The 71,932-nt window shown below is 46.1% G+C and overlaps 1 protein-coding gene across 3 annotated transcripts; it reads left to right on the forward strand.

Moving 5' to 3' along the window:
* The first annotated feature begins 20,918 nt into the window (after positions 1-20,918).
* MYC (MYC proto-oncogene, bHLH transcription factor) lies at positions 20,919-27,404 on the forward strand. Of its 3 annotated transcripts, none has more exons than XM_063131136.1 (3): positions 20,919-21,415; positions 23,089-23,833; positions 26,187-27,404. In XM_063131136.1, the coding sequence occupies exons 2-3, from the start codon at positions 23,107-23,109 to the stop codon at positions 26,756-26,758; spliced, it is 1,299 nt and encodes a 432-aa protein (XP_062987206.1). In that variant the 5' UTR covers positions 20,919-21,415; positions 23,089-23,106; the 3' UTR covers positions 26,759-27,404. The 3 variants fall into 3 exon arrangements, with proteins under 3 accessions (XP_062987206.1, XP_062987208.1, XP_062987207.1); XM_063131138.1 differs by lacking the exon at positions 20,919-21,415 and adding an exon at positions 22,112-22,129; XM_063131137.1 differs by lacking the exon at positions 20,919-21,415 and adding an exon at positions 22,331-22,349.
* The last annotated feature ends 44,528 nt before the right edge of the window (positions 27,405-71,932 follow it).

Here is a 71,932-nt window from a genome sequence, read left to right on the forward strand (position 1 = left end):
ACAGACCCCTGAGGGCAACCTTGGGAGAACCATTCCAGAGGTGTGGGGCCACTACGCAAAAGGCCCTGGAGAACAGAAGCCTGGAGAAGATAAGACTGAGGGGAGACAGGACTCTTCACTTCTCTGTACGACGTTCACAAAGAAGAGGGTGACATCTTCTTCTATGCAGCCCCAGAGGGAAGGACTAGATTGATGTTACAGGTAGTGATGGGTGAGAAATTTGTTCTGTCTGAATGTTTATGCAGATCTACCAAATTTCATAGAATCATAGAATAGCAGAGTTGGAAGGGGTCTATAAGGCCATCGAGTCCCCTCTCAAAGCAGGAATCCACCTTAAAACGCCCCTGACAAATGGCTGTCCAGCTGCTGCTTGAAGGCCTATAGTGTGGGAGAGCCCACAACCTCCCTAGGTAACTGGTTCCATTGTCGTACTGCTCTACCAGTCAGGAAGTTTTTCCTGATGTCCAACCGGAATCTGGCTTCCGGCAGCTTGAGTTCATTATTCCGTGTCCTGCACTCTGGGAGGATCGATTTGCACCAGCCGAATCAATGTGCAATCCGGAACAGAGTTGCATACCAGCATTTGTACTTTCCCAAATTTAGCGCTACAGTGCAATGCACACTGGAGGAGAAAGCTCAAACCTCTTTCCTCAGAGTAGTTTATACCACATTTCAAGCATTCAAAGCACTTTGCATACGTAAACGCAATCATCCAACCTACAAGGTAGACTGGTATTATCTTCCTGTCGTAAATACGGTGCTAAAAGAAAGATGCTAAAAGATGCCAAAGGTCGTCTAGTTAACATTTGTGTCAGGCCCCGAACTCAGTGGGTGACCTTAGGCAAGCTCCTATCACTAGCCTCAAGCCTCCATCTCTAATATGGGGCTAACCTGACCTACTTTGCAGGGGGTTTGTACGGATGACAGAGATAATATACATTAAATGCTTCAAAAACCCAGGAAACGCACAACAGAAATACTCTAAACATTATTGTAAAAAGATTTGTGGCTTGCACTCCCCCCCCCCCCCCGGCGCTAATCATAATTTGATTCTTTCCACAGCACACAACCGCATAGTTTTCCAGGGTTGGCTGTATTTTGGATTTCCAATTCTGTAACGCTAGTCTCCTAGCAACTATGAAAAGTCTACCAAACCAACACTCTTTCTCCCCCTCCTACACACACACACACACACACACACAATCCCCAACCCCCCTCCCAACACACACTTGGCTTATTCAAACTGGGAAGAAAGAACAGAGAGCAGAAGATTTGTTTATTCCTTGTAAGCCAGCTGCAACAAGCCGATAATAATTACACTTCGCAGAACTACCTTTGGGGATTTTGATGTGCCAGGAAAATGGCCGTGGTTCACAGGCCCAAGCGGACAACTGCTCATCCTTGGAATCTGTTGTCTCCCATATGCCCCATGCAGGACCTGCCCCAAACTCTACTCACAGGTGTATCCAGGGGGCCCAGGAAAGGGGGCAGAGGGACTAGCATGCCCCCTAAGATCAGGCAGGGCAGGCTGACCCACCCTTACCCCCAGGATGACCAGGCCAAAATGACTACTGTTGTAACTTGCAGTTGAGTCTGGCTGATCAAAAAGAGAGAGAGAGAGGTGCGGCCAGCTCTTTAGGATCCAGCAGCCTGACCACGGGAGCGGAGCTTAGACGTTGGGGCAGAAGCAGAGCTGAGTTGAGGAGTGTTGACGTGTGGGGGGAGAGAGACAGGCAGGCAGAGCAGAGGTCAAGGCTAAGCTCTGAACAGTAGTGAGCTTCTAGTTCTCCTTTACCATTCATCCACTCATCCATTCATTGTTACATTGATATCCTGCCTTTTTTCCTCTTGGGCAGGATCTACACTGCTTTATAATGGTTTATAACAGTAGTGACAACTGTTGGGACCCAGGACATACTCCAGATACCGTTTTCAAACTGTTTTCAAAGTGTCATATCCTGCTTGATGTAGATCTGGCTTTACGATGAACCCGAGGCGGCATACATGGTCCTCCTCCTCTGTATTTCATCCTCATGACAACCCTGTGAGGTAGGTTAAGCTGAGAGTCAGTGACTGGCCAAAGTCGCCCAGTAAGCTCATATGGCCGAGTGGGGACAAGTCCAAATCCATCATAGAATCATAGAATAGCAGAGTTGGAAGGGGCCTACAAGGCCATCGAGTCCAACCCCCTGCTCAATGCAGGAATCCACCCTAAAGCATCCCTGGCAGATGCTTGTCCAGCTGCCTCTTGAAGGCCTCTAGTGTGGGAGAGCCCACAACCTCCCTAGGTAACTGATTCCATTGTCGTACTGCTCTAACAGTCAGGAAGTTTTTCCTGATGTCCAGCCGGAATCTGGCTTCCTGTAACTTGAGCCCGTTATTCCGTGTCATGCACTCTGGGAGGATCGAGAAGAGATCCTGGCCCTCCTCTGTGTGACAACCTTTTAAGTATTTGAAGAGTGCTATCATGTCTCCCCTCCATCTTCTCTTCTCCAGGCTAAACATGCCCAGTTCGTTCAGTCTCTCTTCATAGGGCTTTGTTTCCAGACTCCTGATCTAACCAGACCACCACGTTAGCTCTCAGCAGAGCTGGGATCTCTTTTGAATTTCATCTTTTAATACTTCATTTTATAATAAAGCTGTGTAAAACTTTCTGTCACCTTTTGAAACAGTAGATTTATATTCTAACTGCCAGAGCCTATGTAATATACATAAACATACATACATACATACATACATACATATATATATATATATATATATATATATATATATCACATACCTTTCAACCTTTCCTCATAGGACTTGGTCTCCAGACACCTTTGACAACTTTGCCATTCTCTTCTGGACATGTTCCAGTTTGTTGGTTTCCGCCTTAATCTATAGGGCTATGAAGTAGACATCTCATGGGGTTGCTCCCATGCCACTCCCAAGTAGCTGTGGTACTTGTGCAGTCAGTCGGTGTGATACTAGCATGCCCCATAACCCCACAATCTATCCTTTCCTAGGCATGGAGGAGACATTTGCAATGGATTCAAAAGAGTTTGGCTGTTTATGGATCTGACCTGGAGATTTTGCAGTGGACCAGCTATTTCCAAGTTGTGCAGAATTGGGCTCTGGTTTTGATCTTGGGGTGGTGGGGTGGTGGTGAGATTTGTGCAAATTCACACTTGTGCAAGCAGAACGAAATTCTCCTACACCCCTAAAAATATTTGACTCTGTCAACAAGCAGACAATGGAAGGAGAGATGCCTGACCATCTGCGAAATGCAGGCAGAACAGATTGAACGAAAACCTTACATCCCTGCCCTGACTACATGGGAAGAAATTGCAGGCATTACGGGGAGCAATGTTGGAGCAACCGTGAGATGGCGGCAGTAACCACACAGGGACATGGAATGGAGTCCAAGCCTTGGTCCATCCCTACCTGGGGATGCTGGAGATTGAAGCCTGTGCCCTGCCACTGAGCTATGCTCCACTCCAACTAATGTCTACAGAGAGCCTGAGTCTCCTGCAGCTTTACATGAAGACGTTACCATTGTGCAGGATTTGATTGTTGGTTATTATCATTATTTAAGGGCACATACCGCTTCCTATCCTGATCGGAAGCTTTCTACATTCCTATATCCTCTGCTCCTTTCTTCCTGATTCCATTATCCATCATCAATATTCGTATCTCCTCCAGATGTATGGTCAGACCTGGGTGGGTGGGAATTCTGCCAGCGGGTAGCCTGATGGACTTTGATGTGGTTCTGGAAGAGCCCACCCAAAATCTATCACAGGATCAGGAACTTTGCCTTATCAGCTCCTACGGTGGTTGGATTGGCCACAACCTATTATTTAATATTATTATAATTATTATTATTATTATTTACATTTATATACAGCCCCGTAGCCGAAGCTCTCTGGGCGGTTTACAAAGCTTAAAGCTTGAACATTAAAAACAAATATACAAAATTTAAAACCATAAAAAGCATAAATACAGACAATATCCATTTAAAAACAACTACTCTCCATGCTAGAGATGAAATGCATCGTACTAATCATCACGTAGGTTTTGTCTTCCCAAATACCACTTATCTTGTCATTTTAATTGTCTCTTGCATGCATCCATGCTACTCACATGTTTATAAGAATGGCTTACCATTTCCTTTCGTCATCCTTATCTCCCAAAATACAGCCTTCCATTGATAGGATCAGTGGGCCATGTTGCTAGGTACAAGAGAACCTTTGGTCTCTTGAATGCTTTTAGCATTATTAATTGCATTGCTTTTTGACAGTGGAGGCTGGTGGCTCCAATGTCAGTGGGGTGGTGAATCCACTCTGGGTTTCAATCAGAACCAGTCAGAACTCTGGATAGCTCCTTTAGAGTTCTGACTGAAACATGGAGAGGATTCACTGGGTTTTGACCAGAGTGATAACCTACCAAGAGTGTATATGTGTGTGAGAGAGAAAGAGAGAGTACACACACACATTAAATTACAAAAGATCATAAACTTTTGTAAACCGCTCAGAGAGCTTTGGCTATGGGGCGGTATAGAAATGTAAAACATCAATTTTAAAATCTCTCTTCACTGGCTGCCAATTAGTTTCCGAGCAAAGTATAAAGTGTTGGTTATCACCTTTAAAGCCCTACATGGTTTGGGTCCAGGCTGTCTGCGGGATCGCCTTCTCCCGTACAATCTGCCCCACACACTCAGGTTGTCTGGGAAAAATCTACTTCAGCTAGCAAAAACTAGATTAACGACTGTTACCCAGAGGACCTTCTCTTCTGCTGCTCCCAGACTGTGGAATGGCCTGCTGGAGGAGACTCGTTAACTTAACAGTCTACTAGCATTTAAGAAAGCTATAAAGACTGATCTTTTCCGGCAGGCCTATCCAGTAGAATTTTAAGACGTTTTAAAAATGTTTTTGGGATATTTTTAAGGATTTTTTTAACAATGTATATTATGTTTTAATTGAGTATTATGTATTTTATCATTTATTGTTGTTCCCGCCTAGATCAAAATGGAGAGGCGGGTAAGAAATTTATCATCATCATCATCATCATTATCATCATCATCATCACCACATAATACCAGATGCAAATACCAGATACCAGAGTGCAGGACACGGAATAACGGGCTCAAGTTAAAGGAAGCCAGATTCCAGCTGGACATCAGGAAAAACTTCCTGACTGTTAGAGCAGTATGACAATGGAATCAGTTACCTAGGGAGGTTGTGGGCTCTCCCACACTAGAGGCCTTCAAGAGGCAGCTGGACAACCATCTGTCAGGGATGCTTTAGGGTGGATTCCTGCATTGAGCAGGGGGTTGGACTCAATGACCTTGTAGACCCCTTCCAACTCTGCTATTCTATGATTCTATGATAATAGAGCAAGAATCTTTAAATGCACATACTATTTTAGTTGTTCCGCAGGATTTCCCAAATTTCTGGTACAGGAAGCTAGCTTTCTCTGAATTAAAATAGAAGTGCCAACTTCACTCTTATACCCAAGTGTGAAAGAGCTTGCACCTAACCTCTGAGGAGCCCACCCACTACCATTCTTCATGAGTCACTGATCATGACGCAGACTCATTCAGGGATACAACAGGTATGCTCTTCTGAAATTGGCTAGTTTCTGTGGCATCTCTGCATTGGGGGTGGTCGGATGATCTAATCACATCCAGTGCAGAGACATCCTGATGAATGAGGGACTGTTAAAAGGGTTTCAGGAGAGTCAATTCACTGATTTCATTTAAACTCAGCTCTAATACAAGATTGCTCAACTTTTAATCCACGACACTCTAACACAACCCACTTGCCATGCACGGCAGCCTACCGGGACAGGGCAGAGGCACTCAATAAATCACCTGGTTTGGCTACTTGTCCGGAACTGCAGAAATAGGGTGGTTGTAAACACCCAGCAGTCTGACCTTTAGTAACCTCTACGCTTTACTATTGCAATGTGTGTTCTATGCGGGGCTGCCCTTCAACAGCATTTAGACATTTCAACTAGTGCAAAATGCTGCTGCCAGCTTCTTTGCGGTGCTAGTTAAATAGAGAATATTACAGCAATTTCTGTGTGGTGTGCACAGGCTGCCCACCCAAAGTGCACCTTGTTTTTGTGTTCCTCTGCTGTCGTAGGTTTAGTCGCCATCAACTAGAAGCAGGGCCTTTAGGGTTGTGGGGCCAGTTTTGCAGAATGCAGCCTGCCAGACTCCAGCACTCTGATTCTTTAGACACCAAGTTATTTTTTTCCCCATGGAAGCACCTTGGATCACTCCTTTAGAGTTCTGACTGAAACCTGGAGCAGATTCACTGCCCCACCGATATCAGAGCCACCAGCCTTTGCTGCCTTTGAGCCTCCTTAGTCTAGGGTGACCTTGTGAAAAGGAGGACAGGGCTCCTGTATCTTTAACAGTTGCATAGAAAAGGGAATTTCAGCAGGTGTCATTTGTATATATTGGAGAACCTGGGGAAATTCCCTCTTCATCCCAACAGTGAAAGCTGCAGGAGCTATACTAGAGTGACCAGATTTAAAAGAGGGCAGGGCTCCTGCAGCTTTAACTGCTGTGATGAAGAGGAAATTTCACTAGGTTCCCCATATATACAAATGACACCTGCTGAAATTCCCTTTTCAATACATCTGTTAAAGATACAGGAGCCCTGTCCTCCTGTTCACATGGTCACCCTAAACTGCTATATGCTACCTCCAGGATCAGAGGCTGTGTGTTTCTGAATAGCAGTCACTGCGAGACAACAGTGGAAGGTTGCCATTGTATTCATGACCTACTTGTGGGCTTCCATAGGCATCTGGTTGGCCACTGAGGGAACAGGCTGCTGGAATAGATAACCCTTTGGCCTGATCTAGCATGGTTCCTCTTATGTTCTTATGTCATTCTTGTAACAAATGTGGAAAGTTAGCCTTTTACAGATGTATATGGTACAGGAGACTTTGAGCTCCATCAGACGAGCGTTTTATTTCATAGAATCATAGAATAGCAGAGTTGGAAGAGGCCTACAAGGCCATCGAGTCCAACCCCCTGCTCAATGCAGGAATCCACCCTAAAGCATCCCCGACAGATGCTTGTCCAGCTGCCTCTTGAAGGCCTCTTGTGTGGGAGAGCCCACAACCTCCCTAGGCAACTGATTCCATTGTCATACTGCTCTAACAGTCAGGAAGTTTTTCCTGATGTAGGGTGACCATATGGAAAGGAGGACAGGGCTCCTGTATCTTTAACAGTTGCATAGAAAAGGGAATTTCAGCAGGTGTCATTTGTATATATGGAGAACCTGGGGAAATTTCCTCTTCATCACAACAGTTAAAGCTGCAGGTGCCCTGCCCTCTTTTAAATCTGGTCACAGTATAGCTGCAGTATAGCTCCTGCAGCTTTAACTGTTGTGATGAAGAGGAAATTTCACCAGGTGCGACATGCATACGAATGACACCTGCTGAAATTCCATTTTCTATGCAACTGTTAAAGATACAGGAGCCCTGTCCTCCTTTTCATATGGTCACCCTATCCTGATGTCCAACTGGAATCTGGTTTCCTTTAACTTAGGGTGACCAACTGTCAGGATTTCCCCGGATTTGTCCTGGTTTTTGTTCTTTCCATGGTGTCAGGGGGGATTTTCTATAATTTTCAATAATGTCCTGGAATGACACACCTTCCCCTTTAAGGCTGCCATTAGCATGGCAGGAGGGAGTGACATGCTTTCTTGAGGCACATCATTCCCCCACCCCGAGCTCCAATTGAGGTCTTAAAGGGGAAAGTGGGTCATTTGTGGACATTATAGAAAAGGCCCCAATTGGAGTGGATGGTGGTGGTACAGAATGAAATCCTTTCCCCTCCTCCACTCCAATCGGGTTCTTTAAAGTGGCAGGGGAATAACGTACTTTCTGCAGGACTCAGAAAGCTGCTTCCCCACACACACACTAGGTGTCCTCTTTTTTGGTTTCCCAAATATGGTCACCCTACTTTAACTTGGGCCCGTTATTCCGTGTCCTGCACTCTGGGAGGATCGAGAAGAGATCCTGTCCCTCCTCTGAGTGACAACCTTTTAAGTATTGGAAGAGTGCTATCATGTCTCCCCTCAATCTTCTCTTCTCCAGGCTAAACAGGCCCAGTTCTTTCAGTCTCTTTTCATAGGGCTTTGTTTCCAGACCCCTGATCATCCTGGTCGCCCTCCTCTGAACACGCTCCAGCTTGTCTGCGTCCTTCTTGAATTGTGGAGCCCAGAACTGGACGCAATACTCGAGATGAGGCCTAAAAAAGGCTGAATAGAGAGGAACCCGTACCTCACATGATTTGGAAGCTATACTTCTATTAATGCAGCCCAAAATAGCATTTGCCTTTCTTGCAGCCATATCGCACTGTTGGCTCATATTCAGCTTGCGATCTACAACAATTCCAAGATCCTTCTCGTTTGTAGTATTGCTGAGCCAAGTATCCCCCATCTTGTAACTGTGCCTTTGGTTTCTATTTCCTAAATGTAGAACTTGGCATTTATCCCGATTAAATTTCATCCTGTTGTTTTCAGCCCAGCACTCCAGCCTATCAAGATCACTTTGAAGTTTGTTTCTGTCTTCCAGGGAATTAGCTATCCCACCCAATTTTGTGTCATCTGCAAATTTGATCAGCGTTCCCTGCACCTCCTCGTCCAAATCATTAATAAAAATGTTGAAGAGCACTGGGCCCAGGACTGAGCCCTGCGATACCCCACTCGTTGCCTCTCCCCAGCATGCTCGTTACTGGGCACTCACAGATTTTCGCAGGTCCCTTTCATGATGTCGTCTGCCTCCTGCCCTTTCTAGCCTTCTTCGTGCCACAAAAAAAACACCCAGTAAGTCTGGCTTATTTTTAAAGATGGAAGTTGCCACCATCTTTTGTGAACCGCCCAGAGAACTTCGGCTGTGGGGCGGTATATAAATGTAATAAATAAATAAATAAATAAATCTCCTGCTGTATGCAGGAGAAGCAGTGGGATCAGAAAGGTCCACTGAATGGGCCACGTGCAAGTTGTTTACTTCCTCTTTCAAAAGAGGAAGTAAAGAGGGACAAACGAGTGGGTGGAGAAGAGACGGTAAGCAAACACAATTTTGCTCTGTATGACGCTCTTTACCTGTGGTATATGTACATCGGGTTTTTGCATCCTGTGATGGGTTATGGCCATATTTCAGTTTGATTTCTTTTCTTTGTTTCACTTTAGCCCACCATTCATCCAAGAAGCTCATCAAACATGGTTCTCCCTGCCTCCAGTTCTATCCTCACAACAACCCTGTGAGGTAGGTGACGTGGCGAGATAGCGACTGGCTCAAAGTCACCCTGTGAGCTTCATGGCTGAGTGGGAGTTTTGAACCTGGAATTCTCCAATCCTGGTCCAACACTAACCACAGCGACTCTCATACAGGTTTTGCAGTGGCGGTGGGGAGGGGCTTTACAATGCTTCAAAAATCTGCAAAACCTATTTGATCAAAAATCATTTTGTAATTTCAGGGAAACCAATTAGTGTGTACCTGACAGGTAATTATGGCTCTTAGGGAGAATTGCTAAGGATTTCTTCTGTTTTAATCTGATTTTGAATATGTTTTCCTATTGCTCTTATTATGTTGTAAGCCACCTTGAGCATTCTGTGAGTGGAAAGGTGAGCAAGAAATGCACCAGATAAATGCATAAATGGAAAGCGAGATTGAAACATATTGAGACAAAATAAGCACTACCTTCAACTCTCTAAAAAACCACCCTGATTTTCAAGGGGTGTTTTCTTGACACATGTCTGATAAGGCAAAAGAGACAGACCTCTTTCTTTTTTTAAGATCCTTCCTCCTTCTTGATCGTCTTTGTACAGGATGCTTTTTCCAGCTCAATAAAGAATAATGCGCAACGCAATAAAGAATAATGCACTGGTGGGAACCACAGCTGCGAAAGAAGCAACCCATCCTCTGTCCCTCCTGTTCCTCTACTGCTTTATTTCTCAGCGTGCACGGTTAGGCACGAAGGTCTCTTTGCCATTTGCATCTCAAACGCTTGCATTTTATGAGAGCTGCCGAAAAGCGGAAAACGCTGGGTGACAGGCTCCTCAATTGGAGTAAAGGAAGCCCTCCGTGGGCTTGTATATATCTTTTTTTAAAAAAAGGAAAAAAAGTGAAGCCATAATACACATAAAACTCTAATGTGCCTCCAAAATTACCTCATCTTTTATTTAGAGGTTATTCCGCCCTTGTCTTTCTTTATAGCTCTTTATATGACTGAAATGGGGAAGCCGGACAAAATGAGGCAATTTCTGTTACCAAGTAGAACAGGGATTTACAGTCAAAGTTAGGCGCGCGCACACACAAAAGAGAATGATTCTTCCCCGTTCACCATTTTAGTCAATGTAGTGAATTTCTTTCTATTCTGTTTAGTGGCGACAATGCTCTTTTACAGCAGGGGTGGATAAACTCGCCCTCAAGCCCTGTGCAGCCTTTGGCTTAATTTCAAAATCCCCTGGCAAGTGTGAAGGCATGGGATGCTGCAACCTTGATGAAGCTAAGCGGGTCTAGGCCTGGTCAGTGTCTGGAAGGGTGACTACCTGGGAACCCCATGTACATTTGATTTCTTGCAATGAACAGTGGGTTGGACTCGATGGCCTTCTAGGCCCCTTCCAACTCTACTACCGTATTTCTTCGATTGTAAGACGCCATCGATTGTAAGGCGCACACTAATTTCAGTACCACCAACAGAAAAAAACCTTAAGACACACCCGTGATTCTAAGACGCACCCCATTTTTAGAGATGTTTATATGGGGAAAAAAGTGTGTTTTAGGATTGAAGAAACAGGGTATTCTATGATCTGTCTGTCCACCAGCATTTCCCTGGGCAGGGAAGGAAGGGGGCATAAGAAAGAGAAAAAGTGTGTCAGCAAGAGAGAGAAAGAGAGAGGGCACATTTACAACAAGCAGGATACTGCACTATAAACGTGTTATATAAAAGGCAGGAGCCACACTACTGCTTTATAGCGGTATTGAAGTGCCCTGACAACTGTTGGGGCCCATTGACACATCTATACCAAGCAGGATATAACACTATGAAAGTGCTACATGGTCTGTGTCAATGGGCCCCAACAGTTGTCAGTGCACTTCAATACCGTTATAAAGCAGTAGTGTGGCTCCTGCCTTTTATACAACACTTCCATACCTCTTCCATAGTTCAATATTCTACTTGGTGTAGATTAGGCCAGAAAAAAGTCCTACAATTCCCAACATTCCCTAGACAGCATAGCTCTATTTTTCTGTCTAAACAAGCATGATATTGTGCCCTTAAATGCCTAAGGAGTATCCTAAGAGGACCTAAGGGAAGCTTATAACCTGTTATCTGCTCAACGTAAAACATGGCCAGATGCCAATGAGTTTTAATTTTAGCACAATGCCCCCAAAAATGCCAGGAAAAGGGGGGCTGTATATAAGGAGGAAAAGCTTGACGGTGTTTGTGGATCTGCGCCCCGTCCGTTAGACAATGCAGGCACAGGTTTGCAGCCGCCGCGGGCTTCCCTGCGAAGCTGCGTTTAGAAAAAGTCAGGGATTTACCCCAACGTTTTCAAAGGGAGCGACGTCAACATGACACTTCTGCCATATAAGGTTGCTCTGGAGCCAATTTGGGGTCAACCCAGGGCAGAGCCTGGTGGAAGGAAAAGGAAAGGAACCTCTCGTGCAAGCACTGAGTCATTACTGACTCTTGGAGGGACGCCACCTTTCGCTGACATTTTCTTGGCAGGCCTTATAGCGGGGTGGTTTGCCGTTGCCTTCCCCGGCCGTGATTACCTTTCCCCCAGCTAACTGGGTACTCATTTTACCGACCTCGGGAGGATGGAAGGCTGAGTCGACCTGAGCCGGCTGCCTGAAACCAGCTTCCGCTGGGATCGAACTCAGGCCATGGGGAGAGTTTCAGCTGCAGAAACTGCTGCTTTACCACTCTGCGTGACCATCAATTGATTGCCTTCCACCAGGAAGAGGGCAGGGGGCAGTTCCAGGACCCGGATGGCCACCCAGAAACCTTTATCCTTCCAGATGTTTTGCCCTAGAATTCTTATCAGCCCAAGCCAGCATAGCCTACAGTGACGAATGATGGGAGTTGTAGGCCACAACATCTGGAGGACCATAAGTTGCCCGCCCCTGCACCACTTTTCAAACTGTGGCTTGTTCTGCTTTAACACTGTTTTTTATTGACTCCAGCAAATCTCACACAGCATCTGGCCATTAGGTCACAGCAATGGAGGCTGGTGGCTTCGATTTCGGTAGGGATGTGAATCCATTCTGGGTTTGATTCAGAACCAGCCAAGGTGATGAACCCATTTTGGGGATAGGGTTCAGGACCTTAGATAGCTGCTTTAGAGTTCTGACTGGTTCTGGGGGAATCACAGGCCTCATCTACACCAAGCAGGATATTGCACTATGAAAGCGGTATATAAAAGGCAGGAGCCACACCAAGCAGGATATAGTGGTATGAAAGCAGTATATGGTCTGTGTCAATAGGCCCCAACAGTTGCCAGTGCACTTCAATACCGCTGTAAAGCAGTAGTGTGGCTCCTGCCTTTTATATACCACTTTCATGGTGCAATATCCTGCTTGGTGTAGATGAGGCCATAGTCCTACCAAAATCCAAGCCTCCACTGGTAAACAGAAATGTTTCCATTAATATTCTCAAGTACAATCTGCCATTTATCCTTGATTGCCCCCCTTGTGGTAACAGCCTAGGCAGAGTGTACTCCTCCTTCACCTCATGCTTGGGCACTGTCTGAGTGCTCCCCAGGACACGGGAAGCCTGCCTGAGAAAAAAGGTGGAAAACCCTACCTAAAAAATTATACCATGCACACCTCAAAGCTCAGAGACAAGTTGGCTCCTTTACAATTTCTCTGTGTGATAAAGTGGTTCCTTACGCATCACCCCTCCCCCCCAAAAAAGAGGGCACCAAGTTGCATAACATTTGCATATGCAAATTTTGTATATAGAGGAGCAAATTTTGAAATAACTATAATTTAAATCGAAACAATCAATACATGAATCTTTTCAAAAGTCTAAAATTGAAGTAATAAAATATTTTAAATACAAATACCTTTTGATAAAATTAGTTTTAATGCTCCCATTGAGGCCCCCAAATGATTTGAAAGCTGTTACATGGCTCATTTAATGAGACATTTTTCCTTTTCCGTTTTCCTTAATTTGGCTACCTTAACCGCAAAAAGGCCCACCCTCTGAGGCCTTAGCTAGACCAGGTTATATCCCGGCGCGAACCCTGGGATGGTCCCTGTGCGTCCAGATGATGCACAGGGGATCCCGGGATCAGGTAGGGATCATCCCTCTCTTGCCCCGGGATACAGCCCTACCCTTCGGTCCCGCTTTTTCCGCGGCCTTGGGCTGAGCCTGAGACTACGGAGCGTGTGGCCCATTTCTGCGGGTTTACCCGGCTCCGCACAATTCCTCCCGCGGAGCTGGGAACTGTGCCCTTCGGGGGTAGGGTGGGGGGAGTGGGGAAAGTAGTTAATTTTTTTAAAAACAACAACAACAACCTTACCTTTGCGCACGAGCGTTTGTGAGCTCCGTCTCCTTTAAAAAATAAAAAATGGCAGACGCAGTGCATCTCTTCCTGAGGTTATCGCGCCTTACGTGTAAACGGAGGAGGGATCTCGCGTTAATCCCAACGCGAGATCTTCCCTCCTTCATCCTGGACTTTCAGGTAGGCCTCAGTCACAAACTGGTTAAATCTTTCTCTCCCTCCTCCTCCTCCTTTTATTGGCCTCTGGCTGCCATTATTATTCTGCAAACCATCTCTCCTGGTTTTGGAACTGGACTTTTGGATTCCATTGTTCCACTGCGCCAGTTCCCTGCTAGTTGAAATAGAGACCTACCACACAAGGTTGTTTTGTGAGGGAGCACAGGAAGTCAATAGAATAGCATGCAGTCGAAATGCTAGCTGAGCTTGCGGTAGTAGCATGCAAGTTTCCAAGTTACACAGAGGTCTTCGTGAAACTGGCAGGGAGAATGTTCTGCGATGTGTCCCAAAATGCTTTCCGTTTTACGCCATGCTTCTTAACCTCTGTGAAAGAAAGATGGGCTTTAAAATACTGATATCTGCCAACTGGACACATTCATTTCTAATATCGGAGAGAGCAATAACCTGCTTATCTGCTCACCACAGATGACCAAGCGCCCTCATTCTTAACAACAAATTGAATTGTCACTGGGCCGAAAACATACTTTTATTATAGCACGCCGTAGCTACCTCTTACATTTAAATCCAAAATGGCAGGAAATGTCCACCAATCCAATTTTCCCCCAGTTCCCACTTGTTTTAGTCTACCGTAGGCCTAGCTGACAGGCAACAACAGACCTTGAAGGAGTTCCACTAAAGGGTGTGTGAAATGGTTTGGAACGTGTTCTCATTGCCCGTGCATTCGAAATCACCAAAATGATGCTAGAAATGAACATATAAAGAGCCGCTTGGTATATAAAGCTTTTTATGATGGAAAACCCAGAAATTGTCATTGAGATCGTGGTCAGGGCAGGGGAATGTTTTCACAGGTGCACCATGATTTCCTGGTCTCACCTTTTGGACCCAAGACTCAATCTTTGAGGTTCCTGCTCAGGGCAACAGGTTAGAGCACCAGGATCAACAGCTAGTCCGGCACACCTGCACACACTTCATGGCTTCTTCTAGTGCACAGGTATGCTAAACCAGACGGTGCCTGGCCTGCCAGTATGGTAGCTCCTGAACATGGAATACTTTACCAGATGCATCCTGGACATGTCATTGCTAACTTGCTGGACGGAGAAGCACTGCAAGCAGCCAAAAGCGCTAAAAAGCATCTCATTCCTCACTCAGAAGAGGTTTACAATTTCCTCCAACACCCCATTAAAAAGTGGGGTCTCCCCCCCCCTAATTACACACACCCCCACACTTTTCCTGGGTCTTCCTTTGTCTGGCTCAATGGCTTTACCACTGGGCAATACCATCCATGGCTTAGTGTGTTGTCTGAACAGGCCCATTGGGACCCAGGGGCTGTTATCCATTGCTCAGTGGAGGGGTACAAAAGTATATTGTGAGGATGAACTGCCCTCCACCAGGCCCACTGACCTCATCACCATGCCACGTCACCCACCCATTTTAGAGTTTCACTGTGCTGGGAGAGTAATAGAGTTCCGTGCCTCTCCCAGCATGGAGAAAGGGGCATGGCTGATGCCCGGAGAAGTTAAGAACTAGTGCTTGCATTTTGCTTCTTTTTTTTCCTCCTCCCTCCCAGTCCCTTTTCCTTTTGTGTCATGACTTTTAGATTGCAAACCTGAGGACAGGAGTCCTTTTTTTTTTTCTTCAGCTGAAGAGCTGGGTAAAAATGGTGTAAACAAATAAATCAAAGTAGTGCCATAGAAAGAAACTCAGCTGAGTCCCCTGCCAGCTGCATCCCTGCCTGATGGGAGGAAGGGGTGGCAGGGCAATCCCCCTAGTTACCTTCCATCTCAGATCAGAGGTAACAGTGGGAATTCCTCCAGAGGGTGGTGGTTGGCCCTCAAAAAAATTCTGCAGACTGGCTTGGAAAATTGGGCGGGCAGGCAGGCAGGGGGGTGCTACATAGGGTGACCATCTGGAAAGGAAGGCAGGGCTCTTGCAGCTTTAACTGTTGTGATGAGAGAATTTCACCAAGTGCAGCATGCATACAAATCACACCTGCTGAAATTCCCTTTCTGTGCCACTGTTAAAGATACAGGAGCCTGGTCCTCCTTTCCCTATGGTCACCCTAGTTGCACCTCTGTCTTAGTACTGTCCTCCATGAATTCATTTGATTCTCTTCTCAAAAACAATTTAAACAAGTGTCTGCCCCCCTGCCCAAGAACTAAACAGGGGAAGCTAGGGTGACCCTATGAAAAGGAGGACAGGGCTCCTGTGTCTTTAACAGTTGTATTGAAAATGGAATTTCAGCAGGTGTCATTTGTATATATGGGGAATCTGGTGAAATTCCCTCTTCATCACAACAGTTAAAGCTGCAGGAGCCCTGCCCTCTTTTAAATCTGGTCACTCTAGTATAGCTCCTCTAGCTTTAACTGTTGTGATGAAGAGTGAATTTCACCAGGTTCTTTCTCTATACAAATGACACCTGCTAAAATTCCCTTTTCTACGCAACTGTTAAAGATACAGGAGCCCTGTCCTCCTTTTCATAGGGTCACCCTAGGGGAAGCCCCCTCCCTTTGGTACGGAGCTACGGCGTCCTCTGATTAAGTCCTGCATATCAGGCTTCTGCACAGGGCCGGTACTTCCATAGAGGCCACTAAGGCGGCCGCCTAGAGTGCCAAGGTAAGGGAGGGGGTGCCTGTGGCGTTACACCCCACAAGTCAATTCCCAAAGGTATGTCTGCAGTTTGTAAGTCTGTGGTTTGTGGAATGTTGGTCTGAGTGGGCGGAGTTAGAATGTCTTGGGAGGGGGGAGGAGTGATATATAAGGGAATGACTGAGGGGATTGTGAGTTCTGTTCTGTTCTGTTCTGTTCAGGGAGACTTGTTAGGGACTCTTAGAGTCTGTAGTGCTCTCTGTATTCATGGTACTTAAGTTTTGGGAAATTTGAGAGTCAGTGTAGTGAGTGGTGTCTTTAGAGTGTAGTGTGCACGTAGTGGAAGTATATAAATCAATACTGAGAATAAAGAAAGTTCAAGAGTGATTGTGTGAGAGAAAGGAAAGCGCAAATGTGAGAGTGACAGGATTGTATGGAAGGTTTCAAAAAGGTTTTTAAATGTTGTTATTTGAAACAAAGCTTATGAACTTTTAAAAATAAATTTTGATTGTTTGTTTTAAAACTACCACAAAAATCCCACATGTCTGTTTGGCATTTATCATCTTAAGTTTACACATTCAGCACCCACTCTGACAATCATTCACCTAAGCAGATATAACTCACAGCGCATTATTATACATATTAAAATCCATTCTCCATTTTAAACCTCTTTCTCCACATAGTTTGGAGGAAGGTGGGCTTTATCCCTTGCCTCAGGCGTACCAAGTGGTGGTGCTTGGCTTGAGCAGGGAGTAGCCTCGGCCGGGTCTGGTGTTCAGAGCCTGTGTCGCCCCATAAGAAGTGGTGGCAGACGTGAGGTCTGGTGTTCAGAGCCTGTGTCGTGGCAGGGCCGAACGCCACACCCGGAAGCCACTCTCCCACAGCGGCTGTGAGAGGGCATCTTCTGGGCGTGCCTTTCCAAAGCTGCCCACCCACCCCAGCATCCTGGCTTCGCTTCGGCTGGGCACCCACTCAGCTGAAGCGAAGCCACACCCGCCCGCCCTCCAGCATCCTGGCATCACTTCGGCTGGGTGGGCGCCAAGCTGAAGCGAAGCCAAGACGCTGGGGCAGGCAGGCGGCTTCAGAATGGCGCGCCCGGAAGACAGTCTCCCAGAGCAGCTTCCGGCCGGGCGTGCCGTTCTGAAGCCGCCGCCCCCCTCGGCCAGGCCCCCCCACCCCAGCGTCCTGGCTTCGCTTCGGTTGGGCAGGCGAGGTGGCGCCCCGCACCCAGGTACACTGGGGTGGCTGGGTGGGTGAAAGCAGCTCACCTGCCTAGGGCGCAAAATAGTCTGGCCCTGGCCCTGCTCCTGCACATGTCATAAGAGCAGATACAGGGGGAGGGGAAGAACAAAAGCAGAACAGTGGCAATTTTATGGGCATGGTTGCCAACTCTTTTTAGCCACTCCTGGGTCTGCAAGCATCACACTTCCTTTCACCCAGTGAAAAGCTACAGCGGTTCGCCGATTCCTCTGGATCAAGCTACTGTTTTGTCTGGGCACTTGACTGCTCCACTCAAGGACGCATGGAGAACAGACAGACAGCAGCTAAGAATAACATACCGGCAAACAAAAGCCCATTGCAGGGGGGAATGCATATTAAAAGGTACTCTGTGACTCAAAACAGGCAGGCCAAAACATATTTTACTCTGCTGTTGGAAGCAATAAAAGCGAGGTCCAGCAGTCATAAGAATCCCGCTCCACTTATCAGGAAATCAGAACAAATCGGATGAGTCACGCACTTTCCCCTGAGTCCAGCCCCACCCACCCTCTCCGCCTTTGCTTTCTTGGCCACTAGAGGGCGCAATTACTTTAGTTTAGCCGGCGGGCAGGCAGGCAAGGAGCGCAGTTTACCGCCAGGAAGGCCTGCGAACCCGGCTTGACAGTACTTGTGCAAACACGAGCCGCTTGAGTGTGCAACAAGCGGGCGCCTCCGCCTTTTAAGGGCGTGCCCGTCGTCCAAGCCAGCCTGCAGCTTCTCTGTTGCATTCTTTACTTGCAGAGGAGTTGGTTAATGCCAATTAACCTTGTAGAGAGTTTTCGGCTTAATCCGTTTTGCTAAACGGAAAAATCGCACATTTACATTCGCACCTATCCCGACCCCTTTTGTTATGCGGGATTCTTGCCAGCCGAATGGGGCTTTTGACCGTGTGTTGATGTCATCTCGTTTACCATTTTAAAAGAAGTTGATAACTAACTCGGGTCAGCTGGAAAAAAGGAGGGGGTTTGTGCGCGGAGCAGTGGGGTGGGTTATAATAGAATGAAACGCATTGCAAATTGACAGTTATGGGGAGTAATTGAGTATTTGATACAGAGCGAAGAAGGTGGGTGAAGAAAAGGAATGAGGCAAGAGGTCATCGGCGAGTCTTTTGATTTATTTTTCTTTGAACAATGGGGTGTTTACACTTAAGCCGATTTAATCGAAGAGTAGCTGCTTTGTACCCTTCGCTTGACGTCCCAAATCTAATCTGCGCGGTGCCTCGCCCCCACCCCCTTCAATAGCATGAAGCCCAACCCTTCCAAAGCAGAACATTTACATTTAAATCGGTTGCAATGGGTCTAAACCGGTTTAATCGGGCCAATTTAAAAACCAGGCGCCTCACTGGATTTCGGATTAACCCAGTCTATGAGCCAATTAAAGTAGAATCCCCCCCCCGTCCTGTTACCAATTTGTCTCTCCCGCACTATTTCATGGGATTCACCGCACCTTCCCGCGCGCGTTTACTCGGAAGTCAGTGCCACAATGTCCAATGGGACTTACTCCCGTGTAACTGTGTAGCCCAAACCGGTTTAAATGCAACTCGCTTCTTTGAAAAGGGATTGGTGGCAGATCAGTCAATCGGATTGGCTGAGCGAGGTCCCGTTTTCTGTGAAAACCGTCTCTTTTGAGTTTTACGGACCTTCCCGACCTCGGGGTGATCTCTACCCCCCGCCCCCCCCAAAAAAAAACTCCGCACGCCCTGCCAAGGTTTGGAAAGTACATCAGGTGCCACTTTGAGCCACCTGATATGCTTTAAAAAAAAACTGACGAAATTCTGAAGCCCTTTGAACACGTTGAATAACAGCGCAGTAGTAGCCCTGCATGGGTCTACTCCGAATCAAGCCCTGTTGAGAGATAGGATTGCAGGCGGCGTCCCTTTGGCTCCAGAGAAACTTAAGCGTTTTAAGAGGCGACTACCACGTTTGGCTTCCCGCTCCCGGAAAAAACATTAGAAATAGTTGCGTCTATAGGTAAGCTTTGAACCCAGTAACCTCCCAACTTTTTTTTTTTTTTTTTTTTTTGCGTCGCTTTCTCAAGCGCCCGGAGGCGAAGCCATATATTCCCCGGGTCTCGTGACTGCCTATTCCCCCTCCTCAAGTTAGCGCACTACTTTTCCCCAGGATTGCGATCCCCAGTCCACTTAAGCCTGCGCCTCTGACACACGCTTCCTTTGGGAGTCAACCACACCGATCTTGGTTCCGAGCAAACCGGCAACGGAGCGGGCTGCGCTGCCTTCCCGCTCTTTACAGAGCACTAAACCGGCTTAAGTGAGAGCGGCGTGTGGGAGGCACCTTCCCTTTCCACCGCCGCCTCGGACGTTCCGGGCGGTACAAAGGGACTTCAGTCCTTGAGCGTGTCGCTTCTCACCCCGGTTTGCTTTCCTCGCACCCCCCCCCCCATCCTATGCATGTCTGCTTCGAAGTAAGCCCCCCAGAACCCAATGGGACTTCCTCCCAGGTGAGGAAGGAAGGGTCAAGGCTTGCAGCCCTAGTCGCTGCAGACCTGCTCTCGAGTAAATGCCAACACTGCGTCCCGGGAGCTTCATTTATTTCCAAATTGAACTTGGAAATGAAACAAAACCGGAGTGGCTCCGAAATAAAACGTTCCCACCATCTGGGGGGGGGAATACACGGGGGTGGGGGAGAAGCAGAAAGAGGGGCGCGGTGCGTGTTTGACCCAGAGGTCAGCCCCACCGAGCAGATACGCAGAGCCCGCTTTCGGTGGGGCGGACTCCCAAGCAAGCGGCTTAATACGCCTGAACAGCCCCGGTTCGCCGGGAGAAAGACGCCCAGTAAGCGCCGTTCCTCTGCCGCCAGTACTACTATTCCACCTCTGTAGTATTTTACTATGTTTACTTCCGCCGGTTCGCTGAGGGCGCGCGTACGTATAGTAAAACACACACACACACACACACAACGGGCTGCCTGCCGTGGTGAATTAAACCGTCCCAACGTCAGCCGCCGCCGCCCCTCCTCGCCTTAACGCAGTGCAGAGCGCGCGAGCCAGAGCGCGTCGGATGTGCGCGCAGCGCGGGCGCCCCTCCAAAGCCTCCCGCGTCCCCGGCACCCTCCGCTCCAGGCGCGCCCCCTCTCCCTTCAGCCCGGCGCTCTCGGCCTCGGCCGCCTCCCCGGGGTGGGTGGGCAGATGGGGAGATAGGAGGGGGGGGGACTGGGGAGAGAAGAAGCCAGGGGCGCCGCCGGTTGCGCGCCCCCTCCATGCGTGCGCGCGCGCCTGCCTGCCTGCCTCCATTCTAACTCCAGACAGCCTTTATGCAAAACTGTGGCGACGGGCAGTTGGCGGGAAAGCGGCGGGGCGGAGCAAGCCGTCTTTATAAAAGGAGCGGCTGCCCGGAGCTCATCAGCGATTTGCTTGCAAGAAGGCGACGCGAGGGGAGGGCTCAGCACCGGGGGGAAAGGAGGCGCCACCGCTGCCGCCTTTTGCGGGGAAGGAAATAAATAAATAATACACAGATACACACCCCTACCTACCTACCTACCTTCCTCTTTTTCCCATCCCCAGCCGACGCTTTAAAAGACTTGACTCAGAAAGTGGGACGCGGAGCAAAGAGAAATTCCTACGTAACTTCGGGACGCCGTTGGCGCAAGCTGCGGGACTTACAAGCTCGCTCTCTCCGGCTGCAGATGTGAGAGTGCTGGGAGAGAGGCGCAAGGAGGAACCTCTCGCTCTCTTTTTTCCTCCCTCGCAAGAGGCGCGTTTTTTCGCCCCTTGGTGGCTTTCGCTTATAGAGCTGTAGATTTCAAAAAAAACCCTTCGTCTCGGCTTGGAATTTCGCTGCTTTTGTGTGCGTGCGTGCGTTGCGCGCAAAGCGTTCTTCGGCATCGACCGGGCTGCCGTTCCTGGCCGGGATCTGGGAGGAACCGGTAAGTTGGCGCTTGATTCCGCCTGGGTTCCGTACCTCTCTCTCTCTGTCGGGGGCTTTCTCTCTCTCTCTCTCTCGGTGCGTGGTGGGGTTTGATTAGAGGCGGGATATCTGAATTCGTCCGCGAGACAAGCGTGTCTTTCCCCACCGGATCCTAGAAAGACTCGGTGCCTGTGCTCCCCGCCTCCCCCCCCCCCAAAAAAAAGGCTCCAAACGGAGGAGCGAGCTTTGTGAAGGGTTGATAGGGAGTTAATTTTGCATTTTTTACTCTTCCTTTTCCTTGTTCTTGGGGTGGGACTGTCTCCTGCACGGAGCTTTAACGATGATTGCCATTGCTATTAATATTACCCACCAATATCACTAGTGTTGCTGCGTGCAAGGCGGCAGCCGATGCGGTCTGCAATGTGAGCCTTACGGTCGTCAGAATGCAAAAGTTGGGTTGCGGCTCCCTGTCGGGGGTGGGAACCGGGGCGTCGCTGCGTTGTTCGCGGCGCAGGGGAGGCTGGTCGTAGGTGGCGTTGTCCTAATAGGGCTATTGCGGACCAATTGATCCGAATTAGTTCTGCCCGGGGGATGGGATTGGGAGAGAAGTGGCTTGGAAAGCCGGTCGGGGAAGGGAACGCTGCTGCTGCCGGGCGCCGGCTGGCGTCTCCTAGCCCCTGGATCGTAGCGTCGGTTTAGGCTAGAGAATGGAGGATTGGAGTTAACTACCTCGGTGCGGCTTTAATGCGGAGGGGCGGGGAGGTTTCTCTGGCGAAGCGATGCGAGGGTGGCTGGAGACGGGAGCGAATCCCGGGGAGCCCCCGGACGAGCGGCGGCTGAAGCTTCAGAGTCCCTTTCTCTTCTTTTAAGGAGGCTCCCGGGATGGGGTTAATGCGGAGTGTGACGGCGCTCCGGGATTAAACCGGCGCTTACATTCATCACGGCTACCGTGGGTGGGTGACTGTCGGTGCAACTTGGCCTCCTTGTCGCCCGTCCCGGGCTTTGGGACGGCGCCCCGGGGTGGGGTGGGAGAAGTAAGGCTAGATATTGGATCCTTTTCGGGAGGTTCAGTTTGGCGAGGCGTCTGCACGGCGTTCCCGTGCCTGCTGGTCGTCGGTGCTCGGACTGCCTCGAGAACGCGGGTGGGCGGTCGGGAAGCGGGAATCGAGGCTGGGTTGTGGCCACGGGGAGGGGGAGGGTCCCTCTCCGTTCGCTAAAGGCAGCTTGAGAACTGGTTGGGAGACCAAACGATCGAATCTGTAGTAAAAAGTATTTACGATGTGTAGCTTCAGAAGCGGCGCGGGAGGGCGCATTGCGTTTCATTGAGTGGCCAACCGCTCCCATCTCTTACAAGTTAGTGGGTTGACCCGGGGCGCTGTGCTTGTTGGATTAGGTAACTCCGCATTATTTACTGCGGATTAGTTTGCCCCGCTCAACTTTGCGTTCTCCCTTTCAGTGCATGCATACTAGGAAGCACGGGTTTCCTTCTGCCTGTGTGTGTGTCCCCACATGCATAAAGAACCGGGGTAGTTACTCCGGATTAATTACTCCGCTGTTTTTTTTCCTCCTCTCTGGAATGGAATTTGGGGCATCATCATTTGAAAGGTGGAGATGTTTGAAATTGCGGGGCTCTCCAAAAACCCACAACTAACTGGCTCCCCTCTTTGTCCCTCTCTTCCCCCCCACCCCCAGGCACCATCTACCGCCACCATGCCTCTCACAGTACCGAGTTTCCCTAGCCGGACTTATGATTACGATTACGACTCGGTCCAGCCGTATTTCTACTTTGAAGACGAGGAGGAGAACTTCTACCTGTCCGCACAGAACCGGGGCTGCGAGCTCCAGCCTCCCGCCCCTTCCGAAGACATCTGGAAGAAGTTTGAGCTGCTGCCCACGCCACCCCTCTCGCCCAGCCGCCGCTCCAGCAACTTCCCCTCCAGCGCCGACCACCTGGAAATGGTGACGGAGCTGCTGGGCAGCGACGTGGTCAACCAGAGCTTCATTTGCGACCCGGCTGACTCCGACTCCCTCGTCAAGTCCATCATCATCCACGACTGCATGTGGAGCGGGGGCTCGGCCGCTGCCAAGCTCCAGAAAGTGGTCTCCGAGAAGCTCGCCTGCTTCCAGGCAGCCCGCCGCGATGGCGCTGCGCTTTCTGCACGCAGCGGGAGCTGTGGCAGCCTCCAGCTGCCGCCGCCACAGACGCCTACCTTGGCCACCTCCTCCTCCGAAGCCTCATCTCCCAACAGCGCCTACCTGCATGACCTGGGCGCTGCCGCTGCTGAATGCATCGACCCCTCTGTTGTCTTTCCGTACCCGCTCGGCGAGAAGTCCCCGAAGCCGGTGGTGGAAGTCGCTTCCCCAGACCCAGACCCCGCGGCCGTGCTGCTACAAGACACGCCACCCACCACCAGCAGCAGCAGCAGCAGTGACTCAGGTGAGCCCTTTGCAGGCTGCCAGCTCTCCTCTCCTGTTTGGCAAGGGGTGGGTGGAGGGAGAATGCCTACCTACCTAGGGCCTTGGAAGGGGAGGTAGGGGAGTTAGGACTAGGATGGACAGAACTTGGGACAGTGCCCCGGGTCTGCTTAGAAATGGAGTGGGCAGCTGTTGAACTTGAAATATTGGGTGCTTTGCTGTTCTTCAGTGGTTTGGAAAATTTAAAGCAAGTTGTGTGTCTGTAATATAAAACACACACATATAGACTGAGGCTGTAATCTTTTGCATACTTACCTGGAAATAAGCCTTATTGAACACAGTAGGACTTACTTCTGAGTAAACATGCAGCAGTTTGCACTGTGAATCTACAAGCAAAGATCCAGGGTTAATCCCATTTCCAGATGAAGTAGCTATCTGCTTTGTAGCTGTCTTGAATGAGAGAATGAATGAATGAACGTTCCCATTGTGCAGATGGGAACACTGAGGCTGCGGGTAACTTTTCCCAGAGTCTATGATTGACGTCTCCAGGACCAAAGTTACACTACATCCTTTCCAGATGTAAAGAATTGGGGAAGGAGAAGAGGACAAGCTCTGGGTTGTGAAATTAGGGCTGCAAGTCCTATATTCACTTACCTGGAAGTAAGTTTTACTTCTGAGTAGGCATGTCTAGAGGGACAATGAGTACTGAATCACCCCCTTTTGTAAATATTTGGGTATCAGGTCTTTCCCTGAGAGGATGCAGCCAATGAGTTTGGTCACACTGCAATGTTTGTGCATTCCTTGAGATAACTAAATCCTAAAGGAATGGCTTTTATTTCCTTATGCCATACGCTAGCTGGCGTGAATGCTTAGAAGCGTGTCTGTTCTCTCTCCCCCCCCCCCCCCAATATTTAAGTAGCTCAGCACCTCCCTGTTAGCATATGTGTGTACTTTTGTGCTGTCTTTTTCTTTTTTTTTTAAATGCCACGTTAGCGACGCACATCGCTGGTCTTCCCACGAATTACATTTCTTGGAAAAAGTAACCCAGGGAAAGGAGGGACTCTGTGCTACTTAAATTTCATAATGGGGTCAGAGCAGGTCTCCCGGAGCGGGAATTTTAAACCCACTGACCCATCTGTCCTGTTTGGCATGCTTGTAATGGAAAAGAGTTTGAAGGAGTGTGTGTGTGTGTGAGTGTGAGTGTGAGTGTGAGTGTGTGAGAGTGAGAGTGAGAGAGAGAGAGAGAGAGAGAGAGAGAGAGAGAGAGAGAGTTGAGCAAGACTAGTGAAAAGGAAGAGAAGTGGATGGGGCTTGGTGGTTTTCTTTTGTGGGGTGGGCAGAAGTACGTCCTTAGTTGCTCTGCAAAATAGCACAAGTTCCCCACATTCAACAGGTCCTCCATAACCTTCCAAGGCGATTGATTGGTGGGAAGAATTTACTGCTGGGAATTTCAGCAGGGCGGGGCATGGAGCAACTTCTAAAGGTGTTCTGGGAATCCAAACCTGCTTTTTATGTAAGATCTTGGGTGTGGCTCCAGAAATTTCAATGCTGTCATTCTATCGCCTTGAGCGCTCGCATCCCTCCGTCACGGCTCATGCAGTATAGCTTTTCCACTCGCACAAACAGTCCCGGGATGTGTGGACAGAGTTGTTGGATTGATGATGGTCATAGAATAGTAGAGTTGGAAGGGGCCTATAAGGCCATCGAGTCCAACCCTCTGCTCAATGCAGGAATCCACCCTAAAGCATATCTGACAGATGGTTGTCCAGCTGCCTCTTGACAGCTGGACAACTTGCAGGAAGGAATTGCTGCCTGCCCTATTGGCAATTGCCCCCGTCCAGGTTGTCTACCTAGCCAGCTGTGGATTCGCTCCCATGGGAGAAAACGCCTTGTCTGCGATCTCGCCCAGGTCTCTGCCTGCTGTCTTTGGTAAACTGCTCTTCAGAGTTATGCAATAACGTAATTTCGACATCTTGACATCTGGAACCCAGGGTTCAGTTTAACAGCCCTTTTGAGGGAGTCATGCCCTGTGGAAATGTGCAGACATTGTAACAACCATTTTCTTTCAGTTGCATAACAAGCTTATACCTTCCCCTCCTTCGAGAGAAGTTCAGCTGTCAGTAGTAGACCACAGCTAATTTCTCTATTTCAGCCTTCCCCAACCTGGTTTTGTACTTGAGCTCCCATCATCCCCAGCCAGCATGCCCAGGGGTCAGGAATCTGGGGAGTTCTAGTCCAAAACATCTGACAGTTAGATTTCAGGTCACAGTGCCCCTTGCATAACGGTAAATAAAGCAATTTTTTTTCTTAATAAAAAAAGCAATTGACACACTTGTTTACTCTTAACTTACCCATTGTGTTGTTATCTTTTTCAGAAGAGGAAGAGGAGCAAGAGGAGGAGGAGGAAGAAATTGATGTCGTCACAGTAGAAAAAAGGCAACCGGCATCAAAGAAGTCCGTTTCTGATTCCCATTCTACAAGGGGGCACAGTAAGCCCCCCCACAGCCCCCTGGTCCTCAAGCGGTGTCACGTCCCCACCCACCAGCACAATTACGCTGCCTCTCCCTCGACCAGGGTTGAGCACACCTCAGCCAAAAGGCTAAAATTGGACAGTGGCCGTGTCCTCAAACAGATCAGCAACAACCGCAAATGTTCCAGCCCACGCACGTCAGACTCCGAAGAGAACGACAAGAGGCGGACGCACAACGTCTTGGAGCGCCAGAGGCGGAACGAGCTCAAGTTGAGCTTTTTTGCGCTGCGCGACCAGATCCCAGAGGTAGCCAACAACGAGAAAGCCCCTAAAGTTGTCATCCTTAAAAAGGCTACGGAATACGTTCTGTCCATCCAGTCCGACGAACACAGACTGTTAGCGGAGAAAGAGCAGCTTAAGAGGCGGCAAGAACAACTCAAAAGCAAACTTCAGCAGCTAAGGAACTGTTGTGTTTAAAAATATTTTTTTAAAAAAATTGTAAAAACCCATGAACATTGGAGTGGGGAGTGCATACAGAGACTGGGACGAACACCAGCCAGGCAAAGATCCAAACAACTTTCGTGCTTCTTTAAAAGAAAATAATGTACTGATGAACTCATCCATGCGCGAAACATGGATCCATTTACAATTGCATGCTTGACAACTACACAACCTTGGCCTAAGGCTGGCCGGAACCTCGGAAATGCCTCAGAACTGATAAAACTTTGGGCAGAAGTCTCTTTGTGCTTGGGGATGAAACCTTTTCACTTTACTTTTTGTTTTGTATTTAAAGCGTCTTTTCCCCCTTAAGATGATTTACAAGGGAGGGGGAAGGGGGGGTCGCCTGATCTGCTGTAAATATATTTACACCGCCTAATGATATGTAAATATCTTTAATAAAAAAATCTTTATAGAAAATTTAAAAAAAAAATACTGCAACAAATGATGCTTAGTGGTTGTGGCAACGGAAATTTATAATGGGCTTGAAACTTTTTTTGTGCCATAACATTTCACAGACTTCTGGTTGTTTTTATTTAAATACCTTTTTTGTTTTTTTCTTTCAAAGAAATGATTTTATTTTGCGTTTCTAGAAAAATAATAAAATATTTGCCCTAAATTGTAACTAGCTATACCTTGTAAGTGTTTGTGGGGGTGGGGCTTGGCTTCGAATGTTTAAAAATAATTCCCAAGGAACATCCCATCTTTAGCAGGAAGCGGCAGTATAAGCGCTCTTCACAAAAGTATAGAGCCTGCATTGTGTGATCAAACACCTGACCACAGTAGCAGCATTAAACATGATGAAGCTGCTTTATACTGAGTCAAACTGATTCATTTTGTCTGTCAGCCTTCTTCAAAGTTGTGCCTTCCAAAAGGGTTGAACTACAGCGCCCATCATTCCCAGCCAGCATAGGTCTGGGGATGATGGGAATTCCAGTCCAATACATCAGAAGGTCACCAGTTTGCGGAAAGCTGGAACACACTGGCAGCATTTCAGACAGGGCCCTTACCCACACTTCATACTGAAGCCTTCACTAATCTTCAGATGTATTGGACTCCAGCTCCCAGCAGCCCCACTTTGCATGGCCTGGAATGCTAGGACTTGTGCTCTGAAATGTCTGGAGGCTGGTATGTTGCACCATGTCTTGCTTGTTTATCCCTGGCCGATGGCTGTTTGGCCACTGTGTGAACAGAGTGCTGGACTAGATGGACCCTTGAACTGATTCAGCAGGGCTCTTCTTATCCTAACTGGAGTTGCTGGGAATTGAACCAAGAATCTTTTTCTTACAAAATACTGGTGGGTGTTATACTTTTCCCAAGAGCATCTTAGCCAAATGCACAGTGCTTTCTATTAATTCTGTATCCAAGTGGGCAATTTCTCCCCACTTTTATCTTGACCATCCTCTGGGGATAGCTGGATGTTGGTTAGCCCAGGTTCACCCAGAGGTCTTCCTAGTCCGCAAATATAACATAGGTTCTCCAGCTAATTAGCCAAGCTAGGTAGCAGTCTTCCCAAAGAGGCTTGTTTTGGACTCACTCCATACTTGAGAGTAGTGAAACAAGTACAATACATAACTCTCCAAGGTGTAGTTGTTACTGAGTTGGTGAGGATGTATTTGGGCTGACCACTTAAATGACTTCAGATGGGGGCTAACAAAACTGAAATCACCCTATAAATAATAACCCCTCCCATCCCCATATAGAAAGCAAACAACTTGGGACACCAGCCTCCCTGACATACTAGGTTTTTATATGAAGGGATTTATATATTTGGTAGGAAGGAGCATCATCACGTGAGCTGTGTGTCCCACTTTTTCCCCAGACAGTGGACATAGAGTAACTTGAGATTATTCCCATTTTATTATTATTATTATTATTTATTTATATAGCACCATCGATGTACATGGTGCTGTACAGATAACACAGTAAATAGCAAGACCCTGCTATTTACAGATTTGATTGGGGTGAGAGGAAAGCTAACTGAAGTTGGGATAGAGACCCTTTCCCAAGGACGCTAATGGTCAAGCAGAGACTCCCATCTAATTCAGCAATACATCCTAGGTATGCCTACTAGGAAGTTAATCCCTAGTAAACACAGTGACATGGTTCACATGATCACCGCAGCGCCCCCCCCCCCCCCAACTGCTTATTTAAGCCACACAGTACTGGTGGCCATTTTGAATATCCAACCTACATGGATTATTTGAGGGTTGTTGTATCCAACATCTTCACTTTCTAAATTTAACCCATATATCTGAACCTCTGAGGATAGGGATTTGTCTTTTTATTATTACTTAAATATAGTTTGTCCCTTGCACAAGGCACACTATAAACTGCAAATAAATGAACAGTTCTGAAGAACTAACCCGCTGAACTGGTTCAACTAGACTGAGTCAGGCCAATAAATGTTTAATTTTCATGTACTTCAAACAGAGTCGGACTTGGTGTTACATAGGTGCTTAACTGCATGTGTGCAAGCGGTGAGGTTAAAACATTGGCCATTTATAGGGTGTCCAGGAGGGCAGGGCTCCCGTATCTTTAACAGTTCTATAGAAAAGGAAATTACAGCAGGTGTCATTTCTATGCATGCAGCACCTGGTGAAATTCCATTATTATTATTATTATCCTCATCATCACCCACCTTTTTCCCAGTACTGGGACTCAAGGTGGTTTACAAGATTAAAACATGTACAATTAAAACTTATAAATATAAATTTACAGAAGTGAAAATAGAATTAAACCTGCAGTAAAATTAAAAACATGTTAAAAATTTAAAAACAGTAAGCGATTAAAAGGAAAAACATAATCCAATACATTAACACAGGTCCAGAGTAGTTCGAAAAGCTTACCAGAACAAAAAAGATTTTGCCAACCTCTGAAAGTGTAGCACAGAAGGAGTCAGTCTAGCCTCCCTGGGAAGGGAGTTCCAGAGCCTTGGAGCAGCCACCAAGAAGGCCCTCTCCTGTGTACCTATCAGGCGGGCCTGGGATGTTGGTGGGACTGAGAGAAAGGCCTCCCCAGAAGATCTCAGAGCAGGGGCAGGCTCCTATGGGAGAATACGGTCTTTCAGATAACTCGACCCGACCCGTAGAGGGCTTTATAGGTGATAACCAACATTTCGAATTGTGCCAGGAAACAGAACGGAAGCCAATGAAGCTGTTTTAACAGGGGAGTTGTATGCTCCCTGAAACCAGCCCTGGTCAACAATCTGGCTGCAGCTCTTTGAACCAGCTGAAGTTTCTGAACACTCTTCAAAGGCAGCCCCACATAGAGGACGTTACAGTAATCCAAACGGGATGTAACTAAAGCATGTGTCACTGTGGCCAGGTCAGACATCTCAAGGAACAAGTGCAGCTGGTGCACTAGCTGTAACTGCAAATGCACTCCTAGCCACCACCAAAACCTGGGCATCCAGGCTCAGGGCTGAATCCAGGAGCTGTGAACCTGTGTCTTCAGGGGGAGTGTAACCCCATCCAGCACAAGATGAAACCCTATTCCCTGATCTGCCTTTCAACTGATCAGGAGCACCTCTGTTTTGTCTGGATTAAGCTTCAATTTATTTGCCCTCATCCAGTCCATTACTACTGACAGAAACCAGTTTAGCACCGAAACAGCTTCCTTGGAATTGGGGGGAAAGAAGTAGTAGAGTTGGGTTTCATCAGCATATTGATGACCCCGCACCCCAAAACTCCAGACAACCTCTCCCAACAGTTTCATGTATATGTCAAATAGCATGGGGAACAAAACAGAGCCCTGAGGGACTCCACAGGTCAACAGCCAAGGAGTCGAACAGAAGTCTCCCAGCACCACCTTCTGGGTCCAACCCTCCAGGAAGGAATGGAACCACTGTAAAACAGTGCCTCCAAGACCCATCCCAGCAAGGCGGCCCAGAAGGATACCATGGTCGATGGTATCGAACGCCCCTGAGAGATCCAGCAGAACCAGCAGGGACACACTCCCCCTGTCCAGTTCCTGGCATAGGTCGTCCACCCATAACCAGGTCTGAAGCCAGAATGAAATGGGTCTAGATAAGCTGTCTCATCCAGGTATCCCTGGAGTTTTGAGGCCACCACTCGCACCAATACCTTGCCCAAAAGTGGAATACTAGAGACTAGCCAGTAGTTCTCCAATACTATGGGGGTCAAGGAGGGCTTTTTCAATGTGGGTCTTACCACTGCCTCCTTCGAGCCGGTTGGCACCCTGCCTTGGCAAATTGAGGCATTGACCACTCTACTTACCCACTCAGCCAGTCCCCCTCTGGCTGCTTTTATAAGACATGAAGGGCAAGGGTCTAATACACACGTGGTGGCTCTCACCTCTCCAAGGACCCTGTCCACATCATCAGGCTGTACAAATTGAAAGGTATCCAATAATACTGGACAAGCAGGTGCCAGAGTTGCATCCACTGGGTTCATATTATCACAACAGTTAAAGCTGCAGGAGCTCTTCCTTCTTTTGTATCTGGTTAATAGGGCAGGGATCTTGCAGCTTTAACAGCTGTGATGAAGAGGGAATTTCACCAGGTGCTGCATGCATACAAAAGACACCTGAAATTCCCTTTTCTATACAACTGTTAAAGATACAGGAGCCCTGTCCTCCTTTCCATATGGTCACCCTACTTTACTTATGCACACACAAACAAAGACATAGGTGTATAGTTATATTACATATATTAAAATGCTGCTACATTTTTGGCCTACCCAAATGTTTCGCCTCCAAATGACTTTGAGTACTTCTCTCCACTTATCACCTCCCCTGATTATCTTTGATTTATCTTTCCCCAAAAAGCCCTGACCCAGGTCGCAGCTTTAATGGCTCATGAATTGTATTAAGCCGGGACAAAAGTTACCTTTGCATTTCAAGTAAGAAGGAAGGACTGAGTGTTTAGCCTGGAGCACAGAGCTGTTCCATTGTCATCAAATGATATTAGCATATCCATCTGGAAAGTAAAGAATACCAGATTGGCAGTGGCTGTGGCATACACCCACACAGACAATATGTTGCACTTTCTCAAGCAAATGGTACCCAGGTTCCACTTACTTTACTGATTGATTGATTTAGAATATTTTTCGATCACCCCTCCTCTCCATGAATGCTCAAGGCAACATATGATAAAAAACAATACGAAGAATAAAACAAAACTACAAAAGCCTAAATGGTTTTAAAATGTTTACAGCACTAGTACAGCTTTGGAACTCTCTAATGTTTTGTACATGTAATTTTCCTGGCCAATGTTATGATCTTAACAATTGTATTGAAAAGATAATTTCAGCAAGAGTCATTTGTATGCATGCAGCACCTGATGAAATTCCCTCTTCTTCGCAACAGAGCTGCAGGAGCCCTGCCTAGCGTGACCAGATAAGGGCAGGGCTCCTGCAGCTTTAACTGTTGTGAAGAAGAGGGAATTTCACCAGGTGCTGCATGCATACACATGACACTTGCTGAAATTATCTTTTCAATAAAACTGTTAAAGATACAGGAGCACCATCCTCCTTTCCATAGGGTCACCCTATGTAACGGAGGTAAGTGTTGTGCTGGGCAGGAGAAGCAAGTAAGGGTAGGAGCCAGAGCTTAGGGGTAGCGGTAGAACACGTGTTTCTATTTGCAAAGTCCCAGGTTCAGGATCAGTCAACAGGTGATGTGAAAGACTTCTCTCAGCATGAAGCCTTAGAGAGAAGCTGCCTGTTCTTATATCAGCAGAACAATTTGTATAGCTCCTTTAGGGTTCTGACTAAAACCCAGTGCAGATTCATCACCCCACTCACAACTGAGCCACCAGCCTCCACTGGTACGTCCATCTAAAGAGAGCCTCCCTGTAGGATCATTGTCAAAAGTTCAACTTGACCTAGCTGCACCACGGTAGCTGTGAGTCCAGTATGACTAGTTCTTGGTCCTTTACCTGGCTCATTTCCACCTGGCCTGGATGTGCGGGGCCTTACGGGCTCCAGCTACAAAGGTGGCTGCTGTTATTGTAGGGTGACCATATGGAAAAGGAGGGCAGGGCTTCTGTATCTTTAACAGTTGCGTAGAAAACGGAATTTCAGCAGGTGTCATTTGTATATGTGGAGAACCTGGTGAAATTCCCTCTTCATCACCACAGTTAAAGCTGCAGGAGCTATACTAGAGTGACCAGATTGGTCACCTGCAGCTTTAACTGCTGAGATGAAGAGGGAATTTCACCAGGTTTCCCATATATACAAATGACACCTGCTGAAATTCCCTTTTCTATGCAACTGTTAAAGATACAGGAGCCCTGTCCTCCTTTTCATAGGGTCACCCTAGTTATTGACGCTTCCTAAAGTAAAGACCATCAGAGAACGGGGGTCTTATTTTGTGTTTGTGACTGGACCTACATTCAGGTTTGCTAAGATGTATTATTTTTACTACTATGTAGATTTTAAAAAAAAATCTCTTGTTTTAAGCCTTTGTGTGATTGTCTAAGTCACCCATGGCCAGGTGGGGACTAGAACCTGGATCTCCCTAACCCTAATCCAACACTCTAAACACTACTCCACATTGGCTCTCTAGTGCCTTTTTTTAAAATGCTGCTGTATTTTTATTTTATCTTTCCTGCTATTGTTGATAGCCACTGATCATTGATTTACTTTTTCAAAAGCAGCATACAAATCTATTATTATTGTTATTATTATTTATTTATTTATATAGCACCAACAATGTACTTGGTGCTGTACAAAATATGCAAATCAAAATAAAATCAAAATAAAATCAACAAATGCTGCTGCTGCTGCTCCAGGATCTCAAGCAAAGCAGGACTTGCCCAGCAACTGCTACCTCACCCTTTAATGGTAGATGTCAGAAATTGAACCCAGGACCTTGCAAATGCAAAGCATATGCTATGCAACAGAGCTACAGGGGGATCCTCTTGCAAACAGACTACAGAAACGTCCCCGTTTTCATCTATGAAACATCGGAAGGTTCGTTTTTGTTTTGTTTTCTTGCTTTGCTCAGGAGGCGCCGTTTGGAAGGACTTGCTCCATGCTTCTCCCCTTTCTGGAAAGAGGTTCCCAAACCTTGAAACCCTCATTATCTGCTATTTGGGCACCAGCTGGATCAGGGAACAGATCCAAAGCTGTGGTGGAGCCGGGAGAGCAAAGCGCAGCTGTCTCGAGCAGGTTTGAGGCCAGATCCTAAACTTGGCTTGTGTCAGCTTTAGGGACAGAACCCAGTGCAAAAGCAAGCTTATTCCTGGGATCTCCCATGGAGGGCTGTGGGCACCAATATGCCCAGATATGCCTCTTGGTGCCTGCCATACTCTCTGCCCTTGCTTACTTTATTTATTTATTTATTTATTTATTTATTTATTCATTCATTCATTCATTTATTTATTGCCCATATAGAAAGGAGGACAGGGCTCCTGTATCTAACAGGAGGGAATTTCACCAGGTGCTGCATGCATACAAATGACAGCTGCAGAAATTCCCTTTTCTGTACAGCTATTAAAGATACAGAAGCCCTGTTCTCCTTTCTATATTATTATTATTATTATTATTATTATTATTATTATTATTATTATTATTATTTATTTATATAGCACCATCGATGTACATGGTGCTGTACAGATAACACAGTAAATAGCAAGACCCTGCCCACAAATTCCTCTTGGAGCCCATTCAGCCTGCTTGCCCCTCCTTACTACAATCTGCCCCCCCCCCACCAAAAACATGACTTACAATGATGATGATGTTACACCTCCATGGCAGCCATTTTGTAAATGGGCAAGTGATACGCCTCACATGGCAGCCATCTCATGAGAGCACCCATAGCACTCTTCCAAAATTCCAAATGTTCCCACTGACCCAGTAAGAGATACAGCTAAAAGTGGGGAGAGGGGCAGGGGCTTGGGAAAATAGGAAATTGTTGTTGGGAAAGCGAGGCGTGAAGCTAACTCCAAAAGGAATGAAAAAACACAAAACAGAAACAGCCTGACTGGGTCCTCCCCCGCCCCCTTGGTTCACAATCTTGGAACATTTATTTACATGTCAACTTGAGAGCTTTCTCCCAGGGGATCATGTCCAATTTTCTTTGCAAGCCATCATGCAGCAGCGATGTGACATTTTGATTTCCCAACAGGATTATATCTTTAAAAAGAGGTTGTAAAATTAGGTGCCATGAATTAAGCGGGTTTAAAAAATCGGCCCTGGAAGGAAGAAATGAAACTAGCTTTATCTGGATGATTTTGTATTTTTTTTAAAAAAAGATATTTCCAGGGATGAAAGTAAATGTGCTCACCTAATTACCCTTTTTACCTTCCTTTACGTTAATATGCACATGAGTAAGGGGCCAGGAATAGCACAGAAAGAAAGAAAAGCACTTTTTTTTTTTAAAGGTTACTCCATACTACTCTTAGGAAGTTATTTCTAAGTTATTTCTTAGCACATTTAATTCAGATTCCCAGTAAATTTTAGGGGAAAGTATGCTTGTTCAGATGGCATGATGCTAACCCATACTGGTTAAGCATTTTGAGCTAAACATTTTGTCTTAGTGTGTCGTGTTAACCATTCCTAACTATAATGGCTACATAACCATGGTTTAAACACACTCATTAACTATTTGCTGCAAGAGGGTTAGAGGCCTAACCAAGGCTTAGTGTGTTGTCTGAACAGGCCCTATATTATATCACTTTTAGGCTGCTATCCTATATTCACTTTCTTGGGAGTAAAGCCCATTGAACTGGGAGTAAGTTTCTAGATTCATGTGGCATACATCATCCCCATGGGAGCATCCCGTGAAGTCACTCAGCTCCTACAGCAAAGAGCATCTTTATTTCCCATGGCCAGCTGTGTCCCCTGCGCTTACGTCCTCACTGTTATCTCCGATTCCAGAAGGGAGATAACAGCAGGCATTCTCCATGGGGATCGGTGGAGGCTGGTGGAAACTATGTCAGTGGGGTGGTGAATCCACTTTGGGTTTCATTCAGAACTCTAAAGGAGCTAGCTTGGATAGCTCCTTTAGAGTTCTGACTGAAACCTGAAGCGGATTCACCAGCCTACTGACATCGGAGGCACCAGCTTTCCCTGATGGGAATTGGTCACCTGGGGGAACCCAAGCAGGCTGGATGCAGAACATCCGATGAACAGAGTTCTGCAAGCCAGGGCTAGATGGACAGATAATCGGATTGTTTTAATACAGTTTCCTCCGCATGTGTAGTCAAGGAAGTAACTGTTTTCATGTACAGTGTTTACACTAATATCGTCCTGGTGACTCCTTTGAAAAGCATCATGTGTGAGGTGTTGCAAAGGTGTTTGAGTGTTTGATCATTCCCTCCTTTGATGATTGGATGCTGCAGTCTTTCAGCAGTGACCGTGAATGTGCGAAGTGCCCTGCAGGGACAACAGCATTGCGGTGAATTAGAACCTTTATACACAGGTTCTTTCTGCTTGCTCTAAGGCCGGATCTACACTACTGCTTTAAAGCGCTTTATAACAGTTTTATAGCACTTTAAAGCAGTTAAAGCGCTTTATAAAGCGCTTTAAAGCAGTAGTGTAGATCCGGCCCAAGTCTCTGGAGCCCTTTTCTTCAGGCAACCACAGGGATTGATTTTGGGACCAATCCTTTTCGACTTATTCATAAATGGTCTGGAATTAGGAGTGAGCAGTTAAGTGGCCAAGTTTGTCGACGACACCAAATTATTTAAGGTTGTTAAAACACAAAGGGATTGTGAAGAGCTCCAAAGGGATCTCTCCAAGCTGGGAGAGTGGGCGTCCAAATGGCAGATGCGATTCAATGTAAGCAAGTGTAAGGTGATGCACGTTGGGGGAGGGGGGGAAACCCAACTTAAAGTATAACCTAATGGGATCTGAGCTGGCAGTGACTGAACATGAAAGAGATCTTGGGATTGAGGTGGACAGATCGATGTAAATGTCCACCCAGTGTGCGGCCGCTGTAAAGAAGGCAAACTCCATGTTAGGCATTATAAGAAAAGGAATTGAGAATAAAATGGCCAGTATCATACTGCCCTTATACAAATCTATTTATTTATTTATTTATCATATTTATACCCCGCTCCTCAGCCAAAAAAGGCTCTCGGAGTGGCTTACACTTAGAAAAAAAGTCAGTCCCTGCCCTCAGGCTTACAGTCTAATAAAGACATGACACACAAGGAAAAGGAGTTCAGGAGGGAAGAGGTAAAGAGAGAGAGAAATTATAGAAATCTATGGTGCGACCACACTTAGAATACTGTGTACAGTTCTGGTCACCACACCTAAAAGATATTATAGAGCTGGAAAAAGTGCAGAAAAGGACAACTAAAATGATTTAAGGGCTGGAGCATCTCCCCTATGAGGGAAGGTTACATCAGCTGGGATTGTTTAGCTTGGAGAAGAGGAGGCTAAGGGGAGACATGATAGAGGTGTACAACATTATGCAAGGTATGGAGAATGTGGATAGAGAGACATTTTTCTCCCTCTCTCAAAATACAAGACCCTGGGGTCATCCCATGAAGCTAATTGGTGGGAGATCCAGGACAAATAAAAGGGAGTACTTCTTCACACAGCACATAGTTAAATTATGGAACTCACTACCACAAGATGTAGTGATGGCCACCAATTTGGATGGCTTTAAAAGGGGGTTGGATAAATTCCTGGAGGCAAAGGCTATCAGTGGCTACTAGCCCTGAAGGTTGAGTGCTATCTCCAGTATTCGAGGCAGTAAGCCTGTGTGCACCAGTTGCTGGGGAACATGGCTGTTGCACCATGTCCTGTCTTGTTGGTCCCTGGCCAATGACTGGTTGGCCACTGTGTGAACAGAGTGCTGGACTAGATGGACCCTTGGTCTGATCCAGCATGGCTCTTCTTATGTTCTTAACCTTTGGAGAAGCAACACTCCAGGAACTTAACTTGGCCTTGCATAGTTGCAAGAAGCTTCCTGCTCACACCTCATACCAGCCTAGCCATTAATCCACGTGGCGGGGGCAGGAGCTTAAACCACTAGGCATCAGCACCCATCTCAAATATGTGGACAATAACACAGGCTGGGTTTAGCAGGGTTGTTGTAATGAATACCGATGCAAGGCATGGCAGAGACCCAGCACACCAAGGCAATAGGCGCAAGTGGAAAGTGCAAGTACATAGATTCAGGGTGGGTGTCCACCCCCACCCCACCCTAGTGGTAGCCATAGCCTGACGTGCCTGGCGAGGTGCCGCTCTTATGAGTAACCACATACGTATCACCAAAACAGTGGACAAAAGAGGGCATCCATCGTTTCCTTTGCCAAGTGCAACAACATTTGTGGGTTGGTGTTTTGTGGGCCTGGTTATTTTTATTTATTTATTTATTTATTTATTTATTTATTTATTTATTTATTACATTTCTATACCGCCCAATAGCCGGAGACAACGGTTAGCACAGTTGTCAAACAGGGGTGCAACAGGCACACCCAAAACAGCACCAGCATTAAGGCTTGCTGTATTATCATGGCCTTCTCAAGTACCTTTCAATTCGGGAGCCATATTACACATTGTCTTAGGTGGAACACTCGGTCTTTCTTTAACGTGCAATTAAGCAATTTATAACAGCTTGTCTCTGGTCTGTGCATATCCAAAATCTTTTTGGTTTTTTTAGTGCTAGATTCACAGCTCTTCATCTCCTTCACCGTACCACACTTCACTCTTCCATTTGTTTCTTTTCCAAAAAAAGAAAAAAAGAAGAGGGCATAAAAAGGTCATACTCTTTTAGAAATAATGACTATAATTTAAATAGAAATACAATATACATCACACCCTAGTGGGGAAGAGGGTGAGCAGCTGATCTATGGCCTTGCTCTGTCTGCTGTCCAAGTGCTATTGATGGACAACTTCAGGTCTTTTAGTTCTCCCCTGTTGGGGTTCTTTATCTTTAAACGGGTCTTAGACCGGACAACCATTCCTCAAACAGCCTTCAAACAGGACACATGGCCACTGTAGCTGTTCTAGAGGCCACCTGACCTTGGGGAGATTGTTTTTTAGGGGGCACCAAGCGGTGACACTGAAAGAGAGAACATCAGAAGAGCCCTGCTGGATTAGACCAAAGACCCATCTACTCCAGCATTCTGTTAACACAGCAGTCAACCAGGGACCAACAAAGCAGGACACGGTGCAACAGCACCCTCCCACCCATGTTCCCCAACAATTGGTGTATACAGGCTTAGTGCCTCTGATACTGGAGGTTGCACTTAACCATCAGGACAAGTAGCCCTTGATAGCCTTCTCCCCCAAGACTTTATCCAAACCTCTTTTAAAGCCATCCAAATTGGTGGCCATCACTACGTTTTGTGGTAGCAAATTCCATATTTTGACCATGCGCTGTGTGAAGAAGGACTTATATTTATATTATACTTATTTAGAGAATTTTTATCCCGCACCTCAGCCAAAAGGCACTCAGAGCGGCTTAGAATTTATCAATAAAGAGGACAGTCCCTACCCTCAGGCTTACATTCTAAAAAAGACAAGACACACAAGGAAAAGTGGATGGGGAGGGAAGAGGGAGAAAATAAAAAGAAATTAAGGAGACTGTTTAGGCTGGTGGGAAGGCCCTGCTCCGTCCTCTCATCTCCCAATGGAGGGGCAAACCAACAGCTCCTTCTTCCCCACAGGGTGAAGATGTTAGCCCTGGCGGGGGTTCCAACTGAAGCAGGCTCCGATGGTTCCTGCCTGCTCCAGTCCCCCTTGCATCTTCTTCCCCACAGGGTGAAGATGGCAGTTCCTTTTATCTGTCCTGAATCTTCCATCAATCAGCTTCATGGGATGACCCTCTGGGTTCTAGTATTAAGAGAGAGAGAGGAAAATGTGGGCAAAAAGAAAGAGCAAGGGGGACAGATGCAGGCAGAGGAAACATCAGGGCCTGTTCCAGTTTGACTCCCCTCCTTCAGGAGTTGAACAAACCCATCAGCTCTGTTGCCGGTCTACTTAATTTCTCGCTGTCTTTTTCCTCTTCCCTCCTGATCTCCTTTTCCTTGTGTGTCATGTCTTTTTTTTTTTTTTTAGATTGTAAGCCTGAGGGCAGAAACTGTCTTCTTTGCTAATTTATTGTAAGCCACTCCGAGAGAGTTTTTTGGCTGAGGAGCGGGGTAAAAATAAAATAAAATAAAATGTGTCCCTACACCCTGAATAATTTTGTGCACCTCTATAACGTCTCCCTTTAGTCTCCTTTTTGTCAAGCTAAACAATCCCAGATCTTGTAACCTTCCCTCATAGCAGACTTGCTGCACCCCTCGATCAGTTTAGTTGCCCTTCTCTGCACTTTTTCTAGCTCTACAATATCTTTTTTTTTTCTTTTTCTTTTTCTAAGTACGGTGACCGGAACTGTACACAGTATTCCAAGGATGGTCACTGAAGAGCTCTCCCAGGCAAGTGGAAAGGGAGCTTGGGATGGTTGACATCCCAGCTTACATGAATGCTAAGCTATATTCGTTGCATCCCAAATGTCATGAAACCCTGACAGGTGCAGTGCCCTGATCAGTAAGGTCGATTAATGGAAGGAGCGTGCTCAACAGCATGATTTATTTGCACCACAGTGCTAATGTAGCATAAGAAATTTATGTAGTTTTTGTTTTGTTTTTTAGCGTTGGCGTTTTGTTTAATATGCATGATGCATGGAGCACCCGTACGCCTCAGCCTCACCCACCAAGAAAGAATCTAGCTGTGCCTGGGAGGCACGCAGGCTTTGATCATGCAAAATTAAATGGAGGCAAACTGCTGGGTCTTTGACTTTCCTTTTAATTTCCTCCTTGAAGCCTCTTTCATTTGAGGTGAATTACATGCAGTGCTAATGCCTGCGTGCATCTAATCACATGGCAGGATGCGGTATCAGCAGCCTGTCATCAAAGCCCGGTTGAGGCTCCCCTTCGGGCAGCCTTTCCTAAGTTGTTGCCCTCCAGATGTGTTGGGCTGCAGGGCATGCTGGGAATTGTAGTCCAATGACCTGGGGGGCACCAGGTTGAGAAAGGGTGCTTTAGTGATTTAGCGGTGCGGCGGGGCTTGTGTGGTGGGGAGAGACAGGGAGGAAGCAAACGAAAAAACATGCCAGTTTATTTGGGGCTAAAACCCAGGGTTTTTGATGTTAGCAGGCCGTGTTGTCCTTGTAAACCACAATTAAAGAGAATGAATCAGAAGGTGGGTTCATAAAAGGGACAAAAAAAACCCTCTTTATTGTTCCCAGTGGATTTCAAGGGGCTTAATTAACTCATCAGGATGGAAAGGTTATTATCTCAACATTGTCATCCCAGGGTCTTTCGGCCTTGTCCCTTTCGGGTTCATCTGCAGGCCACGTTCACTACAATTCTCTGTTTAGGTGGTTTTCAAGGTTCTTGTTCTGAGGAGTGCTCCTTGTTATGCAGGAGCTATGATAAAGAAAATACAGAAGGCCGGGTGAGCTTTCGCACAGCCTGGTTGGTACCTCAGCGGGACAGGGAAATGCAGTGGGGACAGCATAGCCATTGCTAAAATGGAGGGCAGAAGGAGGCAGTGGTTTGTATAACATGTGCACATGCTAGTTTATATGCATAGGCAGACATTTAGAAACCAAAACTAGAATTTTAATTAGAGCTGTGCGCAAGTGGCCTTTCAAAATTCTCCACCCTATTTGTGGTTAGAGAAATTGCGGGGAGAATTTCTCCAAATTTCTCCATCGGGAGGAGAATTTCTCACACGTAGGCATCACCAACGGCAAGGGTTGTAGAACAGATTCCTTCTTTTCTTTTTTTCCGAATGCCGGGAATTGTAGGACCTTTTCCCTGCCTAAACATGGGACATACTAAAACAAAGGATAGTAATTGCCCAAAAGGAAACCAATCTTTCCCAAAGGGAAACCAATCTTTCCCACAGGGAAACATAGGATAGTAATTGCCCATAGGAAAACATTAGGGTGACCATATGGAAAAGAGGACAGAGCTTCTGTATCTTTAACAGTTGTATTGAAAAGGGAATTCCAGCAGGTGTCCTTTGTATGCAAGCAGCACCTGGTGAAATTCCCTCTTCATCACAGTTAAAGCTGCAGGAGCCTTGCTCTGTTTTGTATCTGACCACTCTAGTGTAGCTCCTGCAGCTTTAACTGTTGCGATGAGGAGGGAATTTCACCAGGTGCTGCGTGCATACCAATGACACCGGCTGAAATTCCCTTTTCTATACAATTGTTGAAGATACAGGAGCCCTGTCCTCCTTTCCATATGGTCATCCTAGAAAACATAGGACAGAGAAACCATACTTGCCCATAGGGAAACATAGGATTGTACTTGCTCCATAGGGAAACTATATTTGCCCACAGGGTTCCATATAGTCCAACATACCCAGGGCACCTCCAACATCCCCCAACATATAGTCCAACATCCCCCTGGGCTCACTGCTCCTCAAGGTTTTATTTTTTTAAAAAAAATGGGTGGTGGGCATGTTGTAAAGGAAAACGCTGGCCTCAAGCACCATATTGATTTCCCAGAATGCTTCTGGGCCCCATGTTAGCTTCAGAGGCATTCTTAGAAAATAAAAATGGTGGATGTGTAGAATCCAGCACTTCCTTTTGAAGTGGATGGCGAAGAGATGGGGAGCAGAACCTTGAGGGGCTAAAGTGGATGGCTGAAAATTGAGAGGGTATTTTGCCTGTGCAGTGTGTGTGTTCTGCCTGTTTGGATTTTGGGCTTCTTTTCTAGTTTTGGTGTGGTACGTGTTTTGCCGTGTGTGTGTGTGTATGCATGCATGTGTTTCTCTGAATGTGACCGCTTTGTGGTGGGGTGGTGGTGGTGGTGGAATATGTGATCTGGCATTTGGGGCTAAGATTTCATGTCTGCCTTGTTCTCATTCTCTTGGCCAAGTTACATGTCTCTGGGCCTCATCAATTTGCTTTCTGTGAAATGGGTGTTCAAGGAGAAAAATGGGGCTTCAGAATTGTTTTTTGTGTTTTGAAGCTAGGACCGCACCTCTACCTTGTCTTTGGCATGTTACTTTTCTTTTTCTTTTCAAAAAATATTTTAATTAACTTTTTTATTTTAAAGTTTAACAGAACAAAACAAAGCAAAACCATAAAATAGAAGGGGGAAATGGCATGATTGAATGTATCAATTTCACCTAATGCATGTGAAATGTGTATGTATGTATGTGTATGTATGCAACCTTCCAAAAAAATAAAAGAGATTATAAATAAACTTAAACAAAGGCAGAACAAACATCCATATATGTATCCATTTGTCAAAGGACCTATATATCACTCACTCAAATACTACTACTAATAATAATAAATTTATTTCCCTCCCGCCTCTCCATCCCGATCAAGGCGGGGAACAATGTTGAAAGCATTATTAAGTTCTCAATTCATTGCACTGTGAGGATTTATCCTTCCTACATTGTAATACCAATCTTTTAGCTTTGAAAAAGGTGCAGAGACTCCATTTATGCTGACTGTGTGTTAACATCCAGGAAGCATGTAATTTAAAAGAGCATGTACATCAGTAATTATTAAAGTGTGTTCCAATATAAAGTTTATCCGTCTAATAACCTCTTTCCAAAAAAATGGCAACTATTGGACATTGCCAAAACATATGATTTAAAGAAGCATTATCAGTATTACACCTCCAACAATCTGCTGACTTAGACAAACCCTTAGAGAAGATGCATTATGGCATCCAATAGATGCAGAACAAGAGCTTTTGCTTAATAAGACATAACCTCAGATCCATAGACACTTCGGATACAAGATGCTAAAGTGGCAATCTATTGATTAAGCAAAATGGGACAATCCAGTTCCCTCTTCCATTTCTGCTTAAGGACCTGTGTATCATATTTATTTACCAACAAAACAAATGTTACTTTTGTTTTAGCCTTTGGGAAATGGACATTTTGTGGCTGGGCAGAACACCCTCTGACCCCCGCAACTCTTTTGTTCACAATAGCTTGTAAGAGGGCAAAGAGGTTGTTCCTAGGCGGTGGGGAGGGGAGAAGACTGGGGATGTGGGAATAGGATGTATCCCCAGCCATCATCAGCCTCCTCCCCTCCCCCTCTGTGAAGCCTTTGCTAGATGGACAAAATTGCCCATCTAGCTAATATGCAGAGCAGGAGGAATGAGGCACCATCCACTCTGCATAGGGTACTCACAAGCCTCCAAGATCGGACGCTTATGATACGCCAGTTAACATTGTGTCTCTGTATCATTTTGCAGGACACGGAATAATGGGCTCAAGTTACAAGAAGCCAGATTCCGCCTGGACATTTGAAAAAGCTTCCTGACTGTTAGAGCAGTATGACAATGGAACCAATTACCTACGGAGGTCATGGGCTCTCTCACACTCTAGGGGCATTCAAGAGGCAGCTGGACAACGATCTGCCAGGGATGCTTTAGGGTGGATTCCTGCACTGAGCAGAGGGTTGAACTCGATGGCCTTGTAGGCCCCTTCCAACTCTACTATTCTATGATTCTATGAAATGTTATGTATTATTGTACCAGCAACCTTGACCCATGCAGGAAGTCCCAGGTTCGATTCCTGGCATCTCCAGGTAGGGCTGGAAATCTGCTGCCTGAAACCCCAGAGAGCTGCTGCCAGTCAGTGTTGACAATACTGGACTAGATGGACCAATGCCACAAAGTAAAAGGCACCTTCCTCTACTTCTATGCTCCTAATTTAGATGCTAACTTTAATGAAATTATTTATTAAATTTATTAGCAGCTACATGATTCTGCCTGTCTAGCAGCGGTGCCTCAGAAGGAGATGGAAGGAGGCTGGGGCAGCCATAGGAAATGTCATACAGTTGCCCCCTGTTCGCCTCCCGTCCACGCCCTGGGAACGTCCCCTTTTCCCTGTCTCCGTGCTCTGTTTTCTGAGCGCAGCGAGATAACTGGTGTGGTTCTTTCTGTGCCAGCTATGAGGGGGTCGGGGAAGGGCCTTAAGTTTGTTCTCTTAGCGGTTTTAAATTTGTGTATGTTTTAATTCTTGCTGTAGGATGCCTTGGGTTGTGTTCTGAGAAAAGGATCTAACAAATTTAATAAACAACAACACCCACTCTTTATTCACTCACTATTTGCATGTCTTTTATTCATTTATTTATGAATTACTGTATATTATATTTCAGCAAGCGGTAGAAATCAAAGCACTCAATTAACCGGTCTATTAATATAAACGTATAACAGTATCATAGGGGGTGAATAAAAATGCAGTGATTATACAGCATTCCTAAATCTCCCTTGAATAAATCTTGCAAAATTCAATTGTACCAAGCAATCTATATAGATCTACATTATAGTTTCCTGGTAGTGGAATGTTTTCCCCAGAGAGGCTCACCTGGTACCTATGTTGCAGCTTTTTAAACGTCAAGTGAAGACATTATTTTCGTAGGCATTTTAGTTCTTTGTTATTTTTAAACCTGCCATTGTATTTTTAAATCTTTACACTGCCGCTGGTTTTTCCTTGGATTTTGTACTGTAGTTTTATTTTATTTTTTTAACTTTAAAATGAACTTTCTCTTACCATATTGAAACAGAAAATTTGGGACTTTGAACTGATGGAGAAATTAACTGAACATCTTCAGGTACAAAGCGGCCAAGTAGAAGTGGAGACTTTGTATAGAATCTGGTATCCATTTACTGAATTTGCTAATACTGAGAAGAATATACAACAACCTCCTTAGACACATGGAACTTTGTGGCATGATCTATTACGATGATGAGTGATAACTTTCTCAGATCAGCTTGCTTGTACCAAACAGAGACCCTGAGCGATCAGAAGGATTGTAAAGAAATTGACTAACATGTGGTGTATTTCGATTTGTTACTTTTCATTGTTACTTTGGGGGGGGGGATCACTTAAATATATATCTATATCGACAATGTTTTATTGTGCTGTCTTTTATGGTTTTAATGGTTGTGGACCACCTGGAGAGCTTCAGTTATTGGACAAATAAAAAAATCTCATGGTCATTATTCTAAAATGATACAGACACACAATGTTTCTATAAACTAATTTTTCCTGTTGTCTTCCTTCTGTAACTCTGACCAAATTGATCAGTTCAATTGTGTATGCCAGCTTTCCCCAACCTTTGCCCTCCAAATGTTTGGACCTCAACTCCCATCAGCCCCAGCAGGCATGGCCAATATTCAGGAAACTTGGAAATGTTTGTCCAAAACATCTGAAGGTCACCAACTTGGGGAATGTTGGTGTATGTAATATCCCATATTCTACAAAACCATTAATCAGTGGAGAAGTAGCATTGAACAGGGGGGTTGGACTCGATGGTCTTGTAGGCCTCTTCCAACTCTACTTATGATTCTCCTAGTTATAGGAGATGGTAATAGGAGCTGCCATTGAGCCATGCAATTGTTCCCTCACTATTTATAAGGCATCTGTGTGATGATGCTATGAAATCACTGGTTGCCTCCATTTCCGCCATGCATTTTCCATTTCTTTTGGGAGCTTCCAAAGTCCAACTACAAAATGCAACTTTTTGGGGGGGAAAGCATAGAACCTCAGTGCAACTCTGCATGTGCAGATTTCCTTGGGTGTGGGTGTGTGATCCTATGCATGCTTAGAAAAAAGTCCTACAACTCCCAGCATTCCCAAGCTGGCTAAGCAGGATTGCACCCTTAACACTACCACCTGTTTGAAGAGGCATGGTTTTGAAGTACGCAGTGACGTTTCAGGCAGCTGAGCCCTATCAACACGCCTCTCCACTTTGGCATACCTTCAGTATTTTGCCTTTCCAAATGCTGCCATTTTATCAGTGTTTATTTTCTTTTGATCCCCTCCCCAAGTGCTAAACCGCAATTTTCTGCCTGCATTAAAAATATTAAAATATTTGCCTAATAATGCTTCAGCCATGTACACAGTGGCAACTACGTACTTTGCATACAAAGGGGCCCAGGTTCAATTCCCAGCATTTCCAGGTAGGCCTGGGCACAGACACCTGTCTGAAACCTTTCAGAGCTGCCGCCAGTCTGTGCATGTAGACTAAGAGGTGAGGAACCTCCTTTGATCCGAGGACTGGATTCAATTTAGAGATGCTCTTGGGTGCCACATTCCAGTGGTGGCATGGTAAAACGGGGTGGGATTAAAACACCCAAAATATCAGCACATTTTATCTTAAAGCTTCTCCTGCTAGTCTCTAATCCTTAGGAAAGGCATTTCAACTTTTTTTAAATGGGGGTGGTTCTGTACCTGTGCAGTAGTCAATACTGAGCAAGATGAACCAATGGTCTGACTCAGTATAAGACATCTTGTTTTGGCCAGGAAACAATCATATGCACAGCCCTTCCCTTGTAGAGATCTTCAGAGTGGCATGGAACCTGAACAACTCTTAGGAAAATATGTATGCTATAAGAACATTTTCTTTCTTTCTTTTTTTAAAGCATCCTCTAAAACTCTCCACCAGGTAAATTGGGGACAGACAGAGAGGTAGCGACTTAGGAGAGTCACTTAACACACACAAAAATGACAGGTCTTTGAAAATAGGAACAATGGGAATATATGAGCCTATAAGGTTGTCAACTGACCAGGCGAAATGTCCCAGCCGTTCTTCTGCCTTTCACATTAGCTTATGGTGTGGAAATGTTCAGCAAAGAAATTAAGTAAATCAGAGTCTGGTCAGCACCTGGATGGGAGACTGGGAATCCGTGCAGGACAACTTGAGATGTATTATGAAATAATATGTATAGTATAAGCAGCAGGTGAATCCATAGGGGAAAGGGGGGAGTCTTTCCTCATTTTTCAAATTTCTTCCAGAACTCTGACATGTAAGACAAAATCTCGCCCCCTCCCCCAAACATGCACTTAGCCCTTCAGTGAAGATCTATGTGACGTTCTGTGCATCTTGGTGTCATTACACGCACAGCTACTGTGTCTGGCTGAGAAGTTGGCAACGAAACCCCCCCTTCCCCCATCCGCCCTGCAAACAGGCAACCAAAAGCGCATAAACAACCCTGGCCTGTTCTCGTGCCCGAAGAGCAAGCTCGGGAGGCAGAAATCAGCAGGCAGGACCGCGGAGCTGAGCTTTTTCCTCACCAGCCCCAGAATGAGCTGCCATTAAAGGCACAGGAGCAGTGTAGGGGGCGGGGAAGTTGGCAACCTCCGGCGCTTGGGCTCCGCGTCCGCCATCCCCCACCCCCTTCCTCCCGTTGCGCGGCGTATAGCAGCAGAATGCAAGGTTGTTGTTCCTGCTGCTGCTACTGCTGCAGGCATTGGCTCGCTGCTCTTTCTCCAAAGGCTGCTGCTGCAGCAGCCAACAGGGCAGGATCAGCTGCTGGGGGCAATGACGTCACAGAGCCTCTAGCCAGCACAACGTTCCATTGAGGCGAGCGCGGAGCGCGTGCTCCTGCGAGCACATGGGCAACAAGCGGCCGAGCCCTCTCGCTGCAGAGCCGCGGCCTTGGCGGGCCTCTCCTCGCTCTCGAACCCCTCCTCCCTCTCTGCCTCCCTCCCTCCAACTCCCTGCCGGTTTTTAGGAAAAAAACATTCTTTTTGCAAAAGGGCTTTTTGTTGCTGTTGTGTAAATGGGGGAGCCGCGATCGGAAAGTGCGAGTAACTTTGCAGTGCTTCTGTGGGGGAGACTCGCGTGGCCTGGGAAAGATGCGTGTGGTGAGTAAAGCTGGGGTCGAAATGAAACGGAGTGGTGGGGTGGGGGGTGGAGGAGGGAAGGTGGCTGAAGATGCCTGGGGGGGGGAGGGGGCGATGCGCGCGCGTGGTTTTCCTCCCCCTTTTCTTTTTCTCCGGCTTGGGTTGGGAATCTTTGCTCCTCGCCCCCCGCTTTCCCCCCCTAACGAATCGGGCTTTGGAGTTGGCGAGAAGTTTGCAGGTGGCCGTGTATGGCTGGCAATCGCATCGCCTGCTTTTGTGCACCGAGATGGTGTCCTCCCTGCTACACACACACACACACTCACACAATATTGCATTTGTGTATTTTTCTTTACTCCGGAGTCCTTTGAATAAAGATGGCTATACAGATATGTATGCGTGCGTGTGTGTGTATGTATGTGTGTGCGTGTGTATTTATGGCAAATTCGGATCAGTGCAAGGATCGGAGGTCTGGATGGTTGACAAACGTGCAAAGAAAGACCCACGTTAATAAATAAAGCAGTCGAGGACGGAGGGATGGGGAAATGGCACGTCTTGATTTGTGTGCCCATCCCCCATATTTCCTCCCCCGGGCCTGGCCTTGTGCAGAGTATTTTTTCTCAAACATGCAAGCGAGCTCGGGGCTGGGGGTAGTGGTGGCGGTTGTGGAACCCTAAAAACTCGTTTTAGTTCTGGAATCGTGCAACTTCTTCCTTTGCCTTTCCTTTCTTTTTCTAACCATTGGCTTTCCTTGCCCTCTGGCCTTCGCCGTAGGGAAACCCGAAAGGTGGCTTGGTGTCGGGTTCGAGGATCGTTTTGTCTGGATCCATGCACGGCTTCGTTCTTTCTCTCTCTTGTCCCAGTGTTTTCGCCTCCCCTGGTGCAAGTGCAGATTTGGATGAGCTGGAATCGTGGCTAGGTTTCCCCTTGTCTGTGGATTTCACGTTTTCTGCTGGGATGTGATTGCTCCCCCACCCCCACTTTGCATTTTGTCGAGGTGGGTGTCGCCCCCCCTCTCCGGGTTTTTGGACTCTGAGATTGCAAAAGACGAGAAAACAAGCAAATTGTACATAGCAAGGCTCTAGAATAGGCCTTAAGGTCATCCATTCCACCCCCACCTGCAGTAAGGTGCATCTTGTTGCAAACAGCTTTTTATAACCCCCCCCCAAAAAAAAATAGTTTTCTTTAAGGTTGCAAATCCATATCGATTTACCTGGGAGCAAACCTCATGGAATTCAAAGCCCAACTTCTGTGTCGACATGAGAGTAGAATGTAGTCTGTCGTTCGTAAGGGCCAGTGGTATCTCATTGATATGAAGTGCAAAAATGTATTCATGTGGATAAATTAAAAATAGAGGAGATAACGTTTATTTTGACATGTCTGTGTCGCTTGTTGGCTGAGAGCTCCCCCCTTCCCGTAAAGAGGCTTATAGATGTTAAAAACAACAGCCTGGTTAAAATCGACATAAAACTGCCTCCTAAATATTATGGCATGCTGAAAGAAGGCCTTAATACCGAGGGAGGAAGCTGGTTATAACAAAGTTGTGTTTAGCGACACTTCTAAAAATTGTGCATAAATTGACAAGTTTGGACATGTTTGCACTGGCCTGTATTTATAAGCTGACATAATTAGTCATATAGCAACTCCTGGGACCGAAGAGTCCAAGACTTCCTTTGTTGTAATAGATGAAAAATACCAGTTTCTTGTATGAAAGCTCTGTTTTGTGTGTGTGAGCATCGTAATAGCCAGTGCTAGTTGGTAAAACAACAACAGCCCATCCATTTATTTGTATGATACTGTGTTCATACACTAAAAGTAAGTATTTTAACTCTGCCTCCATATAAAATATACACAACCAATAATTTTGCAGGGTTTTTTTTTTTTGGTCCTGCGAAATTAACAAGGCAAATATCATTGTCGATTTCCTTTCCTAACAGTAGTTTTATAAAATCACACTTTGTCGGATTTTTTTTTTTTTTGAGGGGGCTGCAGCATCTGTTAAATATCTATATAAAATTACACCATCATTGGTCAAATCCAGCAAATAGCGTAATCATTGCAGTGTTACAGGATCTACACTTTTAAAACCTGTTGTAGATGTGGGCCTGGTTTTATTTTATTTTATTGAGTTCAAATTAGTTATAGTGTTGTGTATTCGAGGTGGCGATCTTTTAAAATAAAGAACATCTGGCGTTCCCACACTTCACCGGTTGAACTCATGTAGGTTTGTTGGTTAGGTTCTCTGATTGTCCTGATACAAAATGGAAGATGTTAGGCGCTTGTGTGACCAAAACAGCAAAAGATACGCTGGCTATTCTCATCTAGTCCTTTAGCAAAGCTTTCTCTTCCAGTTTCTTTTCTGTGTTGCTCTTTTTGCATATTTAACCATGCAGTGATGGCTTGTTTGTCTTCTACCGTTTCTCCCAGGAGTGCAGTATAGGAGGTTATCCCATGTATCTCTTGCAACAACTTTGCGAGGTAGGAGAGAGGTTTGCCTAAGCTGGGGTTGGCAAACTGGTAACACCCTCCAGATGTTTTGGACTACAACTCCCATCAGCACAAACCAGCATGGGGGTATGGGAGTTGTAGTCAAGAAACATTTGGAAGGGGCACCAGTTTGCCTACTCTTGCCTAAAAAACCCCAGTAGTCTTCATAGCACGGTTGTAAAGCCAGGTCTGCCTGGATGTTATCTTGGCTTTCCACTGGTAACTTCAGGGCTTAAGCACATATACCTGTGTACTGGATTGTGGCACAGATCCTTACTGAACTAGCTTTCCTTGAATGGTATTGCAGAAGGCATCTCTGCTTTTCAAGGTCATACAAAACACCTCTCTTGTCTTGAGAAGCATGACGTCATTTGAGTGGGTAAAAACAGTGTTGGTTTAATCCTGCTTCCCCTTCCTTGCACATTCTGGCGGGTTTTTGTTTTAATTGGGTTGATCTTTCTTCCTGGTCGTGACATATATATCACTTGACATCCTTATGCTACGGAGGCCTTCTGTGCTCCAGGTGATATTGAAATGAACAGAAGCTCCAAACTCAGGTCTACGTTCTTATCTTAAGGCCCTTCTCCTTATTGGTGTTGCTGTTATGTATACTCCTGATGCACCTTTCTGACTATTATGAGGGTTGGTTGAGGTAGCAGTTGTGTGCTGTTTAGCACTTGCCTTTTTGTTACTTACAACTGCTGCCTCTGGTTTTGCGCTTCTATTATGAGGATTTAACATGGCTGTACGGCAGACATGCGATTTAGCTCCCTTCCTCTTTCCCCTGTTCATTGAATTCAGGCTCTGTCACTACCTCCATTCCTGGCTATATATTTTGACCATCTTGGAAGAGAGAGCGCGAGAGAGCACACAATGTAAAAGTGGTTGGAAATTGCATCCTTTGGTTTCCTAGCAACCGTCACAAGATACTTATTCTGCCCCAGAAGAAGAGCCATGTAGGATCAGACCTGAGGCCTAGTCCTGTTCCCTTGGAGGCCAACCAGATATCTGTGGAAAGTGCAGAAGCAATTGCACCCACCTGCTCGGGTACCCTAGCAACTGGTATCTGGGGGCATAGTGCCTGTGATACCAGAGGTAAAATATAACTGTTCATCTTCCTCTGTGTACACCCAATTGGCACCTGAAATCTTCCACGGAAGCCTTACTGGTCGTTCCACAGCCAACTGAGGATCGCCAAGTAGGAACGCTTTGGAGGCATTCTCGATAGTAGCACCCACCCTCTGGTAGAAGGCATGTCAAGTTTTAAACGCATCTTGAAGACATCTTTGTTTACACAGGCCTTCTCTGACTTACAGTGAATTACGGCACCTGCTTTGTTTTACGATTGTCTTCTTGTAATGTTTTTATGTATTGTTTCTGTCGTTATTTATTGCACTGTGTCAGATGCTTACAGATCTTTAGGCTATTAAGTGGTATAAAAGTAGTATGTATAAATAGATAAATAAATAAGCAAGCCATCATGGCTAGTATCCATTGATTGGCTAATCCTCTCTTAAAGCCTTCCAATTTCGTAGCCATCACTAAATCCTGTGGCAGTGGGCTCCATGGTGTGGCTAGGCAGTGTGCGAAGAAGTTTTCATTTTTATTTCTTTGGAATCCAGCAGATTAGATGGATTTAGGAGTGAAGGCGAACCAGGATACCCCACCCCCTTTATTTCTGGGATAAAGTTCCATCAACCCTTCCCAAAATGTCTTGGAAACCAGGTTAGCACTTAAATCACATCAGCACCTCTTATTTATTTATTTATTTATTACATTTCTATACCGCCCAATAGCCGAAGCTCTCTGGGCGGTTCACAAAAATTAAAATCATAGTAAAACAATCAACAGGTTAAAAGCACAAATACACAATACAATATAAAAAGCACAACCAGAATAAAAACCATGCAGCAAAATTGATATAAAATTAAAATACAGAGTTAAAACAGTAAAATTTAAATTTAAGTTAAAATTAAGTGTTAAAATACTGGGAGAATAAAAAGGTCTTCAGCTGGCGACGAAAGGAGTGTTTATGGCCACTTTTTGTAGTCCTGGTTGTGCGTTTATATTGTATTTTATACCATGTTTTTATACTGTTTGTTTTATACTTTGAATGGTTTTAATTTTTGTGGACCGCCCAGGGAGCTTCGGCTATTGTTGCATAAAAATGCAACAAATAAATAAATAAATAGTCTACTTTCAGTCTATCTTACCACCACCATTGTCACCAGCTGCACTTGCTCCTCCTCTTCCTCGTCATTGCTACCACCTGCTTGCTTGGCAGGCAGAGTGCCAGGGACCAACTGGGCAGTGGAATCTGTTACTCTTCATTCTCATCACCACTGTTGTCTGGACCAGAGTGAGAGGCAGGTGAACAGTGGTGAAGAAGAGGAGGAATAACCCCAGGAAGTGCTTGGGTACCCAGCCTCAGCAGGTGCCCAGCCAGGCCTACTATTGATGCTGGCCCTGGTTATGGCAGCTTTATTCCTGAGTTATACTACTGTGGTCATGGTTGTGTTCATTGGTGTTTTGGAAGAGTAGGCAGAAGAATCTAAGCTTTGTGTTTGGACATGTTTTACTGCTTGAGTTGGTGGTCGTGGTAGGGAGACACCCCTTACCCCTTCCCTCCAAAAGCAGTGGGGCCTCCCATTGACCCTTTGCTGGTACCCAAGCCATTGGGTGAGTTGGGTGAGTGAGTATTGAAATCCGGTTCCAGGTTATTTACAGTGCACAAAATTATGCATGGTGTGGAGAATGTGCATAGGTAGACATTTTTCTCCCTGTCTCCTAATCCCATGAAGCTGACGGGTGGGAGACTCAGGACAAATAAAAGGAAGTACTTCTTCACACAATGCATAGTTAAATTATGTAATTCACTACCACAATATGTAGTGATGGCCACCAATTTGGATGGCTTTAAAAAGGTGTTGGATAAATTCCTGGAGGAGAAGGCTATCAATGGCTACTGGCCCTGATGGCTATGTGCTACCTCCAGTATCCAAGGCAGTAAGCCTGTGTGCACCAGTTGCTGGGGAACATGGCTGGGAGGGTGCTGTTGCACCATGTCCTGCTTTGTTGGTCACTGGTCAACAGCTGGTTGGCTACTGTGTGAACAGCGTGCTGGACCAGATGGGCCCTTAGTCTGATCCAGCAGGGCTCTTCTTATGTTCTTACTGTTTTAAGTGTAAGAAAGGAAATGGATGATGCAGATAGTTGATGCTCGGATCCTGCACTTGTACTGGGCCTTTTGAAATAGTCATAATTGGGAGCCTTCTTGAAGGGGGAGAGCAGGACAGATTTCCTTCATGATGCTCCCAGTAGTGGCAAATGAGTGCAGGTATATAAGAGAGACGACAGATCATTGTGTAAAACGCGTTGGCTAATTTGGGTCCATAAGTGTCTTCTGACATCCTTAAAAATAAATAAATCTTGAAGTTTTTTTAAACCCCCCCCCCCCCAGTATCTTGCAGACTTTCATTCCTAGATCTTTATTTATGGGAAATGTGAGATTCAGTTGTAGCTTGTAGAGCGATGTTTCCCCAACCTGGATCCCTCCAGATATGTATATAAAAACAAAAGAAGAGCTGTGCTGCATCAGACCAAGGTTGTTTGTCGGTTTCCCATCTTTTGTGCAGGTTTTCCCTGTTCTGATTTGCTCATTTATTATTCGTTTAGAATTTTGGGCCTTGGTCCAGATCATTTCCCTCAAGAACAAGCCATTGGGGGTAAGACAATCAGAACTGCACACCTCTGGAAGCTTACTTCCCAGGCTGATAGCAGCTTCGGAGTGGGAGGGGGCTCTTTAGTGGGACTGTGGTGTGCGGGGAAGAGGTTAACCATCCTTCTCCATGTGCCACATTCCCGTCCCCCCAGCTTTTTAGGGAAAACGCAACAACCAGGTATATTAGATGCATTTAACACCATGCCCATTCACCATGCCCTGACAATTGAAGGTGAGCTGCTCTGTTGATAAAGCTATTTTTGAACCCCACAGGGTGGAGGAGGGAATGGACATGGGTTCTTTGCTCGCACCGTAGCTCATGCAGGAGGAAGTAATGGTTGGAGCCCTTCAGCCATCTGTCACTTCAAAATAAGGTGAACTTTTTTTCTTTTCTTTTTTAAAGTTAGTTGCTGACCAGGGCTGTAGTGCATTGAGCCAAAACATTCTGAAAGAACTCTCTAAATCAGGAGCGAGCAACTTGTGGGCCCTCCTGATGCTTTGGCCTGCAACTCCCATCATCCTAGCCAACATAACTACTGGTGGGGGATGATGGGAGTTCCAAGCCAGAACATCCTGGGGGCCACCAGTTACCCACCCCTGCCTTAGCTTAATGTCTGTTCTTTTATTGTGACTTTTCAGTGTTTATATTTTGAAGCCACTTCGAATTGATTTCAAAGAAAGGATGAATGAAATCCCTAAACAGGGTTGCTTTTTATAACTTTGCACGGGGACCCTTTTACTTCCCAAGCAGCAGATGTGGAGGGAAATTTTGCCTGAGCCTCTTCAGGGGTGCCCTGTCCCCAATAATGGAATGATCTCCCTGATGAGCCTCGCCTGGCGCCAGCGTGGTTATTGTTTTGGCACCAGATCTTCCTTTTCTCCCTGGCATTCGGTAGCATATGATGAGATTTTAATCAGGTCTTGGATCTAGGGTGAAGTATAAAGTGTTGGTTATCACCTTTAAAGCCCTACATGGTTTGGGTCCAGGTTACCTGCACAATCGCCTTCTCCCGTACAATCCACCCTGCATACTCTGGTCCTCTGGGAAGAATCTATTTCCATCAGCAAAGACTAGGCTGACAGGTATTACCCAGAGGACCTTCTCTTCTGCTGCTCCCAGACTGTGGAATGGCCTGCCGGAGGAGACTCGTCAACTTAACAGTCTTTTAGCATTTAAGAAAGCTAAAGACTGATCTATCTATCAAGTGGAATTTTAGGATGTTTTTAGGATGTTTTAATAATGTATGCTGTGTTTCTAATTCAGATTTATTTATTTATTTATTTATTTATTACATTTTTATACCGCCCAATAGCCGAAGCTCTCTGGGCGGTTCACAAAAATTAAAACCACAATAAAACAACCAACAGGTTAAAAGCACAATTACGAAATACAGTATAAAAAGCGCAACCAGGATAAAACCACGCAGCAAAATTGATATAAGATTAAAATACAGAGTTAAAACAGTAAAATTTAAATTTAAGTTAAAATTAAGTGTTAAAATACTGAGTGAATAAAAAGGTCTTCAGCTGGCGACGAAAGCAGTACAGTGTAGGCGCCAGGCGGACCTCTCTGGGGAGCTCGTTCCACAACCGGGGTGCCACAGCGGAGAAAGCCCTCCTCCTAGTAGCCACCTGCCTCACTTCCTTTGGCAGGGGCTCACGGAGAAGGGCTCCTGTGGATGATCTTAAGGTCCGGGCAGGTACATATGGGAGGAGGCATTCCTTCAAATAACCTGGCCCCAAACTGTTTAGGGCTTTAAATGTCAATACCAGCACTTTGAATTGGGCCCCGACCTGGACTGGCAGCCAGTGAAGCTGGAAAAGGACTGGCGTAATGTGATCTCACCGGCCAGTCCCTGTTAGTAAACGGGCTGCCCTATTTTGTACCAGCTGAAGCTTCCGGACCGTTTTCAAAGGCAGCCCCATGTATAACGCATTGCAGTAATCCAAGCGAGAGGTTATCAGAGCATGGATAACTGTAGCTAGGCTATCTCTGTCCAGATAAGGGCGCAGTTGGTATATCAGCCTAAGCTGATAAAAGGTGAATTTTATACTTTATGAATTTTATACTTACTGTTGTTCCCTGCCTCGATCCAAATGGAGAGGCAGGTAAGAATTTTTATTATTATTATTATTATTATTATTATTATTATTATTATTTCTTATTTTTGATTATTTAAAATTATTTTAGATATATGTCTGTCTCTGCATGCTGTCTTTTTATATGTTTGCATGTAAATGGTTTTTTAGAAAGTGTAAGGTTTTTAACCTTTGCGAACTGCTTAGACAGCTTCGGCTTCCGGGCAGTATAGAAATGAAATGCATTTGCCAATGACAAGCTGGCAACTGTATCTGTGGATTCTTAGTGACCTGAAAATTTATTTATTTTTATTTATTTATTACATTTATATCCCACCTTTTTTCCTCCAAGGAACCCAAGGCAGCGTATGTAACCTTTCTCCCCTCCATTTCTATCCTCACAACAACAACCCTGTGAGGTAGGTTGGGCTGAGAGGCTGTGACTGGCCCAAAGTCACCCAGTGAACTTCCAAAACCGAGTAGGCACTAGAACCCGGAACTTCTGACTCCCAGTTCAACACTCTAGCCGCTATACCGCAATTGACTAGTCAACTGGTTAAAGTTAGGGTGGGCGGAGAGAGAGCAGTAAACTTTTGCCATGCCGGCTAGGGCTGTGGAAAGCAGTGATGTAGTGGAGCCAGATCTCATGGGGACGTGGCGCTGCCACTTCTTGATTAGCAGGGAAGCTGACATTACCTGCCACCCCTTGAATTTCCCTGTTTCCTCTGAGTTTAGCTACAATCCTCAAAGTAGATGGGGGGAAATGAATTTTCCCAGCAACAATGTATTGTTCTCCGTTGCAATCCACAGTACTTTGGGATGACTTAGTCTTGAATGGCCAATTAAGACCCATTAGCTTTACAGAAGCGGAGTTCCTGGTGGAGACTAAAACTGCTGTAGTGGGTTGCCTGGATTTTTGGACTCTCCTTGGGGGCATTACTACGGGGGCTGTCATGATGAGCACCTGCACTTCAACATTTACCTATTCACCACTGGATGGGAGTTGTAGTGCTAGGTTGGAGAAGGCTAGTGTGGATAATCCTGAGCTAGTTGGACTGTCATTCTGGCTTCCTATGAATCATAGAGTTGGACGGGGCCCATAAGGCCATCAAGTCCAGCCCCCTGCTCAGAACAGGAATCCATTTTAAAGCATCCCTAACAGATGGCTGTCCAGTCTTCGCTTAAATATCTCCAGCGACGGAGAGCTCCTTAGCTCCTTAGGCATTCGGATCTAGTATCTGACTGCTTTGACTGCTTGGAAGTTCTGATGTTCAGCCAAAATCTGTCTCTCTGTAATTTAACCCCATTATTTCATGTCCTACAATTCTGAATGATAGAGAACAAGTTGTGTCCCTTGTCCATGACAACTCTTTAGGTACTTGAATACTTATCCCCCCTCAGTCTTCTCTTCTCAAGGCTAAACATACCCAGTTCTTTCAAACATTCCTCATAGGACTTAGTTTCCAGTCCCCTGAGCACTTTTGTTGCCATTCGCTAAACTTGTTCCGATTTATCTGAATCCTTAAAGGATATGTGAGGACTCCTTGCTGTCACATGTGTTAAGTTCCAATATGCATCCCATTGGATGAAGCTGAGCGAGGGACAAAGTGCACTATCTCAGGATAGCGACAGAAACTAATTAAATGGGTTATGGGTGCACAGGCAGCTTGCACAGAACTGGGTTTTTCCATTGCTGTTATCCATTTTGGTCTGTCACAGCTGCTGTGATGTCTTGGGCAGGGCAGCCTTATGGTGAGAACAGATGTTGGCCAGCTCTAGCCAAGATTGGTTGACCACTACTGATCATGTTGCCTATTTATTTTGATTTATATGAAACGATATGTGCCGTTTTGAGGATGAAAATGGCCTCCAAAGCAGCTTATGAGGCCATAAAATATGCAGACACACATGTTGAAACAACAGTCTACCAAATAAAATTGGGCAACAATAAAGATGATAAATACAATGTAAGAGGGCATCAGGATCAAGAACAAAGAAAAATCAAATAAGGGGAAGCAACACAGTATTAAAAGCTCTCCAGATCAAAGCAGCTCTTCACTCTCCTCCTCACTTGACAGGGAATGGGGCTAAATTCCATGTTGTATAATTAGAAAAGGGATTGAAAATAAACCTGCCAGTATAAGATTTTCCTGATACTAATCTGTGGTGTGATCACACTTGGAATACTGGGGACTGTTCTGGACATTGCACCTCAAAAATAAGCATTGTAGGACTGTTAAAGGAACAGAAAACATCTACTCAGAAGATTAAGGGGCTCAAGCAAGGCCCCTGATGAGGTCATCCCGTGAAGCTGATTCAGGACTGATGTGCAGAAGAAGGACTTCTGCACACAGGGCGTAGTTAAAAATGTGGAATTCACTTCAATAAGATATAGTGATGGCCACCAATTGGGTTGGCTTTAAAAGGGGGTTGGACAAATTCCTGGAGGAGAAAGCTCTCAATGGCTATTAGCCCTGATGGCTATATGCTACTTCCAGTATGGGCCTGTTCAGACAACACGCTAAACCCTTTTGCAGCAAGTAGTGAGTGTGTTTAAAATATGGTAATAATAATAATAATAATAATAATAATAATAATAATAATAATAATAAATTAATTTCTTACCCGCCTCTCCCTTTGGATCGAGGCGGGGAACAACATTAGAACAGGAATCAACACATCTTAAAAATTCTTGGTTTTACATTGATCTGGATAGGCCTGCCGGAAAAGGCTAGTCTTTAAAGCTGCCTTAAAATCACACAGAGTTAACTTTACGAATCTCCTCCGGCAGGCCATTCCACAATCCGGGGGCGACAGAAGAAAAGGTCCTCTGGGAAACTGATGTCAGCCTAGTTTTAGCTGACTGAAGTAAGTTCACCCCAGAGGACCTGAGTGTGCGGGGCAGACTATATGGTGGTTATGTAGCCACCATGGTTAGGAATGGTTCAAATGACACAGGGTCATGGTTCGCATGACACGTTAAGCCATAATGTTTAGCTCAAAACACTAAGCCATCATGGTTTAACGTGTTTTCTGAACAGGGGCGTAATCAGTTTCTGAGGAACATGAGTGGGACGGTGCTATTATGCTCATGTCATACTTGTGGGCGTCCTATTGTTGGATCAGTATGGTGGCCTAGATGGGCTTTTGCTCTGATCCAGCATGGCTCTTTTGTAGGGAGGGGACATTCTGGGGTCCTGGAGCCACCACTGTTCTTGTCCAAATAATGTTCAGGTGATTCTAATTAAATTTATATCAACCTTTTGTGGCAGTCCTGTCAACAGCCTGAGGCAGAAAAAGGAACAAGTCGTCCTTACCCAGTCTACAAAACTCCACCCTCATCTCCCTTGGGGGACAATTCCTGCTTTTTGTAGGTGAGCTGTTATTTACAAAACGGATAAGTTTGTTTTCAAAGTGCTTCTCTTGCCTATACAGACTCACTGTTGTTAGGTAACAATGGAACTGCATTCTAAATTCTCATCACTTACTAGTTATAGTTAGCTATCTATGCAAATATGCGAGTGTGCCAGTGCCTTTCAGATTAAAAGTTTCTTTTCAGCTTTTATTTGGAACACCATAGAAGGCTGCAATTATCCATATCATTTGTGCTGAAGTTAAAACATGATTGGGCCCCACTAGCACACACAGGGCAACTATTTCAAGACAAAAGTTAGTTTTCAACATGTGGTTGCTGTCAGAAACCTTGTACTCCTGTTTTATTTTCATTTTATTTCTTCGTAACATTTATATCCCACGTTTCCTCCAAGGAGCCCAAGGCACGTACATGATCCTCTTTCTCTCCATGTTATCCTCAAAGTAACCCTGTAAGGTAGGTTAGGCTGACAGTCAGTGACTGGTCCCAAATCAGCCAGTGAGTTTCATGTCTGAGTTGGAACTAGTCCACATGTACTAATCCAACCGTCTAACCGCTACACCACACTTCCTCTTCACAAGTGGCTTGAATGTGTGGAGGGGAGTGGGCTGTCTGCCTAGCTGTCTCTACATCTGCCATCCATGTGAGGATGGGTTTCTGTGCACGTAGACCCTTCCATGCAGTCTGGAACACTGTTCAGTTGGGGTCCCTGATGGTATGAAAGGATCTTTCTATGTACAATTGTATATGCATCGAAATCCCCATTCTCACCTTCGACCAAACACATGGGGCAGGGCCAATGGATGCATGGAATTCTCCCCCACCATGCAATCTGAGGTCTGATTGAGAGTTAAGGCGGGTGATGACTAAATGTAGGGCCTTGTTGGTTGAGGCATCCCAACTTTGGGAGAGCATTCCGAAGTTGGGGTGCTTCAACCAAGAAGGTTCTCCATTTGGTCACCTCCTACCCTACCTCTCAGTCAGATCCCAGAACAGCCAGCTGCCATCTTCACTCCAGCTGCAGGATAGCCCAGTTCATGTCAGTTAAAGTTTGGCCAGGCTCTGTGGAGATTATCGGAGTTGTAGGCCAACACATCTGGAGGTCACTATTTTGGGGGAAGCCCTGCTCGTTGCCTTCCTTCCTCTCTCTAGGTAAATGCTGCTAATGTGATTCACTCCAGCACCTAGATGCGACGGATGTGCTAGGCGTGTCGGTAGGTATGCAAAACAGAAATACAAACGCAGCAATAGTTGATCATCGGCAGAGCAGTCTGAGTTCAGGGGGCAACATGTGAAGCTTGCTATTGGTCAAGAAATTCAGTGTGATGAATTAAAAGAAGAAAGAGAGGTTCTGGGCTGAGGTTCTAAACCAGCCTTCCTCAACCTCTGGCGCTCCAGATGTGTTGGACTGCATCTCCCAGAATGCCCCAGAGCTGGCTGGGGCATTCTGGGAGTTGTAGTCCAACACATCTGGAGCGCCCCAGGTTGAGTAAGTCCCATTAAACTTAGTGGGGCTTCCATTTGAGTGAACATGCCCAACATCCTCTGCTTATCTACCAAGTTTGTCACAGAAAGGAACAAGGGATCTGTTCACTCAAATAAGTATGCGGTGCATAGCCTGAGCACCTGCCGGAACATTTAAACGTGCACAGTAAGCAGCTGCTGGCCTGAAACTGAGGTATACAGAGCAGCCTTGCAAAATAACGCCACCGAAGTTCACAGCTCACACAAATCATTTCTAGCCCACATAACTGTGTCATATGTGGATCATAAGCAGCCCTGCAAGGGGAGCAGATGTAATTTAGAGGCAATTTAAAGCAATTTCATACCTTTTCTCTGCATAACCCGCTAGTAGCGGTGGCGGACCTTGCAGCGAGAGGCCTGAACACTGTGTGGGAGAAGCTCTCGAGGATCCCGTTCCAGTGCTGGGAGGGGCCAAAGGGGGAGGAGGCATGGCTTTCTGGGGAACCCCGGCGGTCTGGATTGCACAGACATTTGACCCCCCCCCCCCATGGTATGGCCAGGTAGAAAGTCAGTGGCTTTCTGTAGCCTGACACCCAAACTGCCCATCCTTATTTGCGCATTGCGCAATGCTAGCAACAGGTTGTACGAGCATTCAGGTGACTGGGCTGTTCTAGCAGTGCTTACGAAGTGCTGCAAGACCTGGGCACCAGCCTGGCTCTCCTCTCCCCTCCTTCAACCAGTTACCTGCTTCCCAGCAGACCATAGGATTGGCTTGTGGCAGCTTTCCCCAACTGGGTGCTCCCCAGATGTGTTGGACACAGTGGGGGCTGGTGACTCTGAAAACAGTGGGACGGTGAATCCGCTCCAGTTTCAGTCAGAACTCTAAAAGAGCTATCCAAGGTTCTGACTGCAACCTGGGGTGGATTCACCGTCCCACTGTCTTCAGCGTCACCAGCCTGCATTGCTTGGACTGTTGACTCTTCACTATCCTTGCTTGCAACAGCCATTCTGCCTGGGGATGATAGGAACTGTAGTCAGTGCATCAAGACAACACCATTTCGGGGAAGGCTGGCATATGGGAGCTGCAGTGACGTCTAGATCTGCAGCCCTTACCCCCGTTTGCCGAAATGGTAACCTTGTGACAACACATTTTAATGCCCCAGCTGATCGGTGGGCCGCAGTCATGGTCTGCAAGCCCAGCTGGTCCTGCACTGGGAGGTTTCCATCCCTCCCCCAGCCCAGTTTTCTGTCCAGAATTCCCTTCTCCTTGCCTGTGCGATCTGCAGTTTGGAGAAGGTGAATGAGGACATGGAGGAAAGCAGCCAAGGTTATTGGCCCATTCCCCTGATGGAAAGGAACATGTGAAGCCGTCACTTGTGTTGAAATCTGGCTTAGCAATGAAGTGCTGACGTTTGTCTAATATGCTGCAGGTTCTTGAAGGACCATAAAATTATAGGACCTTAGTCAGAGTCCCCTTCGCTCATACTTATCTCTCTCTGGCTTTAAAAAAGCAACCCCCTCCCCTATATTTTGCAGCAAGATCAAAAGCTCACAATATGTGATCCTCCACAAAGCTACTGTGGTTGTTGCAGCCCAGCTGTTCCTGTGTTTGAAACATCAGGGAAATTCTGAATAGAAAAAAAAGGTTCCTTCACTGTAGGTTAGCTTTCCCAAACCCGGTCCCAGTGATGTTTTGAACTTCAATTCTCATCAGCCCTAGCCTACATGCCAGTGGTCAGGGATGGTGGGAGTTGTAGTCTAACACACCTGGAGAGCACAAGGTTAGGGGAAGTTTGCTCTAAGCTCTCAGTGCATTGCTTTTCCTCAGTCATGTGCCATCCTGGAAGAATGTTGGGGGCACCCAGCTTGCATTGGAAGAATGTTGGGGGCACCCAGCTTGCATTGGAAGAATGTTGGGGGCACCCAGCTTGCATTGGAAGAATGTTGGGGGCACCCAGCTTGCACTGGAAGAATGTTGGGGACACCCAGCTTGCACTGGAAGAATGTTGGGGGCACCCAGCTTGCATTGGAAGAATGTTGGGGGCACCCAGCTTGCACTGGAAGAATGTTGGGGGCACCCAGCTTGCACTGGAAGAATGTTGGGAGCACCCAGCTTGCACTGGAAGAATGTTGGGGGCACCCAGCTTGCACTGGAAGAATGTTGGGGGCACCCAGCTTGCACTGGAAGAATGTTGGGGGCACCCAGCTTGCACTGGAAGAATGATGGGGGCACCCAGCTTGTACTGTGTGGGGCCAAGTGCAAAGCTCTAAGAGGCCTGGCCCATGCTCTATGCTGACTGGGAGCATCATAGAATATGATGCACAACCTTCCACAGTGATTCTTCAGAACAGGTCTGTTGGAAAGGGCTCCTCCTGGAAGGCAGAAATGTTGAAAACTTCTAATGTAGGGGTGCAGCACAAAAATTGAGTGCGAGGTCAAATCCCCCCCCCCCAAGGATCATCACTACTGACTTCATTCCCACCCCTATTTTGGAGATAACAGAAGGGATTCCTCTGTTCCTGTAGGCAGTTTTTAGAGGCCAAGCCCTGACTATTGGAGGAATCCAAAGAAGCTCAATGGTTCAGGTGCAGACCCTCCACAGGCCGGATATGTCCCGTGGGTGGGGTTTTCTGCACCTCTGCAGTTAAGGATGGCCAAGGAATTACAAAACACCCCAATCCACACTTTGTCACAGAATTCAAGGTCAGGTTCAATTACAGTGTCTCTGTTTAAAACAATCAGTTACCATGTGATGGGTAAGGCCTCTGTCTGAGATCATGGAGTAGACAGTATGGGGCTAGACGGACAAATAGTTTTGACCATTGGTGGAAGGCTAGCTTCTTAGGTTCCCTTTGTACTGGTCCCAAGGCACATGAGTCTGCCACTTTGGTGAAGCTAAGCAGGTCTAGGTCTGGTCAGTGTTTGGAGGGGAGACCACCTGGGAATTCCATGTAGCTACCTTGAGTTCCGTGATGGAAGAAAGGTGAATAAATAAAACGTTTATGGGCTCTTGTGCTCCATCTACATCACTTCCTGAGGGTAGGTGAGAAGAGCTGCTTCTGGTCCTCTGATGCTTTCCAGGTTTCTCTTTGGTTGGAGCCAAATCTAGGGTGGTTGATGGCAGAGTTATCCCCTCTGCAATCATGCTTTTTATTTAGATGTTGCATCAAGTTGTTTTTGTGTGTTATCTCTGGGCAAGGAGGTGCCAGGGATTTTCCCTCCAGCCTTAAGAGCAGTGTTGGATCAAAATTTCCAATGAGAAGGAAATAAGCACTGGAACTTTGAGACGGCCAAACTTGGATACTGAGATGTAGTCCGACACATCTGAAGGGCACCGGGTTGCGGGAGGCTGCTTGAGAAGTCCTGCCTCATTGGAGACCTACGGATCTCTAACGTGGCCAGTATGTTACACGATTGTCGGTGTGGAGCTGTTTTTCTATGTAAAGAGCTTGATGTGTTGCAAGTACAGCATGAGCCCTGAACTCTGTAGATAATTAGCGTGCCCTTTCTTGTATATAATGACTTGTTGTTATATCATTAACATAATTGCATACCATAAATTTTTCCTGGGCCTGAGGAATCAGGCTGCATCAGGCTCCTACAGGTGTTGGTGTTGGGACAAGGCAGTTGGTGTCTGCTAGCATCCTAACCTATATGCTGTTACTTTCGGTCATTTTGGGAGACCCTCTGCAGCTCCTCTTGGCCTGATACTTGTTTGTTTAATTAGTGGTATTTGTATCCCACCTTATTTCCAAATGGCCTGTTCAAATACATCGAAAATAACAACCATTATAATAATTTCATAACCCCCAACATTTATTAAGCACAGTAAGGCCAGCCTATACAATGCAAGTAAAACATTGATAAAACAGAAAGGCCATTCTAGGACCTTGAATACCATTCAGAAGGTACACAGGAAGCTGCTTTATACTGAATCAGGGCCTTGGTCCGACTCAACCCATTATGTTTGACACTGACTGGCAGCGGCTTCCCAGGGTTTCAGGCAGGCGTTTTTCCAGCCCTACCTGGAGATGACAGGGCTTGAACCTGGGACCTTCTGCATGCCAAGCAGGTGCTCTGCCACTGAGCTACAGTCCCAAAGTATGAGAGAACCATGCAGAATATGTACATCTTTAACCTAATGGTGTTAGGAACGACATGTTTGGATTTGAAGGGTAGACATGCCAATTTAAAAAACTCTTTTCCTGGACTTATATTCAAGGTTCCACACAACTTCCCACCTCCTCCTCTCAAACTGCTTTGTTGGTGTATGTTGGTTTAACATGTTGGTTGTTTTATTATGGAGCCTCGTGTGGCGCAGAGCGGTAAAGCAGCAGTTTCTGCAGCCGAAACTCTCCCCACGGCCTGAGTTCGATCCCAGCGGAAGCTGGTTTCAGGCAGCCGGCTCAGGTCGACTCAGCCTTCCATCCTCCTGAGGTCAGTAATATGAGTACCCAGTTAGCTGGGGGAAAGGTAATAACGGCCGAGGAAGGCAACGGCAAACCACCCCGCTATAAGGCCTGCCAAGAAAATGTCAGTGAAAGCTGGCGTCCCTCCAAGAATCAGTAATGACTCAGTGCTTGCACGAGAGGTTCCTTTCCCTTCCTGTTTTATTATGGTTTTAATTTTTGTGAACCGCCCAGAGAGCTTCGGCTATTGGGCGGTATAAAAATGTAGTAAATAAATAAATATGTGGGAGAGGTATTGTCTAAATCAGGAGTGCACAACGTGTGGCCCACATGCGGCCCTCAACCACTCCTGGAGTGGCCTGCAAAGCTGGCGGGATGCCACACACTTTCTCATACTTACTTGCTGATCAACTGGACTCTGGGGGAAAGGCACTAGGGTGGATTCCTGCTTTAGGGTGGATTCCTGCATTGAGCAGGGGGTTGGACTCGATGGCCTTGTAGGCCCCTTCCAACTCTGCTATTCTATGATTCACTGTTCCAGCACTGCTATTAGCCATGACAGGACAGTGGTTTCACTAGAGTTTGCTGGAGGATGAAAGAGGTGAAAGCCTCCCAGCAATCCTGCTTCTGAGATCACTGTTTCATTCCCCCTGTCCCCTCCATATGGTTGCCTCTTCCATATTGGAACTGCAGTGGGTTTCTGCTACTTGTGGGGCGGGAAGCAATACTTGGGTGTCATGGCAGCTCTTGCTTTCACAGACACCTTCCCTCAAGGCAGACCTTAACAGAAAAGAGGTCTTTGAGCAAAGGATAGGAATCAGTGCAATGGGTTATGGTCTGAAGGCACATCAGAGCTTAGATAGGCATTGTGGAGAGGCAGTGTGGTGTAGTGGTTAGAGTGTTGGGTTGGGATTTGGGAGATCTGGATTCTAGTCCCCACATGGCCATGAAACTGACTCGATGACTTGGGGCCAGTCACTGACTTTCAGCGTAACCTACCTCACAGGGTTATTGTAAGGATAAAATGGAGAGGAGGAGGACCATCTAAGCTGCCCTGAGTTCCTTGCAAGAGGAAAACTGCAGGATATTAGGGCAATAATAAATGAATAAACAACTGTTTCAGAACCTTCTGTATGCCATCTTGAGTTCCATGTTGGTAGAAAGGCAGGAGATAGCGTAATCACAGCTAAGGTATTGCATAGGCCCTGTATGAAGAAGCCTTTCCTTTGATCTGTCCTGAATCTCTCACTGGTCAGCATCATGGGTTGACCCCATTGGGTTCTAGCATTATGAGAGAGGGAGAAAAAATGTCTCCCTATCCGCTTTCTCCATACATGATTTTATATACCTCTATCATGTCCCCCTTTACATTCCAGTAGTGGGCAGGGCCCCAGATTCCAGTGGTGGGCAGTGCCGAAGGAAAAAAGGGTGGGGCAAAAATGCCGTCCTATTTTAGCTGTTACTGCCCATACCTAAGCCTTAGGAGATCATTCCAACCTTCAGAATCAAGGGGGTGGGGGAAATGCCCCAAAGTCAGGAAATCACGAAACGATTGGTGGTGGGGAAAAGGAGGGTGGGACCAACAGAAGGGATGTGACCAACTGGAGCTTTGCTTTCCTGGTGTTCTGGCTCCTTCCCATGCATCCCACTGTTTTGAAATGGAGACATCTCAGAAGTCAGCTTGGGTCAGATCCTTTATATAGACCTTGTGGAAAGCCCGCTTGCCTCCGTGGCCCCAAATGAGATCTACAGATGACAGGACTCATGAATTTGTGAAATGCGGCGGTATCGGCACCTTGGAACGTCGAAGGGTCGTAGGAGGCATTTAATGGTTGGAAATTTGAAGATGCGTTCTCCAGTGTCCTTATGTGGCAGGCATCTGTTCCTGGCTTTCTCTCTGCCTTTAACAGGATTGAGACCGAGAGCAAGCGAAACTCTTGGCTCGCGTCAACCAAACAGCTTTTTTCCAAGAAACCCTGGTGCCCACGGAGGCCGTTTCCATGTCGGGAAGCAGTGCTCCTTCTAAGCCCCTCTTTGCAGCATTGGCTGCAGCTGCTTCCAGGAATGTTTGGCGTGAAACGAGTCCCACTGCAGCCTCAGACCATGAATCTTGGAGGTCATTTAAGTTGAACCTTGAATAAATTGAACGGGCCTGTGTTGTGTGTGTGTGTGTTTTACTTTGGCCTATTAACTACTGCTTGGAAGATTCAGCAGCTTTACTGTTTAAAGGGCTGTGAGCAAGAGAAAACAATGCAAAGCTACATCCTTTTCCTAAGGGGGCGGAGTAGGGGCAGAAAAGGAAATAGGGTGTGGTTAGATTTATTCTTTCCACTGCTTACTTTGTGGGGCAGTTAAAAGTTTCCCACAATTGCTCTGAAGCCTCTGTTCTTAAACTGTGGACTAGATGTATTTCCCCCCACTCTGGAATTACAGGTGCCAGGGCCTTTATCTTCCAGTTAATGTCAAGCAAACGCGGCCTCTGGGCCAGGTGTTCCAAAATGAAGTACACTCTGGAGCTACCACGCCTGTTCTCTTGATTACTGTGGGGCTGGGATGTTCTGAAACGAAAAGTTTGTTCTACTCTGCGGAGCCATCATCTCCATGAATAAGGCATGCTGTTTTAAAATTAGGGATGATTTGGCTACCTTGGGTTGGTCTGCAATTTGTGGCTAGAAATAACACTTGGCACGCCCTTATCTTCCTAATATTTCTTCTTTCCAGTATTCAGTGGTACAATCCCACTGACTTTGACTTTGGGTAAGTTTGAGCAGCCAACTCACCTGGTTGCCATAGGTGTCCAGAAATTCTAAGTGTTTGATTTCTGGCAGAGGAGGGGCAGATTTCTCCATCCCAGTTTAGCCAGCTTCCTTGGTTTCCCTGTTAGCTGTGTAAGAAAGGAAAGACCTTTCCTGTTATGGAAACGCAACTGGCGGGTGGAGTAGGGATGGAATGCTTACAGTTGTGACTGGCTGTTGCTGTTTTGGGTACCTAAGCATCTGCTTTTATTACTTTTCCTTCCATGGTCAGAGAAGGGCAGCGATTTGGGGGGAAAATTTTGAATTGGAAATTTCCCCCAATGCTAAGTTTACTTTGCATAAGTTCATTTGAATAGGAAGAATGTCAGTTTGCATCAGAAAGCGTTCTGACGCCTTCAGCTGGGGCAGGCAACTTGAGGTCCTTCAGAAGTTTTGGCCTAAACACCCAGCACTCTTCACCACCGAGTACGCTGGCTATTGCTGGTGGGAGTGATGGCCCCAGTGAGAGGTTTCATCTCTGATGAATGTAATGTGCCAAGGGTTAAAAGATGGCTTCTCTGCCAAAGGGTGGCTACAGGTGGCTACATGCCAGATTTGCATTCCTTAATGGTGGACATCATGTCCTAGCAGACAAAGGGAAAAAACTTTCAACCAATAGAGCATCGAATGTAACCTATGACTCATTGAGATTGTGCACCTTAACTTAAAAATTGAATGTAACTTAACTTGCTAATCCAGAACTGACCAATAGAAGGGTTAGAAAGAGACTAACACCCTCTTGTAGTCAGGGCCTGTATATACTGTGAGATTTGTTTGTTCTGGGTGCCTCCATCTTGTGGAACCGGAGAGCACCCCCATACTGCAGTATCGGAAGTAAATGGATTAAGTGTATTCTCCAGCCTCGTGTGTTTGATTGGTTATTAATGCACTGGGGAAGTGGGCCTTTAAATCCCTGGTTACGGGACAACAGGAGTCATGAGCCAAAACATCTGGAGGGCCACCGCTACTGTAGAAATATCTAATGCAGCATGTTTCTTTTACTTGTTTTTAGTAAACAACACTAACAAAGTACCCTATGTTAATTTTTTTTGTCTCTGTACACAAGTGTTTGACCTGAAATATTTGAGGGGGGAAATTAACACACTTAGGGCACAATCCTATTCATGTTTAGACAGTAAAAAGCCCTACAACTCCCAGCATTCCCCAGCCAGAGATGTGACTTAAAAGTTATGTTATGTAGACATTTTATTGGAATACTTGTAAAAATTTAATGCAATAGCATGTACTTCCCTTACTTACATTGTTTAAATTTGATGGGAGGGGGGGAAGAAAAGTACTGAAAAATGTTGACACGCTAATTAATTTTAACAATCCAAAGAATTGCTAATGTGCTGTGATGTGCTGACAAGCGCTCATGTATTTCAGCAGTTCACCTCTTGGTTCCATTTCACTCTGAGGCATATATGTACGCATTTCAATGACATATCTGTATTTTCTCACAAACCTGCGAAGAGTAATCCCCCGAAAAACGTTAATTACAACTTTGAAACTGCTAAGCTTGCCTCATATTGTATCTGCAATGGACATACATTCATTTTTATTAATGAACTAATGAAATGGAAAAACCTCAGTGGAAAAATCAACCACTGGAAAATTTTCCGCCCCACATCATTGGAGAAGGGCACAGCTTGGGGGAATTCTAATTGCAGTACAATTAAGATTAACCTTCCCAAATCTCACAGAGGCCCTAATCTCAGGAAGAATAGATTGGTTGGTCTCCTTGGCCTTTGCGGATTGAACCATAGGGAGTTTGCAGCCACCTTGTCCAAATTGGAACTTTCACAGTGCCAGGATTTTTGGGGGGGGGGGGCGGGGCGGGGGAAGCTTCAGGCCTTCCTATCTGAGTGGTCCTCTCTCCTCACCCTCACTGTTGCTCCTGCCCCATTGCTTGCCTGTCCCTCTGGGCCCAGTCTGTACCACTCAGAAAGCAATAAAGAATTGTGGAAGGCCTTTCTTTGTTCATTTCACTTGTCTCTTGTTTGGAGAGAACAGGTGAACAGGCACCAGTAGCAAAGAGGACCACCACCACCAGCAGATTGGCCTTTGGTCACCGCCTGATTCATGGACTTCGTCAGGTGCCCAATGTTGCTGATCTCTGATGCCAACTTTGGGTTTCTGGCCAAAGTCTTGCTGTCAGTCTCTCAAACCTGCTGCCTATTTCAGGCTCAGTCCCTTTAATGCTGGGACAGGCATCCTGGTGTCCTCTAGATGTTTTGGACTACAGCTCCTAGAATCCCTGATCATTGGCTGTTCTGGCTTGGGCTTGTGGGGCTTGTAGTCCAGAAGATATGGAGGAGATCAGGTTGTCTATCACTGCTTTAAAGGATTGTGTTACGTTCTAATTTGCACACTTATAAAGAATCTTTTGACATTGGCAATAGAGCGTCTGTGGCTAAGTAAGGCGATTCTTACTTAAGAAACTTACAGCACTGAAGGGGATAATGCCACAATGGCACATTTATTGAGGTTGAAACAAATACAAAGGCACAAGCTAATTTTGGGGAAATTAGCTGAGCAAGTAGAGGCTTAGAAGCAGTTTCAAGACTGAAAAATAGACTTTTTGAGACTTAAGTGCATACACACAGAGACCGCAGGGGAAAGAGGAAAGGGAATCTTTAAAGGCAATGTACCTTCCCTCAAACTTGAGGGTTTTTGTATGATCTTATTTAAAGATCTACTTGCTATGGGAACAAAAGAGGGTGATTTGGGATGATGGCTGTACTTGATGCAGCTTGGAGTTCAGCAACAGGGCTGCATTAGCATGTGTATGACCAGGTATGACTCTTGCCATCCAGCATTCATATTCTGATTAGTTTTACCCCTACCTTTGTCGCTGGGGAATGCATTTGAAGAAGTCTATCAGGAAATGGTCACTTGACCCAGGCCTTTTGTGAATGCTCTCAGTCTGTAGGTAGGGTTTTGGGTTGTTTCAAAATTCAGTCAGTACTGCTTACAGAAGCTACCTTGTAACAACTGCCTCTGGATATGAGGATACCCATCTTTGTAGAACACATCCATGGTGACACAGAACCTGTCCCAATGATAGATATTCACATATTACACTGCAGTAAAATCGGGTTTGTTACACATGGACATTTGACAGAGGGTGACTTCACACTGTGTAAACGGTAAGGGTGTACACCCAAAAGTAAAGTGTGAATTCAACCACTGCGATTGCAAGCACATATATCTTACCTGATTTACTGCAGGTGCCTGGTGAGTGCGTACTTGATAGCATGTATGAATGAATGCAGGAACTGTAGCTTTCTTATCATTTTCTCTGTA

Source organism: Elgaria multicarinata, chromosome 7 (genome assembly GCF_023053635.1).
Source record: "Elgaria multicarinata webbii isolate HBS135686 ecotype San Diego chromosome 7, rElgMul1.1.pri, whole genome shotgun sequence".
NCBI classification, from domain to species: Eukaryota; Metazoa; Chordata; class Lepidosauria; order Squamata; family Anguidae; genus Elgaria; species Elgaria multicarinata.

Excerpts from the sequence above, each read along its gene's own strand:
- MYC (XM_063131136.1), top strand. The coding sequence starts at position 23,107 with ATGCCTCTCACAGTACCGAGTTTCCCTAGCCGGACTTATGATTACGAT. Across the intron at positions 23,834-26,186 it reads CAGCAGCAGCAGTGACTCAG|AAGAGGAAGAGGAGCAAGAG; the intron begins GTGAGCCCTTTG and ends TATCTTTTTCAG.